Here is a 72,089-nt window from a genome sequence, read left to right as displayed (position 1 = left end):
TCCTCTTCACAATGAGATGACCGGTCCGGCAGGTCACACCACTTCTTTGTTTAATGAAACTCCTCTTCACAATGAGATGACCGGTCCGGCAGGTCACATCACTTCTTTGTTAACCCATCAATTATTCATTTTCGTTTCTTCTGTGGTGATCCAGGTTAATTAAGTCCTTTAATCAAATTTGAAGTTTTCTTCCAAGTTTGAATTATTTGGGGTGTTCAGCTGGATTTATTGGAGCCGGTGTTTTTCAGTTGTTGCAGGCTCTCTTTTCTACTCTGACTGAGACAATCTCACAGAAACAAGGCCTGCTTTTTCTGTGACCTAAGGGTGTTTACAGCTTACACACATTTTAGTATCTCGTTGCTTCAATAACAACCATAGTTGGGTCGTCAGACCCTGGAAATTCAAGGGAGTCAGCTTGGCCTCAGTCTTGTTGCTGTGGTTACCATGCCAGTGCTGTTCTTATTTATCACCTTCTGTTACAATTCAGATGTGCTTGTGCAATTAAAAAGATGTTTAACCCTTTAATTACTCTTATAAGACAGTAGCGTTTCAGGTTGCTAGGATACGGTCGGCCTGGCGTCACATACATCACTGTGGTTTGGGATGAATAACCTCAATGGCTTATTGGTTTTAGATATGTTTTATTTTTTAGACCCTGTGGCAGGGCAGATCCCTGCACGTAAATGGGGGAAAATGTATTGTTTTGGTTTTAGAACGAGTGAATTTATGGGTGTATTTAAATGTATTGTCAGTTTATTTAATGAATGGTTTATGGAGATGTAGTGTATGATTTAAAAAGTATTGGTTGGGGTTAAAACATGGGTGAATGTATTGTAATTTAAATGTATTATTGTACAGTTAAATGTGGTCTGGCAGAGGCGGTTGTTATCAGCTTGTCTCTGCCAGACATCTCGTGAAAATGCGTGGTCGGCAGCTCGTGGTTATTGATAAATTGGCTGTTGGCCACGCAGAGTAAAAACTCTTGTGTAGAATGTAACCAGCTCCGGATTGATTAATTCATTGCTAATCCGGAGATGGTCACATGTATAAAAAGCCACAGCTTTTGCTGGTTGAGGTGGGTGTTTGGAAGGAGGAACTGGAGCAGAAGCAAAATAAAACAAAGGTAAAAAGATATAAGTGATACACATACTGGAAGGACCAGCAGGGTACGTAGTTTTGGTGGAGGTATTTGTGTTCGAGATTTGTTTTTGTTAAAACTTTTATTTTGTTTTTTTGTCTATCCTTTTTATTTTTGGTGTTAGTAAATAAATACGTACACCAGCGACTTCCACCCGTAGTACCTGTATGTCTCTGTCGGCTTCCTGGACTCAGGACGTCACTACTGTTAGAAGTGGGATATAGCGCCTCCATGGACCCAAGCCAGAACAGGTACTGTGGGTACACAGTTTTTTTGAAGAGGATTTTGTTGAAAATGGAACAAGGGATGGTGTCTGCTTACCTGCCTTATAGGGGAGGAGTGGTGCTTTGCCATTAGCGAGGACTACCATCCCCCACACCAGGAAGAGGAACGACTGCCAGCCCTGAGGAGAAAGAAGGGGAGAAGCAGATGTCCCCAGGAGCAGCCAGTACCAGCTGCAGCAAAAAAAAGGGAGAGCAGCTAGGGCACTTTACTCCGCGCTGTAGAGGTCACTTGTTGGTGCCCCATCTGCGGGGAGCGGGTTGAATGGCATTTCCCACTCAACTGCCCCCTCCCAGAAGAGGAGTGCCACTGCCGGGCTGTCCAGCGCTGAGGGCAGCAATGCCTCTGCCAGTAACACCGCCACGTCTGGAGTGCCCAGCTTTGCTGTCTCCATCGCCCAAGTGGGAGGAGGGAAGCCCACATGTCCAGAGGCCAAGAAAGGGAAGCCCAAGTCTCCAGCGACTGAGGGAGAGCTGCACCAATCTCCATAGACAGAAAGACTACCTGCTGCTCCCGCCTCCACCGCAAGAGAGAGACTACCTGCTGCTCCCACCTGCACCACCAGTGGAAGATTACCCGCTACTTCTGCCTCCACCACCAGAGGAGCTGGAGCTACCTCCTGAGGGTCCGCTGCTGCCCCGGGGATGCCAGATCACCATCGCCCGGGGATGCCTGCTCGCCACTACCCGGGGATGCCTGCTCATCTTGTGCACTTTTCCTTGTCGGAAGCCTGGTCATTCCGAATTGCAATTGCATTTTGCATATTCATTCATTCACTTTTAGTGTTACAGTAATGTTAGTGTAAACATAATAAAAAAGTCTTACAAACACATTTTAATTACTAAAATATCAACCAACTTTGAAAAGCATCCCTAAAAGTATCTATTATTATTATTATTATTATTATTATTATTATTATTATTATTATTATTATTATTATTATTACACACCTATTAAATAATTTGTAAATGTTTATAACAAACATTTTTACCCCTGCACTTCAGAGGAAAAACATATTTGCATCTGTTTCTTGTTATCTAAGACATTCTGAAAAGAATTGCCTTTTTTCCACCACACCCACCCCTTGTCATTATGTTGTTGTATAAAAACAACTATAACTAAAAACATATAATAAATAAATATATATAGAAATCATTTGTATTGAAATGATGTAGTACTCAGAAAGTAACCCATGTTCTTTTATGCAACCTCTTGTAGGCCTCAAAACTATGGATGCTTCACCATCTAACTTCACCATCTAATCCCCAAAGACGGCAACATAACACGCATGGTGAGGAAATGCGTAGATTCAGAGAACTGCAGTAACTGTCCTCTTGCCGGGTCGGTGCTTTCAGACATTTCATTAGCACAGGAAGTTTATTGAGGCGTATTTGAGTTTATGTTTCATGGGGGCATCATGCCATCCTCCTGCAGTTATAATGATACATTAACTACCTCATTGCTTATCTTCCATGACTTCTACTTGCAGTATGATATCCACTGTAATTAACTGGCATACACTGCTAAGAAACAATATGTGTGTTCACACACTGTTAGAAAGCTAGCTCCAGTTGTATCATTCATAAAACACCTTTTAATTGTTTTCCCTTCATAAATTCAAATTCAGAGGTTTTAGGTGAAACTGAAGCATTTTAATGTGTAGTACATTGATATGTACATGTGTATATGTGTGTTTTCATACAGCAGGACTGGTTTGTACTACTCCAGAACTTGTTAATTAGTGAATGACTGTTCTAACGAATCATGAGAGGACTAGTGTACACCCTGTTGCTCACTTCAATATCATAATGTCAAAGCTATTGAAGCAATTGAATAACTAGGTGGCTCTAATGTGACAGTGCAGCAAGTAGGGTGAAAAAGAAAGGATCATTCCCTATATTTCTATCTTGGTAATGGAAAAATAAACTGGTCAAATCTGTCTACTTTGCTTGACATAGTAAAGAATTATCTTTCAGTGTAAAGTAAGAATTATGTTTCAGTGTAAATATTCTTTACCCTAATTGTTTTATTTATTCACATCAACAGCATAGCTTTAGAACATATATTTTTCTTCGCACTGTTTGTGTAGAAATGATGACACGTCAGAGCTACAGTAATTAAGTTCTGCATTACAGCAGTCACAGTTCACAGTGGTCATAGGAATGCCTACAATTTAGGGTTTGGCTGTTAATCAAGGCAACAGATACGCCACAAAGCAGCTTTTTGAGAATCTGGGTATGCAGCGATCCTTCCAACACTCGCAAGTTTCCACTGAAACCATGAGGCCGGTACACAGTGGTGAATCAGACCCTTTGTCCTGTTAGGTTTCATAAGGATAGACTTTATTTTTCGAGCTATTAAGAAAATCATTTAAAATTAGGCACACTGCTGTATTCCTTCCATAGTTTACACTGATGCTGGGATTAGGGGTGTGTAACAGTAGAGCCGTGCGTGCGTCAGAAAGAAAGGTATCGTCCACATTAGCAGACGAGATTGAAACCACCCTCTGTGGTGTTTATTCAGAAAGCAGGCCCAAACAGAACAGATTTCCAATAATCAAAAACAATGAGCAAGAACACAGACTTACAAAAAAAAAAAAAACGACCTACAGTCAGGTCTGATCTAGAACATAAGAACGTTCTTCCACCAATCAGAGAGCTCCTGGTTCTGTTTTCTAGGAAATACACAATATTTGGATTAAAATGCCGTTTTATTTTGACTCCGACATTGTAATAAGCAGCCCTACACTGTATCCTAGGATACAGCAGACGTTTAGACATCAGATGATCAAATAACGTTCAAAAGTCGCACGTAATTGGTTCTCTGTTGCTTCACAAACACATTATCACCTGATTCTATTTGCCAATGGTCAATTAAAGTCTGATTATTGTGGCAAGTGCTGGAAGTAGTAACTAGCTTGATCAAAAACTAAACTGAAATACTTATATATTGAAATGTACAAAAAGCCAAATAGCAGAAATGGGCCAGATGATGCATAGCACTGCAAATACTGCTGCATTGAGGTACATGTGCACGCTGACAGAATAAAAGAACATACTGAAAGTAAGTGACACATTAAACTTAAACAAGGAAGTAAACTGAGAGACAAGCAATCCATTTCTGCGGCTTTTAGACAGGCTTTAACAGAATAACCAGAATGACTGTGTTAATGAGTTTGTCAGAGCTCTGTGCTTTGCTGGACAGCCACTGTTTATTGCAGAGGGGTATGGTGACTTCATGCGACAGTACTGTCCATCACATCAGCTAAAACACTGCCTAACGCCGACAAGCTTACTCGTACATATTTGACAGAAAATGATGATGCTTTAGTTGGTAAACTTATGGAACACATTGATGGAAATGTCCAGTGTGATTTTTGACATGTCTCCCGATGCCTTGGACCATCCAGTTCTGTCAATTGTCTTCATTTCTATGATTTCAAGATGAATAAACCTGGCTTTTTTTGTGCTGATGGCACGTTCACACCTTCTGCAGATACTAGTTCTGTCAGCACAGTGATTGCCCAAACATTCGCAAAGTAACAGCTAACTTGTGAAAATTGTGGCCTCAAATGTGGAACGCTACACATACAATAATAGATGACAGCAGAACATTCTGATACAATGTGTAGCTTCAAAAAAGCAAAAGTCTTTTACCTTCCAGACACAGTCAGCTACCAAACAGCAATGCCCTTTAGTCAAAGCGCTGTTTTTAAAGGAACGAAAGTATGGTGTCTGTGCTTAATTAAGAAGGTCTCCCATTCAGCTCACCTCCTGGGAGCGAGTCAGGACCCCATACACGTCACTTTGCAAGTTCAGCACCCTGGAGAGCGTCCAGGAAGAGCACTCGCTTGTGGACTTTCAGCTCCACTCGCTCGATGTCTGAGTGGAACAGCAATGCACGTGGAATGTGTTGAAAACAACTGCAAGGATCTCCCATTAAACATGTGGAAAATGAACCCTGAGAAGAACCGCCCTGTTGCATGATGATAAAGCTTTTTGATGCCTTAGCGGGGGTGGAGGTTGGCCTCTCGTATCTTAATAAAGCAGGCTTTAGCCTTTGAGTTTGCCAGTTCAACACGCTCAACCTCAGAAAACCTGCTCCACGCTTTTTTCAAACAAACATGGCCTAAAATCCTTCAAATGCAACAAACATTAAACATATACATACATATATATACAGAAATGAACCCAAAGTCTGCCCATTGCTTTCATTCAAATAGGAGATATAATTAGACATTTTTCTGTCAGATATTCATGAAGCCCCAGAACAGTGGCTAGTGACCTTGTATAGTGTTATCTTTATTCCACAGTTTACATGGATTTTAAACATTTGTTTCTGTTTATTTTGAAAAGTATTCCCAGGTTAGTTCTCACAAGAGCGAAACCACACCTCGACTACGGAAAACAGAAATTAGGAAAGAATAGGGCTTCTGTTATAAAGCCCAAATCCAGGAAAACTCAAATAGTTTTTTAAAACAATGTTGTGTTTAAAAAAGTGTTTTGGCTAACAGTCTTGCGTTTAGTGAATTCGGGGTCTGTCCTCAACATTCTAGTTAATGTGCTCCGGTGTTGAAAGCTCTGCTTGCAGGGGCCTGGGCTCTTCAAAGCTAGCACATTTGGAGTATCTTCACTACTGGACTGGCTTGCCTACATTTCTTTCTTCTTTTTTTTTACACAGCTGTTACAAATCTGAACACAGCGAGCAGGTTCAGTCTCATAGTAAGAACTCTTCTGATTGAGAAGTATTCAAGGAATGTTTTCCACTTTGGGTTTCCATTGCCAGATGTGACTTTGTAACAAGTGCGATTTTATGTGCTGTTTAAATTCCCCTTTGAGCTGTTATATGGACTGGCAGATGTAGTTTAGAGAAGAAGAAAACTTTCAAAGTTTAGGATTTCAGTTTATCTAGGATTTTCTGTTAATAGTTCAAACTTGCAATTATATTAAGTAACTGAATTGCACCAAAATGTGTCTTATGAATGAGTTACATTTCAAATCAGGCAATTGAGAGAAGCTTCAGGAGTGGAGGTAGAAGGCGTGGTTGGTTGTGAATGAATGCAAGTTGAAGTGAGCAACAGAGTAGTATTTCTAGGTCCCCAAGTGTTGGGGATGGAAGTTTCAGAACTCCAGAAAGTCAAACAACCAGATTCAGAAACAACCCCTGAATCTTGGTGCTCGCTTTGGTATCCTGAAGAAAAGCCATTCACAGGGAATTGACCTTAAGAACCCCTCCCACCATCTAATTCAGCTTAACTTCCACAGCGGCAAAGCAACACACTCAGATACATACATTACTCATACCAAGTGCCAGCAAGAGCTTATAGACACCAATAACAACAATTAAACACACATGCTTCATTTTTATTAAAGCTCAGAGCATATGTTGTAATGGCTTTAATCAATTAAATATATGTTAATGCTTACTAATTTGCCATAGAGAGATAGCATGTAACACGCAATAGAAATTCAAGTTGAAATATGTTGGGGGTTTAATTAAATTGACTTTGCAGCTATAACTTAAATAAGTTCAATATTATCATATTATTGCTATTTTCTAATTGTACATGCATTGTTAGTTATTTATTAAAATGGTGTTTTAAGTGTACTCCATTGGAATTTGTGTTATTTTGATATCTGGCAGCCATCTTGGCAATGGTTGATACATTGGGTAAGTAAACATTGATGAGGATGATTCACTGGAAAGTCAGAGTATATATTATTGATACTCTACCCAGCTTTGTGAATTGGAAGACATGATAATCAAAGTAATTAACACAGCAAGGTAATAATTAAACAGTAAAAATGTCAGTGCCCCAGATGAGAGGAAAATAATCTTCCAATGGCTTTTAAACACTCAGTGCGGAAGTGAATTGCCAATGATTGGCGCTCAATTGTAAACATGAGGGAGGACCGCGTTTCTTGTTTTGAAATCAACGTGTTAATAATGAATGGATTTATTGAATGTCCGTCGATAAATACTTCTTAAAGGCAATTCTGAGTATGCGTATCAAGTTTCTGCACACCCCAAGCTCAGAGGGGGGTCGAGAGTTTGACACCAGATATCTCAAGATATCAGGTCTTCCGCATACGGGCTCACATCAAAAGTTATGGTTTTCTGTTTCTAATTTGTATATACACTATGTGTTCTTCAAGGTAATAATAAAAAGAAGAAAATCCAACAGAGCCTGGAATTTGTGTATATTCGTATACGTTCGGCAGAGCTAGTTTTTCAAAGTTTCATTGCGTTTAACACATTTTTCCCTGGGAGCGTGTGTTTCAATACACACAGTGGAGGTATTTAATGACATCTGATTGCATGGTAGTGATTAATTAAGCACTTATCTGAAAAGTTTTGTTGACAGATAGCCTTATCTCTTTTATCTTTTAAGTATATCATTTGACGTTCTGAACCACTTTTGATCTTGTATTTATTTATATAAAAAAAAGAAAAAATACCAGAGAAATCTCATGAGATAAAACATCTTGTTTAAATGAGTGTAACGGGAGAGCAACAGGAAGCAAGCTGTCAGCCATTAAAACACAACGAAACATGAGATGTAGTTCTCTGGCTCTGAATTATCTTAACAGTCATTAGGTTGAGTGACAGTCTTAACTCTCTTCCCAGAGAACTGCAGGAGGCATATAGATTGCAGAGGAGTGAAGCAGGGGACTGATCCCCAGCAAAGTGGAGGGATGAGAGACACGAGGCATATAGATTGCAGAGGAGAGAAGCAGGGGACTGATCCCCAGTAAAGAATCTTCGGGAACACTTTATGTTAAGGGCCTCATAAAGTAGTGAGCCTAACGTGCGCGATAAATCTAAATGTACTGCCCCATTTATTAACAGAGAACGCATTTACTTGTACAGTATTTGGCTAATTTACATACCATACTGTGCACACTACATGTACTGTGAGCGATAATTTAATGCACGATAATGTCAGAGACTTACCCGTGACCACCTTGATATCAAAAGCCCCAGCAGTCCAGGCATATCTTTTGGTCAGTAGCTTATTGTGAAGGTGGAGGTGGCTTACATTGACCGAAAATGAGAGATCAACAGACACAGCACTCAGCAGCAGGACAGGCAGAGGCAATGCAAATTGAAACTGCAGTATTCCTTGTGTGATGTAAAAAAAAAAAAAAACTTTTCTTTCTCCTTTAATGCGTATACAATAAAAGTCATGCTGTGCAATGGCATATTTTTCTTTTTGTTCTGCTTACTCGAGAAATATTGACTGATGAGACGTTGCCTCAATTTTCTTCCTTGTCGGCAGACTCCATGGATCGGAGTGACAGTGCTATGTGAGTACAATCAGTAGCACACGTCCTGTAAACCTGTCTTCTGTGGGAAATGTAATATAATTCTCTGTGAGCTTTAGCAGGGCTTTTTTTGTGTAAATCATAGTTTATTAAATAGGTTGCAGTTAAAGCTGAATTACATAGTTTAAAATAAATAATACTAATCCCCACCTGGGATTGAACCCACGACCCTCCGGTAATGAGTCCAGAGCCCTAACCACTACGCCACACTGTTGGCCTTGATTTAACATTACTTCCCTCGATTTAAATTCAACACTTTTCACTATATATCCGAGCATCATCATTGCCTTTTTTTATAGCTTCCCTACATTGTCTAGAGTCAACATAAACTTCTAGGTCTTTTTCAGATTCCTTCTTCAATTTCAGTATCTCCCATATGATATTTATAATGCACATTTTTATTGCCTGCATGCAGTACCTTACACTTTTCTCTATTAAATGTGTCTGCCCAGTTCTGAATGCTGTCTAGATCATTTTGAATGACCTTTGCTGCTGCAAAGGTGTTTGCCACTCCTCCTATTTTTGTGTCATCGCAAATTTAACAAGTTTGCTTACGATACCAGAATCTAAGTCATTAATGTAGATTACAAATAGCAGAGGACCTAATACTGATCCTTGTGGTGCTCCACTGGTTGCCTCACTCCATTTTGAGGTTTCTCTTCTAATCAGTACTTTCTGTTTTCTACATGTTAACCACTCCCTAATCCATGCGCATGCATTTCCTTGAATTCCTACTGCATTCAGTTTGAGAATGAATCTTTTATGCAGGACTTTGTCAAAAGCTTTCTGGAAATTGCAACATTGGCAATTATCCATTGTCAATGTTGCATCCTCAAAAAAATCAAGCAGGTTAGTTAGGCACGATCTCCCTTTCCTAAAACCATGCTGACTGTCTCCCAGGATACTTATCATATAGGTAATTTTCCATTTTGGATCATAGTAAATACATGTGTACGTGAAAATCTTTTTGCACGATTTATGTAAGTACAGGATTGTATCAGAAAAGGGTTAGGGTTAGGGTTAGGGTTAGGGTTAGGAATAATAGAGTTAGGGATAGGATTAGCGTTATCATGTAATAAAATGTACATGTTAAGTGCATGGTAACGATGCATAACAACATTGTAATTATGTATAAGCACACATGTATTTACTAAGTAACTACTGTGTAAATACACAGTAATTAGAGACACTTCTGTTCTGTGTAAACTGTCAGGCACTGAAAATATTATGTTTTTTGTTTTTGTTTTAGCTATTCAATGTTTCAGTGTTAACAACCCTTTTGTAGAGGGTTTTAGCTACTCTTTATTTATTTGTATTCCATCTGAATGAAGCAGTTGGTTCTGGTATTGCCAGTATTGGAATGTGGTGAGGCTTCCTGAAAACTGCTCAACTCCAATAACAGAACAGATGGAATCACTGTGCGCCCTCTACCGTGAGCGAGAGAAAGGGAACCTGGTGCTCTTTCAGTGGTCCTAACATTAACACTGCCGTCATTGTGTGCGGGCTTTCGAGGTGTTTTATCAAAGTTTTTCAGTTAAAACCTAAAACCAGAAGCCATACTTCTAGCTGTAGTTTGTAAATGCTGATTGATGTTTAATGCCTAATTAAAGGGATACTTTGTCATCTACTATACATATTCCTAATATATCATTTCTCACCTTTTTAACTGCTGTTGTTTCTGCTTAGATCATTATTTACCAGCTTACTGACACTGACCCCTTTTCAACTATTGAAAGCACGGAAATCCATAAGTGAAGTTACCAGGGCTGTGCAGCTGTGAATTCTGTCATGTGGCGAGTGTGAGTTAGTAAATGGAAAAGCTCTTTGTAAAATCACAGTTTTCGAAGAACAGAAATTACTGTACAGTTGCAGACCCCTAGTGGTCATTTTTCACATCTCACTCCTGCCAGGGTAAAAATAAATAAAATGAAATAAAAGCCATCATTTTCTGATTATCCAGAACTTCCTGAAGTCAAACGGCATTCATTTGTCTAAACGTGGGAAAACTCTCCTTGACAAATAAACATGCTTTGATCATACACCCTGGGACAGGGCTGCATCCAGCTTCTCTGGATATCAAACGTCTCCATTTCCAGGGTTCAGGCCATCTCCCTGACCCTGCTCCGAGGGGAGTGCATCTCCACGGGGGTCTCCCTGCCTTCTTATCACCCGAGACACCTGGCCTGCATTACACACCACACTGCTCCATGCTAATCATTGCTCATTACACACCACACTGCTCTATGCTAATCATTGCTCATTACACACCACACTGCTCCATGCTAATCATTGCTCACCTCATTACACACCACACTGCTCCATGCGAATCATTGCTCACCTCATTACACACCACACTGCTCCATGTTAATCATTGCTCATTACACAACACACTGCTCCATGCTAATCATTGCTCACCTCATTACACATCACACTGCTCCATGCTAATCATTGCTCACCTCATTACACAACACACTGCTCCATGCTAATCATTACTCACCTCATTACACACCACACTGCTCCATGCTAATCATTGCTCATTACACACCACACTGCTCCATGCTAATCATTGCTCATTAGACACCACATTGCTCTATGCTAATCATTGCTCACCTCATTACACCACACTGCTCCATGCGAATCATTGCTCACCTCATTACACACCACACTGCTCCATGCTAATCATTGCTCACCTCATTACACTCCACACTGCTCCATGCTAATCATTGCTCACCTCATTACACACCACACTGCTCCATGCTAACCATTGCTCACCTCATTACACACCACACTGCTCCATGCTAACCATTGCTCACCCCATTACACACCACACTGCTCCATGCTAATCATTGCTCATTACACACCACACTGCTCCATGCTAACCATTGCTCATTACACACCACACTGCTCCATGCTAACCATTGCTCACCTCATTACACACCACACTGCTCCATGCTAATCATTGCTCATTACACACCACACTGCTCCATGCTAATCATTGCTCACCTCATTACACACCACACTGCTCCATGCTAATCATTGCTCACCTCATTACACATCACACTGTTCCATGTTAATCATTGCTCATGACACACCACACTGCTCCATGTGAATCATTGCTCATCACACACCATACTGCTCCATGCTAATCATTGCTCATGACATACCACTCTGCTCCATGCTAACCATTGCTCACTACACACCACACTGCTCCATGCTAATCATTGCTCATTACACACCACACTGCTCCATGCGAATCATTGCTCACCTCATTACACACCACACTGTTCTTGGGTATGTGTAAAACAAGATCTGCTTGCAGTTAACAATCTAGTATGTACAGTAAAGAATGCCTTTGGATTCAACGTGGTGTTTTTTGTAGATCAAACTTGTATGAGACTGGAGGCATGTTACATTCCGGAAGAACATTTAAACAGCTGCATTTTTAGCATTTTAGGGCTCAGGACTCTTGACCGGAGGGTCGTGGGTTCAATCCCAGGTGGGGGACACTACTGCTGTACCCTTGAGCAAGGTACTTTACCTAGATTGCTCCAGTAAAAACCCAACTGTATAATTGGGTAATTGTATGTAAAAATAATGTGATATCTTGTAACAATTGTAAGTCGTCCTGGATAAGGGCGTCTGCTAAGAAATAAATAATAATAATAATAAGGTAAGCAACAGATAATAATCCTGTTGTTATTTTTATTCAAGCCAAGCAGTCCAGCGTCTTTCCTAACTTATATATATATATATATAACAATATTTGGAAACATGTATGTTTATAAGTTCTTTATATGTTTTAGCACAAATCCAACGTTAGCTCACCACACAAAAAAACAACAACAAAACAAACCAACCCAGCAATCTGTATCTGAGAAAAGCAGTTCCGCACGGAGCAACCTGTTCCTTTCATCCACGATCTCCCTATATCACTTGAACACTTCTGCTAACACTCCATTTGATCTGATTTACATTTTAAAGTTTCGGCACCTGCACTCTGCAAGATATTAAACAAACACGGTATTGTCTCAAAAAATAAAAGAAGGGAAAGGAAAGCCAGCAGCGTTAGAGACCCAGCAATGCTTCACAGACCTGGATCTATTCTGCTTCTATTCAGTGCATAGTAAACAGCAATGCTTCACAGACCCAGACCTATTTCTCTTCTATTCAGTGCATAGTAAACAGCAATGCTTCACAGACCCGGACCTATTCCTCTTCTATTCAGTGCATAGTAAACAGCAATGCTTCACAGACCTGGATCTATTCTGCTTCTATTCAGTGCATAGTAAACAGCAATGCTTCACAGACCCAGACCTATTCCTCTTCTATTCAGTGCATAGTAAACAGCAATGCTTCACAGACCCAGACCTATTCCTCTTCTATTCAGTGCATAGTAAACAGCAATGCTTCACAGACCCGGACCTATTCCTCTTCTATTCAGTGCATAGTTAACAGCAATGCTTCACAGACCCAGACCTATTCCGCTTCTATTCAGTGCATAGTAAACAGCAATGCTTCACAGACCCAGACCTATTCCTCTTCTATTCAGTGCATAGTAAACAGCAATGCTTCACAGACCTGGATCTATTCTGCTTCTATTCAGTGCATAGTAAACAGCAATGCTTCACAGACCCAGACCTATTCCTCTTCTATTCAGTGCATAGTTAACAGCAATGCTTCACAGACCCGGACCTATTCCTCTTCTATTCAGTGCATAGTAAACAGCAATGCTTCACAGACCCGGACCTATTCCTCTTCTATTCAGTGCATAGTAAACAGCAATGCTTCACAGACCCAGACCTATTCCTCTTCTATTCAGTGCATAGTAAACAGCAATGCTTCACAGACCCGGACCTATTCCTCTTCTATTCAGTGCATAGTAAACAGCAATGCTTCACAGACCTGGACCTATTCCTCTTCTATTCAGTGCATAGTAAACAGCAATGCTTCACAGACCCAGACCTATTCCTCTTCTATTCAGTGCATAGTAAACAGCAATGCTTCACAGACCTGGACCTATTCCGCTTCTATTCAGTGCATAGTAAACAGCAATGCTTCACAGACCCAGACCTATTCCTCTTCTATTCAGTGCATAGTAAACAGCAATGCTTCACAGACCTGGATCTATTCTGCTTCTATTCAGTGCATAGTAAACAGCAATGCTTCACAGACCCAGACCTATTCCTCTTCTATTCAGTGCATAGTAAACAGCAATGCTTCACAGACCTGGACCTATTCCGCTTCTATTCAGTGCATAGTAAACAGCAATGCTTCACAGACCCAGACCTATTCCTCTTCTATTCAGTGCATAGTAAACAGCAATGCTTCACAGACCTGGATCTATTCTGCTTCTATTCAGTGCATAGTAAACAGCAATGCTTCACAGACCCAGACCTATTCCTCTTCTATTCAGTGCATAGTTAACAGCAATGCTTCACAGACCCGGACCTATTCCTCTTCTATTCAGTGCATAGTTAACAGCAATGCTTCACAGACCCGGACCTATTCCTCTTCTATTCAGTGCATAGTAAACAGCAATGCTTCACAGACCCAGACCTATTCCTCTTCTATTCAGTGCATAGTAAACAGCAATGCTTCACAGACCTGGACCTATTCCGCTTCTATTCAGTGCATAGTAAACAGCAATGCTTCACAGACCCAGACCTATTCCTCTTCTATTCAGTGCATAGTAAACAGCAATGCTTCACAGACCTGGATCTATTCTGCTTCTATTCAGTGCATAGTAAACAGCAATGCTTCACAGACCCAGACCTATTCCTCTTCTATTCAGTGCATAGTTAACAGCAATGCTTCACAGACCCGGACCTATTCCTCTTCTATTCAGTGCATAGTTAACAGCAATGCTTCACAGACCCGGACCTATTCCTCTTCTATTCAGTGCATAGTAAACAGCAATGCTTCACAGACCTGGATCTATTCTGCTTCTATTCAGTGCATAGTAAACAGCAATGCTTCACAGACCCGGACCTATTCCTCTTCTATTCAGTGCATAGTAAACAGCAATGCTTCACAGACCTGGATCTATTCTGCTTCTATGATGTGCATAGTAAACAGCAATGCTTCACAGACCTGGACCTATTCCTCTTCTATTCAGTGCATAGTAAACAGCAATGCTTCACAGACCCAGACCTATTCCTCTTCTATTCAGTGCATAGTAAACAGCAATGCTTCACAGACCCAGACCTATTCCTCTTCTATTCAGTGCATAGTAAACAGCAATGCTTCACAGACCTGGATCTATTCTGCTTCTATTCAGTGCATAGTAAACAGCAATGCTTCACAGACCCAGACCTATTCCTCTTCTATTCAGTGCATAGTAAACAGCAATGCTTCACAGACCTGGATCTATTCTGCTTCTATTCAGTGCATAGTAAACAGCAATGCTTCACAGACCCAGACCTATTCCTCTTCTATTCAGTGCATAGTAAACAGCAATGCTTCACAGACCCAGACCTATTCCTCTTCTATTCAGTGCATAGTAAACAGCAATGCTTCCCAGACCCAGACCTATTCTGCTTCTATTCAGTGCATAGTAAACAGCAATGCTTCACAGACCTGGACCTATTCCTCTTCTATTCAGTGCATAGTAAACAGCAATGCTTCACAGACCTGGATCTATTCTGCTTCTATTCAGTGCATAGTAAACAGCAATGCTTCACAGACCCAGACCTATTCCTCTTCTATTCAGTGCATAGTAAACAGCAATGCTTCACAGACCCAGACCTATTCCTCTTCTATTCAGTGCATAGTAAACAGCAATGCTTCACAGACCCGGACCTATTCCTCTTCTATTCAGTGCATAGTTAACAGCAATGCTTCACAGACCCGGACCTATTCCTCTTCTATTCAGTGCATAGTAAACAGCAATGCTTCACAGACCTGGATCTATTCTGCTTCTATTCAGTGCATAGTAAACAGCAATGCTTCACAGACCCGGACCTATTCCTCTTCTATTCAGTGCATAGTAAACAGCAATGCTTCACAGACCTGGATCTATTCTGCTTCTATGATGTGCATAGTAAACAGCAATGCTTCACAGACCTGGACCTATTCCTCTTCTATTCAGTGCATAGTAAACAGCAATGCTTCACAGACCCAGACCTATTCCTCTTCTATTCAGTGCATAGTAAACAGCAATGCTTCACAGACCCAGACCTATTCCTCTTCTATTCAGTGCATAGTAAACAGCAATGCTTCACAGACCTGGATCTATTCTGCTTCTATTCAGTGCATAGTAAACAGCAATGCTTCACAGACCCAGACCTATTCCTCTTCTATTCAGTGCATAGTAAACAGCAATGCTTCACAGACCTGGATCTATTCTGCTTCTATTCAGTGCATAGTAAACAGCAATGCTTCACAGACCCAGACCTATTCCTCTTCTATTCAGTGCATAGTAAACAGCAATGCTTCACAGACCCAGACCTATTCCTCTTCTATTCAGTGCATAGTAAACAGCAATGCTTCCCAGACCCAGACCTATTCTGCTTCTATTCAGTGCATAGTAAACAGCAATGCTTCACAGACCCAGACCTATTCCTCTTCTATTCAGTGCATAGTAAACAGCAATGCTTCACAGACCCGGACCTATTCCTCTTCTATTCAGTGCATAGTAAACAGCAATGCTTCACAGACCTGGATCTATTCTGCTTCTATTCAGTGCATAGTAAACAGCAATGCTTCACAGACCTGGATCTATTCCTCTTCTATTCAGTGCATAGTAAACAGCAATGCTTCACAGACCCAGACCTATTCCTCTTCTATTCAGTGCATAGTAAACAGCAATGCTTCACAGACCCGGACCTATTCCTCTTCTATTCAGTGCATAGTTAACAGCAATGCTTCACAGACCCAGACCTATTCCGCTTCTATTCAGTGCATAGTAAACAGCAATGCTTCACAGACCCAGACCTATTCCTCTTCTATTCAGTGCATAGTAAACAGCAATGCTTCACAGACCTGGATCTATTCTGCTTCTATTCAGTGCATAGTAAACAGCAATGCTTCACAGACCCAGACCTATTCCTCTTCTATTCAGTGCATAGTTAACAGCAATGCTTCACAGACCCGGACCTATTCCTCTTCTATTCAGTGCATAGTAAACAGCAATGCTTCACAGACCCGGACCTATTCCTCTTCTATTCAGTGCATAGTAAACAGCAATGCTTCACAGACCCAGACCTATTCCTCTTCTATTCAGTGCATAGTAAACAGCAATGCTTCACAGACCCGGACCTATTCCTCTTCTATTCAGTGCATAGTAAACAGCAATGCTTCACAGACCTGGACCTATTCCTCTTCTATTCAGTGCATAGTAAACAGCAATGCTTCACAGACCCAGACCTATTCCTCTTCTATTCAGTGCATAGTAAACAGCAATGCTTCACAGACCCAGACCTATTCCTCTTCTATTCAGTGCATAGTAAACAGCAATGCTTCACAGACCCGGACCTATTCCTCTTCTATTCAGTGCATAGTAAACAGCAATGCTTCACAGACCTGGATCTATTCTGCTTCTATTCAGTGCATAGTAAACAGCAATGCTTCACAGACCTGGATCTATTCCTCTTCTATTCAGTGCATAGTAAACAGCAATGCTTCACAGACCCAGACCTATTCCTCTTCTATTCAGTGCATAGTAAACAGCAATGCTTCACAGACCCGGACCTATTCCTCTTCTATTCAGTGCATAGTTAACAGCAATGCTTCACAGACCCAGACCTATTCCGCTTCTATTCAGTGCATAGTAAACAGCAATGCTTCACAGACCCAGACCTATTCCTCTTCTATTCAGTGCATAGTAAACAGCAATGCTTCACAGACCTGGATCTATTCTGCTTCTATTCAGTGCATAGTAAACAGCAATGCTTCACAGACCCAGACCTATTCCTCTTCTATTCAGTGCATAGTTAACAGCAATGCTTCACAGACCCGGACCTATTCCTCTTCTATTCAGTGCATAGTAAACAGCAATGCTTCACAGACCCGGACCTATTCCTCTTCTATTCAGTGCATAGTAAACAGCAATGCTTCACAGACCCAGACCTATTCCTCTTCTATTCAGTGCATAGTAAACAGCAATGCTTCACAGACCCGGACCTATTCCTCTTCTATTCAGTGCATAGTAAACAGCAATGCTTCACAGACCTGGACCTATTCCTCTTCTATTCAGTGCATAGTAAACAGCAATGCTTCACAGACCCAGACCTATTCCTCTTCTATTCAGTGCATAGTAAACAGCAATGCTTCACAGACCTGGACCTATTCCGCTTCTATTCAGTGCATAGTAAACAGCAATGCTTCACAGACCCAGACCTATTCCTCTTCTATTCAGTGCATAGTAAACAGCAATGCTTCACAGACCTGGATCTATTCTGCTTCTATTCAGTGCATAGTAAACAGCAATGCTTCACAGACCCAGACCTATTCCTCTTCTATTCAGTGCATAGTAAACAGCAATGCTTCACAGACCTGGACCTATTCCTCTTCTATTCAGTGCATAGTAAACAGCAATGCTTCACAGACCCGGACCTATTCCTCTTCTATTCAGTGCATAGTAAACAGCAATGCTTCACAGACCTGGATCTATTCTGCTTCTATGATGTGCATAGTAAACAGCAATGCTTCACAGACCTGGACCTATTCCTCTTCTATTCAGTGCATAGTTAACAGCAATGCTTCACAGACCCGGACCTATTCCTCTTCTATTCAGTGCATAGTTAACAGCAATGCTTCACAGACCCGGACCTATTCCTCTTCTATTCAGTGCATAGTAAACAGCAATGCTTCACAGACCCAGACCTATTCCTCTTCTATTCAGTGCATAGTAAACAGCAATGCTTCACAGACCTGGACCTATTCCGCTTCTATTCAGTGCATAGTAAACAGCAATGCTTCACAGACCTGGATCTATTCTGCTTCTATTCAGTGCATAGTAAACAGCAATGCTTCACAGACCCAGACCTATTCCTCTTCTATTCAGTGCATAGTTAACAGCAATGCTTCACAGACCCGGACCTATTCCTCTTCTATTCAGTGCATAGTTAACAGCAATGCTTCACAGACCCGGACCTATTCCTCTTCTATTCAGTGCATAGTAAACAGCAATGCTTCACAGACCTGGATCTATTCTGCTTCTATTCAGTGCATAGTAAACAGCAATGCTTCACAGACCCGGACCTATTCCTCTTCTATTCAGTGCATAGTAAACAGCAATGCTTCACAGACCTGGATCTATTCTGCTTCTATGATGTGCATAGTAAACAGCAATGCTTCACAGACCTGGACCTATTCCTCTTCTATTCAGTGCATAGTAAACAGCAATGCTTCACAGACCCAGACCTATTCCTCTTCTATTCAGTGCATAGTAAACAGCAATGCTTCACAGACCCAGACCTATTCCTCTTCTATTCAGTGCATAGTAAACAGCAATGCTTCACAGACCTGGATCTATTCTGCTTCTATTCAGTGCATAGTAAACAGCAATGCTTCACAGACCCAGACCTATTCCTCTTCTATTCAGTGCATAGTAAACAGCAATGCTTCACAGACCTGGATCTATTCTGCTTCTATTCAGTGCATAGTAAACAGCAATGCTTCACAGACCCAGACCTATTCCTCTTCTATTCAGTGCATAGTAAACAGCAATGCTTCACAGACCCAGACCTATTCCTCTTCTATTCAGTGCATAGTAAACAGCAATGCTTCACAGACCCAGACCTATTCTGCTTCTATTCAGTGCATAGTAAACAGCAATGCTTCACAGACCCAGACCTATTCCTCTTCTATTCAGTGCATAGTAAACAGCAATGCTTCACAGACCCGGACCTATTCCTCTTCTATTCAGTGCATAGTAAACAGCAATGCTTCACAGACCTGGATCTATTCTGCTTCTATTCAGTGCATAGTAAACAGCAATGCTTCACAGACCTGGATCTATTCCTCTTCTATTCAGTGCATAGTAAACAGCAATGCTTCACAGACCCAGACCTATTCCTCTTCTATTCAGTGCATAGTAAACAGCAATGCTTCACAGACCCAGACCTATTCCTCTTCTATTCAGTGCATAGTAAACAGCAATGCTTCACAGACCCAGACCTATTCTGCTTCTATTCAGTGCATAGTAAACAGCAATGCTTCACAGACCCAGACCTATTCCTCTTCTATTCAGTGCATAGTAAACAGCAATGCTTCACAGACCCGGACCTATTCCTCTTCTATTCAGTGCATAGTAAACAGCAATGCTTCACAGACCTGGATCTATTCTGCTTCTATGATGTGCATAGTAAACAGCAATGCTTCACAGACCTGGACCTATTCCTCTTCTATTCAGTGCATAGTAAACAGCAATGCTTCACAGACCTGGACCTATTCTGCTTCTATGATGTGCATAGTAAACAGCAATGCTTCACAGACCTGGACCTATTCTGCTTCTATGATGTGCATAGTAAACAGCAATGCTTCACAGACCCGGATCTATTCTGCTTCTATGATGTGCATAGTAAACAGCAATGCTTCACAGACCTGGACCTATTCTGCTTCTATGATGTGCACAGGTTTTTGGACAAGAGGAACACGTTCCAGAAAAGCTACAGTCGGTGGAATGGTTTGCCAAGTCAGATTATTCAGGTCTGCCTGGTCTGTTCAGGCTCAGAAGGCCCTTGGTAAATGGTTAGAGTGTAACTAGATGTGACTTCACTGGTGGGAGGGGTAATCAGGTACGTATTACCTGCTCGTGTCAAACACTCTCCAAGTCAGCAGAGCTCCTTATCAACTTAGTTTGTAATTACCTGCTTGTGTCAAACACTCTCCAAGTCAGCAGAGCTCCTTATCAAGTTAGCTTGTAGTCATTCTGATGCATGATCGGTTTGCATGTTGTAATTATTATTATTATTATTATTATTTATTTCTTAGCAGACGCCCTTATCCAGAGTGACTTACAATTATTACAAGGTATCACATTATTTTTACATACAATTACCCATTTATACAGTTGGGTTTTTACTGGAGCAATCTAGGTGAAGTACCTTGCTCAAGGGTATAGCAGCAGTGTCCCCACCTGGAATTGAACCCACGACCCTCCGGTTAAGAGTCCAGAGCCCTAACCACTACTCCACACTGTTTAGTCTGTACAGTATGAGGATGATGACAATGTATTGTATTATCAACACAAAAAAGCTACATCTGGATACAACATTCTTAAAAATAATCAGAGGAAAGCAACAACACTGATAACTATCTGCTGTTCCGTACTCAATAAATAAATAAATAAATCTAGGTCCTCTGTCATTTTGTCCTGGAGATACCAATGTCACAGTAATGTTGATTGCACAGGTTCTCAAAGCATGTATTGCTAACATGAATGAACTCAGTGCGTTACCCGAGCTTGTATAACTCAGCTGTAAAGAACACTGTGGACAGAGTTCACTGGGAAGGTCAATATCTGCCTTCCTGTGTTTAAAAGAGGGAAAGATCAGGGTTCGCACCACTGGACACCAGAATCCACTAAAGTCCTGCAGTGGCTGGAGCTCATTGTTTTTATTTCAAACAAGACTCTCTTTTATACTCTAAAAGTCAGTCCCCCACCTCCCCCCACCTCCCCCCAAGAACACTGGTACTGCCGTGTTTGTGTTCTGAGCCGACAGAAAGAAGCTTTCCCCTTGGGGAGCCCAGCACAGTGGGAACAAAGGGCTGTTCTTCTAGCTCTGAGTGTTGAGCCGTCTACTTAAGAGCTAGAAGAAAACCAAGTGCAATATTACGAAGTCCAGGCTGGAGTCCTTTGTAGGATAGGCCCTGCCGATAGGCCCCTCTGTGGAGTGACGTCCTCAGTCCCACCTGCCGAGGGAATAAGTAGTCGCTCCGCAGAGCTCATTCATCTTTTGCCTCTCACCTACGGTAAGGTATGCTTCTGTGTCACTAACCCGAGTGTGATTTTGAAAGAGCTCCTCTGAGTCGACTGCAGTTCCCTTGCATTCGTGCTGAGAGCTGGCTTGCCTCGGAGCTGGTGGTGCCTCGGTGCGCATGGTACTCGGTGCACACAGTACTTCAGTGCCTCGGTGCGCACGCCGCTTCAGTGCCTCGGCACGGTGCTTGGTGCACTCAGTGAACTCGGTGCGCACACTACTCGGTGCACTTGACGCACTTTCGATAGCGGCCTTCTGGAATGAAGACTCCATCCCCACTGAGATGGAGGAAGGAGAGTAGCCTGTACTCTCTACCAAGGCAGAGCCCAGCTCCAGGGTTGCCTCGGAGGCTATTGTGCCCCCGTTTTCGAGCTCCATGTCAGCCCTGATGCGACACGCTGCAAACTTCTTGCAGGTCCCTTGGTCGACAGCAGCTAAGCCACGTCGGTCCGTGTTCAGGACACAGGCTGTGGCTCCCCACCCTCAGCCCTTCCCTCCGCTGATGGGGGCTTACCCAAGGACCCTGCATGCCTGAACCCGCAATGCAAGGTCACGGAGCTGCACCTAAAGCAGGCTTATGCCTCGGAAGCATAGGTGACTTGCCAAGTGAATACGGTGAGTATCCTGACTGCCTATATGGATGGCATACTACGGGAAGCCCTGCTCCCAGTGCCAGTGGCTTCAGAGTTATGCCTCCTTTCAGACACGCTGCTCCAGATCTCTGGCCTTCAGGGGCAAGCCCTAGGCTGGAGCCTGGCAATCAGGGTGCTGAACTACCTGGACGGCTGGTTGATCTGTTCCCAGTTGTAGGAAGGAGCAATGGCCCACAAGGCGACAGTGACAAACCATCTAGCGAGACTAAGTCTCACTCTCAATGAGGCCATTGAGCATGGAGAACTGTCTTCTTGGGTCTCCGGCTGGATTCCCTCACCATGCGAACCTACTTGTCAGACGACAGAGACTATTCAAAGCTGTCTGCCGCTGTTTCAACAGGGACCCACAGTACAAATGGTGTTGTGTCAAAAACTATTGGGTCTGATGGCCACAGCCTCATGAGCTATCCAACTGGGGTTACTGCACATGCGCCCCATTCAAGCGTGGCTCAGTGCCTCACCGCTACACCCCAAGTGCGACAGACACCGTCAGCTGACAAGTGTCTCTCTCATGCTGGGAAGCCCTACGTTGGTGGAGACAAACCTCCCACCTGCGAGAAGGTGTAGTGATGGGAGTGACACACAGCTATCAAGTGATGACGACAGACGCATTCAACCTCGCTTAGGGTGAGGTCTGACCAGGCAGAGGAGTCAGCGGGTCCTGGACAGGCCGCTGGACATCCCTGCACGTAAATAAGATGGAGCTCTGAGCAGTGCACCTTGCTCTCCAGCATTTCCTTCCTGTACTCAAGAACAGACATGTCCTCGTGCTCACAGACAACATGTCAGTAGTGGCGTACGTGAACTACCAACCTGTTGATCTGGGCACAGAAGCATTTACTGTCCCTCCAGGCTGTTCACCGCCCCGGAGTGGTGAACTGGGCGGCGGACCTCCTTCTCGAGGGAGAGTCCTCACCCGTCAGACTGGCGACTCCACCCTCAGGTAGTGCAGCGCATTTGGGATTGCTTCAGGGAAGCCCAAGTCGATCTCTTTGCCTCGGCAGAGATGACTCATTGTCCCCCGTGGTTCTCCCTCCACATTTTGGCGACCCGTTTTCTAAAGGGTGCTCGGCGGCAGCATCCCCCTAGAAAGGACATCCTCCCCGAGTGAAGTCTAGACGTGGTATTGGAGGCTCTCACTAAGGCCCCGTTTGAGCCTATACATTCCAGAGCTGAAATATCTCTCTATGAAGACAGCTTTTTTATTGGCCATCACCTCCGCTAAGTAGGTCAGAGCAGGATAGGAAACTGAATTCCCTCTGCCTAGTGAGGGCATTCAGAGGTTATGTGGATACGATGAAAGTGCTGCACCAGTCTGACCAGCTCTTCATTTGCTATGGTAAAAGACTCTGGGTCAAGCCCTCTCGAAGCAGCGACTGTCCCATTTGATTGTGTACACAGTGTCGACTGCGTACAATAATGCCGGTCTACCCCCATCTGGGAGGGTGGCCACGCACTCTACTAGAGGTGTGGTTACGTCATTTGCTCTCTTTGGAGGTGCCTCTTTGACTGACATCTGTACTGCCGCTAGCTGGGCTACTCCACATACATTCACCAGGTTCTATCGACTTAATGTGAAGATCCGTCTACACCTTCATTAGGCATAAGGGTCTTTGAGGTTGTACGTGCACACCACCAACACTAGTTCGCAGTAGCGAGGCATCCCTCGTATTGGTTGGTGGTCATCTTTGAATTGAAAGGGAATGTTAGGTTACTTACTGTAACTCTGGTTCCCTGAAAGAGAAGATGACCACCAAACCTTGTGAGGTCGCATCACTCGCTTTCGCGGGTTTGATGCAAAAGAGGAATTGAGCTCCGCGGAGCGACTACTTATTCCCTCGCAGGCTGGACCGAGGATGTCACTTCACGAGGGACCTATCGGCAGCTCTGACATAAAATGCTCAGCGAATACCTACCTAAGGCAGGCATATCCCAAAAGTATTGGTTGGTGGTCGCCTTCTCTTTCAGGGATCCAGGGTTACGGTAAGTAACCTAGCACACTGTTCAACACATTATGAACTCATGTGCTGTAGTTAATGCAAACCACCTCCTTTGACAAGAACATTCCAGTACGACTCAGGGGCTTTGAGTGGATCAAGTGCTTCAGTGTTATATTGATACCTGGTTGGATACAGGAGTGTGGCAGCACTGGAAGCAGTGCATGTTGTCCTGCTTTGTGTCCAGAGCTGTAATTGAGACTGTAGATGTCATTTATAGCCTCCAACTGCTGGAAATTGGCAGAATGACCCAACAGGAAGATTGTGTCCATAAAACTACCATTGATTAACTTAAGAAGAGGATTGCAGACTGTATCCTCTAAAGTGTAGAGATAAACTACGGAAGAATGCAGTAAGCTTACACCAAATAATTTTGCAGTATTTAGAGTGAATATAAAAAGTACAGTAAATGAAATCAGACACAACATTTTAAATTGAACACAAAGTATATTAATTTAATTTTTATTTTAAGAAATGCAGCAGCCTTCCAAATGCACACCTCATTCATTGTGGTGTTTGGTAATAATTAAAAGCACTTTTTGTTGCGTTTAATATAAGAAAAAGCGCAGAGGATCCGCGAAGCTGGTCATGTTGTGTCAGCTCCAGTAACGCAACTCTTTTCCTCCTTCAATCCTGGAATATCTTCCACTTAAATATTTCATTAACTGAATCTTGAGTATTGTGACTAAAACATTATTTTTTTCAAAGTAGTAGAATATAAAACACATCATACTAAATAGGCTTGTCAGATTATTTCATTTTTCTTTTTAATTTCAACAAGCAGGCAATTATTTGTTAATAATAATAATAATAATAATAATAATAATAATAATAATAATAATAATAATAATAATAATAATAATCCCTCCTATAACAGTATCTAAATTAAATAAACTACAAATTCATTTAACCTCTGCAGTTGCATACTTGAAACTGTCAAAAGGAGTCAATGGATTGTGCAACTTTACACGTCTCCTGGGATTTAGTTTTGGCAGGAAAGTAACCCATAAAACTGAATACTTCTCCACGCTTGGAGGGGTTTCACAAGACCAGTGCTGCTCTCGTTCTAGTCTTGTCACTCTCTCTCCCAGCACTGTAAACATATCAAAGGTATTGTCCTCCAAACACTAATAAAGGAGAAGGAGCCACATCAAGGCTGTGTACGAATACCTCTTCCTGCTGCTTCGAGAAATGAACACAACAGAGAGCGGATGCAGTGCGGTGAGGGCTCTGGTAATACCAGGACTACTTGACCCCAGATTGGAAAGTGTCAGGAACACCAAAACAATGTGATCAAGATGTTTCCTTTCCTTCAAGATATACACAGTCTCAGACCCAGGCTGAGCAACAGAAGTGCTGGATGTGAACGCACATTAGATACAGCATCCTTTCTGTTCTCTGAGTCTTTATGATTTATTCTTAAATAATAAATATCTTAAAACAGCATTCAAGTAAGCTGTGGACACATAACATGAAGAATTTCTATGAAGGCCATGCTGTTGATCTATCAATTGACATAAAGCCATCAAGTTTTCCAGAAATGTCATTTTCAATCCACCCCTGAGCAAAAAAAAAAAAAAAACCTTCTGTAATTACAAAATCTCGATTGTAAAATAAATAGACCATTGTCCTCACACCTGAGTCAATGACATCAAGTTTCACATACAAATATAAAAACAACTGTATAATGTTGTTGAACCAATTCCCATCTTCCACCTAATTGTTAAGCAGTGTAACACTGATATTCCCAGCCTCTTGGTAGCAATCACCCTGCAGTAAGATGTTCTCGAGGCCAGCAGTGTCAAAGAGCTGAGAGGGTGTGAAGCCGGATGGCTCTGGTTTTCAGAGTGTGTGTCCTCTTTGTTGTGGACGATGCATCAGATCCCTACTGTTAGCTTTGGCAGGTTAACCTGTGTACACAGACTTGGTTTACAGCTCAAAATCCATCGCCACAGCAACTTACAAGTCCATGAGGAATTCTTAAGCAAAGCTTCAGGTCCTTGTTGCTGCTCACTACAGTGCATTGTATCCATCCCAGAAACTGAGGTTTCATCTTCATATACTGAAACTGAACATTATTCCAGCTCCTGTCAGCAATGTATTTCTATGTCATGTTTAATAAATAACCTCAATCCATCCCAGAAACTGAGGTTTCAGCTTCATATACTGAAACTGAACATTATCCCAGCTCCTGTCAGCACCATGAAGTACATAATCTCAGATTCCTGATGATATTGATAAAATGCTTCTAGTTTTCTAAACATTTTCTAATGATGAAGCCAAAATGTGTGGGTCTGCATCAATAACGATAAAGGCTGTTAATAATGAGCCAATTTACTCATTATGGGAATAACTTAGTGTAGGTGGGTTTTTCTTAATTTGTTCTGTTACAGTAAGTCATAATGTTTAGATCAATTTACTCACAACAGTCATTTACTGGAACCCTTATTTCAGGAAGAGATACTCAATATGCCACATGGTTATTCCACTGTGTCCATAGAATGTTGGTGTGTCAAATACATCATGCTCCAAATTGATAACGGCACTGCTCTAGAATACAGCTAGCTGGTGCCTGTAACATGTTGGCTTAAGGTTTCATGTTTAGTACAGAGGACATTGCTAATTACCTACATAACTGACCACAACTTAACGAAAGACAAGGTCATTTATCTACATGTGCAGTAACCACTGCAGAAGATATCTCCAGGTATCTTTCTATATGGGACGCCTGCTTGGAGACACCACTTTGTGCCCAGCCTCCACTTTGTTACATACTTTACATACTGTTAACTTGCACTTTTATTTTAAATACTATACAGTATTTGTGTGGAGACCTTGCAGAATTTTTAAGGGCTAAATATGTGGCATAGTGTTCCCTTAGAAATTCACCAGCAGCAGCGCCAAAAGAATGTTGAGTAGAGCCGAATGAATTAAAAAGGTTACATTTCTTGGGCCTGATAAACCCTCTATCTAATATATTTAACCATTTTTGTAGGTTGTGCTTATAGAGGTGAATGTAAAGAAGAAACTGAGTACAATTGTCTGTGATTCTGCAGTTAAATATTTCAGTTTCTAAAATGACCTTCAGTTTGAATTGAGATTCACAATTATTACAGTGAAGAAACAACATTGCACTGAAATAGGTACATGGGAATTCATTAAAGCAGGTGTTTTCCTTTATTAAACGTTAATATTAAAACACATTTTTGAGTGGGAACATGGTATTCCAAAAAAGGACATCTCATTTGCTTATGCAATGTCCATCAATATATAGTCATGCCTAGGGGGTTATCAGACCTTCTGGGTTTAAGAGACCAGTGCCCTTCAACAACTTCAAATAAATCTTATTGTATTGTATTAATCAACATTTTCCTTATCTATTCCTGATAGTTTAAACTGTAGGCTATAGATACTGTTTAAACAGTTGGACTATGCAAATATAATGGAAACCAATTAAATACAATGTACAATAGTAAAGATTACATCTATATTGTGATTACAGACATGTGCCCCTCAACCATTTACTTTATAGTCCTTCCCACTTGGAAACATTTACACTGGCCATAAAAGGGCTAACTGCCAGAATGATAAAATGACACAAGTTAATTGTATCAATCTGTGTGACCTACTTAATGCCTAGCTTGATACTTTACTGTAGTTGATACTTCTAACAATCCATAGGCATTAAATGTATCGACCTGTGCCATCTAATAACTGTCTAGATCAGGGGTCTCCAATCCTGGTCCTGGGGGGCTGGTGTCCCTCTTCCTTTTTTCCCCCCAACTGTAACCTAAATTACTTAACTGGACCAATTAAGCTTCCAATAAGCACTTCACTCGTCAAATTAAGTCATTTAGGGTACAGCTGGAACAAAAACCAGGAGGAACCGGCCCTCCAGGACCAGGATTGGACCCCTGCTAAGCAGGTTCATTGCTCCATATCACCAGATTTATATTGTGCCCTTTTTAATTCAAACACCTAATGTAACCCCCCTATTGTTTCTTTTTAATTCTGCATTTGTTATGTGCTTCTCCAGGCAGAATGTATTTATTTTATGAAACAAGCGATGTGTAGTGTAGTGACCACATCTTCCTTACAGTGAGTGTAAAGCAGGGGTGCACAGTTCCGGTCCTGGAGGGCCAGTGTCCCTCCTGGCTTTTGTTCCAACCTTGCCCTAAATTACTTAATTGGACCAATTATTACCAATTATTGGTCTAATTAAGTCATTTAGAACACAGTTGGAACAAAAGCCAGGAGGGATCCGGCCCTCCAGGACCGGAATTGTGCACCCCTGGTGTAAAGCGATCAGTTTTGTTCAAGGATAGCTAGAAACATGTTTCAGTTTGTTTCACCATCGTCAGATATCCGTGATGTAATTAAAGAAATTGAGATGGTTTAACAGTGTTAAATACAGCTTTAAAGGCAGGTAGAGAGTAGCAAGCCTAATTATAAACAACCTGTCTTGCATTTTGTGTTTACCCACAGCTGAGTTTGAGATAAGAATGTGCTAAATAAAAATCAAATAAATAAAAAAAAAATCACAAAGTGGGCACTGATAAGCAATGGAATGTTCATTTTTTCCACAAATGGAGGGTTCTGAAACTCCTGGAGCAATGGGAGACCTGCTTATGCTGCCAGCATACCACATTGCAAGACCCTGGGTGGTTTAGAACCCTCTTTACCATACCATACAGATTGCCCTTTCTCACCCTTTTGAGTGTGATTGACCCAGGGTCTTCAAACACTTTGAACCCCAAATTACCGTACCCCTAGTTTTAAAAAGCGCTTTATTTAAAGGAAAGATAATACTTTGGGTTTATACAGCACCTTTCTTCCCATAGGATGCCAAAGCTCTTTACACGAGGCAGCTATTCTGTGCCAGCACTCTGACACAGCAGTTAAGGTGGGAGGAGTGAGGAACTGCTAAGCCAATTGGACTACAGGAGGACAGTTAGGTAGGCCAGATTGTAAGTGCCTGAATTGGAATTTAGCCATTATATTTGCATAGTCCAACTGTTTAAACATTATCTATAGCCTACAGTTTAAACTATCAGGAACAGATAAGGAATAACAATACAATAAAATGTATGTTAAGTTGTTGAAGGGCACAGGTCTCTTAAAACCCATAAGTGAAAGAGCTGATATAGGCCTTTATTGTATTTTTTTTTTTTTTTTTTTTTTGCATGTGATATGTGAATAAAATATGAATTCTGCCATTCTATTCATTTTGAGGTCTGATAAACCCCTACGCATAACTATAAATTGATGGACATTACATAAGCAAATGAGATGTCAGTTTTTGGAATACCACGTTCTTTCTCAAACGTGTTTTAATATGAACCTTTAGTAAAGGAAAACACCTGCTGATGTATCTATTTGAGTGCAATGTAGTTTCTTCAATGTAATAAAGAAATAAGCTTTCTTTTTTTTTTTTTTTTTTTAAACATTTAAATTTCATTTCAGTTTCTTCTTAAAAAAAATTCTGGGGAAAATCAAAAAGTCCATTAACTCTGACTCATGTACTAAGGGTTACTCTTAAATTAATTCACAGTCCCGTTCTGGTGTACATTTTTATGGTATACTAAGCATGATCTAGAAAGTGGGCTGTCATCTGTAAGAGCAGATTATCCCAAAAACTGGGCTGAATTCGGAACAGAAGAATGGCCCAGAATTTGGATGTTATCTGAAAACTAAAGTGGCCCAGAATTGGTAAAAAGATATGCTGATGGCGATAAGTAGTAAAATAGCAGGCAAAAGTAAAGCAAATTATTTAATTTTTCTGCACATTATTATTATTATTATTATTTATTTCTTAGCAGACGCCCTTATCCAGGGCGATATACAATCGCAAGCAAATACAAATACATTCAAGTGTTACAATATAAGTCATACAATAAGAACAAGAAATACAATAATTCTCAAGTGTGACAACTTTAAACTATTCTAGATAGTCTTGAGCTGCATCTTAGACAGTGAAACAGGACAGCAGTGTGGAGTAGTGGTTAGGGCTCTGGACTCTTGACTGGAGGGTCATGGGTTCAATTCCAGGTGGGAGGACACTGCTGCTGTACCCTTGAGCAAGGTACTTTACCTAGATTACTCCAGTAAAAACCCAACTGTATAAATGGGTAATTGTATGTAAAATAAAATATTACACAAAAGATCCAAGAGGTTCTATCTACAGTCATGATTATTACATTTCTACCAAAAAAACAGCAGCAATAAATAACATCACATTATATGCAGATACTCCTACTTACATCAGTACACTTTTTCTATAGCATGTGCAGTATTAATGTCCCCTTTTATCATGAAGAACCCAGTTTCTTCTTCCCCCTTATAATTTTGCAATGACAGAACCCTTATACTCCACTAAGACCAGTAAGAAATTGGCATTCAGTACAAGAGAGATCTTATCTTCACCATAATATCTGACTTAAGGAAAGAACGGTCAGGGTTAGCAAACAACGTTATCTTACAAAAGAATGTTTCTGTACTTCTGAAAGGGACCGTCTACAACTATATTAGTTACGTATTGTTCAGGAGAATTATGAGCATGTAAGCACTAAATCAAGGTATTTAAAAGCACTCCAAATTTTTAAAAGGGACAGTGCATCGATTTAGTAAAAAATTTTTTTTTTAAAAAAACACATCTTTTGTTTATTCTTGTTTTAGCTGTTTCAAAGCTGCGCAGAACCAAGTATGGTGACACCGGATTCTACACAAACTGGCTTCATTTGAGAAGGTTAGAAACCCCTTTGGAGAACCCTTCACTATGTAATTTATTAAAAAAAGGTCCCTTTGTCTACCAAAGCTATACAGCATGTAGTCATGCCTGTGTGTCTCTTTAGTGGATTTCTGTTTGTAACAATATGTAAAAGCACAAGGGAGGGTTTAATAACAAACAACCCCAAAGTTTACTCAGATACACCAAACAGACAGCTCAGTCATCAAGTCATTAGAGATGATTTTAACTGGATTCTCAAAACTGGGGCTAGAAATGAACCCTGCAGTTCCCACACTATTTACTTCAATTGGAAACTGAAATAGAATTTCTTGGTGTCTGCTAAGGGCGTTCTTTTATGTCATGATTAGCCGTGAATGGGTTCTATTCTCCAAAAGCAGTTTTAGCTGCGGAACACAAGCGTCCCAGTCTCTATGGCACAATTCAAAACAAACTTCCAGTTAAAAGAGGTTACCCCTTAACACACCACTGCATTAGACTGAGGATAACAGCAAAGTGCCTTCATTTAAGACAAGCAGCAGTGCGCACATTCATTACAAAACCACACTGCTTCTGTTATTTTGATTTGTCGTGCATATGAAATCAAACTTTAACTCTTAGAAAACTGTAAAAATAGGAAAATTAGTGATTGTCTAATTTAACTGATGACTTTAACAGGCATGCTATTCATTTAAAATAGTAAGAGACTTTTTAGTTGATTAAGATGCCTAATTAAAGCACAAAGCAGTCTAAGATTTTCACACACGTGTGCCTATTGTTTCTTTATCATCGATTACTGACTGAAAATTGAAATTCTCACACCCTGAGGTTTTCATGCAGGTATGTATATAAAGGATATAAATGACAAATCTTGAGGTGTTCTAATACATTTGCACACTATTGTATACGCTTGTGATCTGGTGGGCTTGAATGGTGTGTGTGGGTGGTGACGTCACGGACCAGGAAAAAGTGCAAAACAAAAGGTACGGGCAAAATTGAGGCCCATTAGCGCTCAGTGTTTTATTAAATAAACAAAAGTAAATATTTAAACCAAACAAAATACTTTACACAAACACAAAAGAAAAAAGGACGTTGGACAAACAAACAAAACACGGTACAAACTATTATTATTATTATTATTATTATTATTATTATTATTATTATTATTATTATTATTATTATTATTATTATTTATTTCTTAGCAGACGCCTTTATCCAGTATATACCGAGGCGGTCTATCCTTATTAAGGCTCCAGCCACATTCTCACATGTTTATTTAAGGATCGGGAGGTAACCCAATCCTTGCCAAATACTTTAAATAAACGCCCCGACGTTTACGTATTTGCCAGTACTAGACCCGCCGCCTATTTGAGACCGGCGACTATTTTTGAGACTTGGCGTTTAAGAGCACTAACATGTGCAAACACTGAAAAAGCTGCCTGCACACAGCCTTATAGAAACGACATAAGTAAATTACATTATTCCAGCAACGTCATTAAAGGTTGTGTCAGTAATACCAGTTTGTATTGTAATAATAATAAAAACAGTAAACAAAAAAACACATACAAATACACTAAAAGGCAAGCCTGTTGATATCAGAAAACAAGTTTGTATTTTGCTTACTTTCAGCACGTTCAAAAAAGCTTCACAACTGGTTTTAAAATGAATAACGTCATGAAAAAAATTCTGTATGCATTACGTTTACCTTTTAAAATGAATTAAATTCAGCTTTCTTATCATTCATCCTAAACCTCAGTGTCTCTTCGTCGCTGTTGAAATACAAATTGGTAAGCTGGCTGTACAGCCGTGTGTGTATTCGCTGGAACATTCAGTAACGCGCATTACACTATGTAACACAATTTTTGTTCCTGGGTAGTGAGTGTTATTTCCTAATTGCTTATGCCTCAAAAGTATAGAAAATGGCTATTATTCCCCACAAACTTTGCTTTTGTGACCAGGGCAGTGATATTTTGAAATTTACCTATTTCCAATGAGAAAACAGACGAATTTGTGTCTTTTCGTTCACATAAAGTCAGAAAAAAAACAACATATGAATCCAAATTAACATGTATTTATACTAATGTAATACAAAAATGACTTCAATAGATTTAGAAGTGAGTAGTTTTTCGAGATTAACGATTATACTGTAAATCACTTTCACGAATCAGCCCCCAAATGTAGTCTCCCATCATGTTCTCGTTATACTGTCCTTGGTAGCGGCGTTCAAAGCCCAGTATATCCTGGTGGAAGCGCTCGCCTTGCTCCTCCGAGTACGCTCCCATGTTCTCCTTGAATTTATCAAGATGAGCATCAAGGATATGGACTTTGAGGGACATCCTACAGCCCATTGTGCCGTAGTTCTTCACCAGAGTCTCAACCAGCTCCACATAGTTTTCGGCCTTGTGATTGCCCAGGAAGCCCCGAACCATTGCGACAAAGCTGTTCCAAGCCGCTTTCTCCTTACTAGTGAGCTTCTTGGGGAATTCATTGCACTCCAGGATCTTGACTAATGTGTAAGAGATTCTCGCAACATTTTTCATATATGATATATTTTTTCAATAACATTGAAAATTGTAAAACATTTTAAAATTAAAAACTTTTACAATTTTAAAAATTAACAAATTTTATAACATAAAATTCCGAGCAACAATTGTCCATCTTACCTCCCAGAGTTTTTTTGCAGTGCTCGCAGGTGAAATGAAGTGCCCAGGGTTTGTCTTGATCCCCGACAGGCATGCCGAAATATGCCTTGTAGGCCTGTCACAAAGACGGCCGGAGTGGGTGGCGTCAGACCGGATGCAGGAAATAAATAAACAGAGAGATGTGGTTTGGTATAAGCTGGGCGCGTGATCGCGCTCAGCATTTAATAAACAGAAAATAAAAGGTTTTAAACACAACAAAAACACAGGACACGGCACTACACGCCAAAATAAAAAGACAAACGAAACGACTAAACGCTAAACAGACGGTGCAGGACAGACAGACGAACAAAACACGGTGAGCAGATAACACTAATATTTACGTTCTTATTTTACTCCTTCTCTCTCTCCCGTTCTCCACTCACCGAACACCTAACCCTGACTGAACGAAATGTGCGTCTATATATACTATTGTGCTGGGATTCAATTACTAATTAATTATTCACTTGAATCCCAGCACGTGAATTAATTCTGTGCAACCCCGTGCTCACATATTACATTTAACCAGCACGTGAAGTGATTTGTGCTCTCCTCGTGCCTAAATACAAATCTACAATTTAAATATACGTGAAACACAAACCCGTTTATATCCCGTGTACCAATCTATACACCAACATTAACACACACACGCACGCAACATACAACACAGATCACACAAATGCACACAGGGGCGGGGCACTTTGCCACATATACCCCCCCTTGTGCGCAGCACACATGGCCTCAACGGCCACCTCCCCCCTTAAAAATCCAGCAGTCCAGGACAAAGTCTCGGGCTGGGAAGGGAGGCTTCAGTGGGCCCTTGGCTGGCAATGCTGTCAGCACCCCTGCCGGTAGTGGCACGGCTGACAGCCTGCTGGTCCATGCTTGCAGCGAACTTGCTGCAGGGGATGCTGGTCTCCTGACCTCACCCCCTTCCTTCGTAGCCGGTAGCTCCCCTTGGTGGGGCTCCGACCACAGTACTGCCGGCAGCGAAGAAGCTGCAGTGGGAGCAGGTCTCCGGACCTCCCCCACGATCTCTGGCAGCGAAACTGCTGCTGGGGTTGGTGGTCTCCAGACCTCCTCCCCCTTCTTTGTGGCCGACAGCTCCCCTTTCTGGGGCTCCGGCCACCGTACTCCCCGTGGTGGAAGTACGGGAAGCAGAGACAGCTCCTGCTGTTCTGCTTCTGGCGGTGGTGGAGGCAGAGGCAGCTCCTGCTCCTCTGCTCCTGGAAGTGGCAGAGGCAGCTCCTGCTCCTCTGCTCCTTCCGGTGGTGGTGGCGGAGGCAAAGGCAGCTCCTGCTCCTCTGCTCCTTGCGGTGGTGGTGGCGGAGGCAAAGGCAGCTCCTGCTCCTCTGCTCCTTGCGGTGGTGGTGGCGGAGGCAGAGGCAGCTCCTGCTCCTCTGCTCCTTGCGGTGGTGGTGGCGGAGGCAGAGGCAGCTCCTGCTCCTCTGCTCCTTGCGGTGGTGGTGGCGGAGGCAGAGGCAGCTCCTGCTCCTCTGCTCCTGGAGGTGGTGGAGGCAGAGGCAGCTCCAGCTCCTCTGCTCCTGGCGGTGGTGGAGGTAGAGGCAGCTCCAGCTCCTCTGCTCCTGGCGGTGCTGGCTCCCTCTGCTGTGGCGGCTGGGCATGTGCACGCCGTGCTGCCTTCAGCAGCATAGCGAGAGGCTGCTGGGGGACACCAGCATCCTGCCCTTCTCCCCCCCAAAAATTTTCAGGGGGTTGAGCCTGTAACTCCTCCCCTTCTGGCTCCTGGGGCTGAACCAGCAGGCATTTTCCCTCTGCTGGTGGCTTGGGTCCCAGGGCTGTGGAAGCCCTGACTTGCCTCCCTTTGGGCTGTGGACGCCCCGACTCCTCCCTGTTGGGCTGTGGACGCCCCGACTCCTCCCTGTTGGGCTGTGGACGCCCCGACTCCTCCCTGTTGGGCTGTGGACGCCCCGACTCCTCCCTGTTGGGCTGTGGACGCCCCGACTCCTCCCTGTTGGGCTGTGGACGCCCCGACTCCTCCCTGTTGGGCTGTGGACGTTCGGGCTCCCCCCACTCAGGCGTAGGACGTTCGGGCTCCTCCCACTCAGGCGTAGGACGTTCGGGCTCCTCCCACTCAGGCGTAGGACATTCGGGCTCCTTCCGCTTGGGCTCCTCCCATTTGGGCTGTGGATGCTCAGGCTCCTCCCATTTGGGCTGTGGAGGCAAAACCAGCAGGCATTCACCCTCTGCTGGTGGAGATGGGGACAGCAGGTACTCACCCTCTGCTGGTGGAGATGGGGACAGCAGGTACTCACCCTCTGCTGGTGGAGATGGGGACAGCAGGTACTCACCCTCTGCTGGTGGAGATGGGGACAGCAGGTACTCCTCTGCTGGTGGTCCTGCTACCTGGGCTGCTGTTCCATTTATGGTTGCCTCCAGGTAGCTGAGGACAAACTCCACACCTTCCTCCAAGGTGTTTGGGGTGTGTTCCTCCTGATAGGCCTCCCATCTCTCACAGTCCATCATCCACAGGGCCTGGACGACTATGGGCAGAGACTGGGCCTCCAGCCCAGCATTCTCCAGCATCCAGTCCCGCACTTTGATGGTGTCTTCTGCCATTTTTTTTTTTTTTTTTTTTTCTCTTTTTTTTAAATCCAAACTGCGGTTCCTGCTCTGGCCTGAGTCCTGGAGGCGCTGTCGATCCCACGCAGGACACCACGTGTCACAAAGACGGCCGGAGTGGGTGGCGTCAGACCGGATGCAGGAAATAAATAAACAGAGAGATGTGGTTTGGTATAAGCTGGGCGCGTGATCGCGCTCAGCATTTAATAAACAGAAAATAAAAGGTTTTAAACACAACAAAAACACAGGACACGGCACTACACGCCAAAATAAAAAGACAAACGAAACGACTAAACGCTAAACAGACGGTGCAGGACAGACAGACGAACAAAACACGGTGAGCAGATAACACTAATATTTACGTTCTTATTTTACTCCTTCTCTCTCTCCCGTTCTCCACTCACCGAACACCTAACCCTGACTGAACGAAATGTGCGTCTATATATACTATTGTGCTGGGATTCAATTACTAATTAATTATTCACTTGAATCCCAGCACGTGAATTAATTCTGTGCAACCCCGTGCTCACATATTACATTTAACCAGCACGTGAAGTGATTTGTGCTCTCCTCGTGCCTAAATACAAATCTACAATTTAAATATACGTGAAACACAAACCCGTTTATATCCCGTGTACCAATCTATACACCAACATTAACACACACACGCACGCAACATACAACACAGATCACACAAATGCACACAGGGGCGGGGCACTTTGCCACAAGGCCTCACACATCTTAGCAGATGTTTCCACGGAGTACTTTTTCGCTCTTGTCTTGATAAATTGGCCGCAGACATAGCAAAATGCATCTGCCGGATGCTTGCAGCCTCTTGATGCCATCTCAGAAAAATGCAGATATGTATCCACTTAGGCAGCTGGAACTAAACTGAACTGGTGGGCTTAAGGCCCCTGTATTTATACTACTATTTATATTACTGGAAAGTTCTAGAAAGTTCTAGAAGTTACTCCAAGTTTACTCAGCACTGAATCTATCTGGAATGTTCTGGAAAATAGGTAAATTTCAAAATATCACTGTCCTGGTCACAAAAGCAAAGTTTGTGGGGAATAATAGCCATTTTCTATACTTTTGAGGCATAAGCAATTAGGAAATAACACTTACTACCCAGGAACCAAAAAAATAAAAAATAATTGTTACACAGTGTTATTATTCATAACCCGGCAGTTAAAAGAGACCCGGCGTCTATTTATTTACCATATTTCCCAGCAGCATCGGCGCTTATAGAGACGCGGTGAGTATTGGAGACCAGCGATTATTTTGAAGTTTTACGGTAATAACAAAAATGCTGGCTTTTTGCCGACCACAAATAATAAACAATAACGTCGGATGGCACACAAATAGTTATAATAATAATAAAAAGAATGACAATAATGCTTCACAAATACATACATAATAAAAGGGGCGGGTACCTTGCCACAATGCTGTATGAGATACATTACAGTACTAAGAAGGTTAATTGAATGCCATGGAACAGGGAATAGCAGGGATTCCTCTGTGAGTCAGAGCTACGATCCTGCTGCTACTGCAGTAGACAGCTATAAATCACATGTCTTCAATTCTCTTTATAACTCATTGTCACAAAGACGGCCAGAATGGGTGGCGTCAGACCAGATGCAGGAAATAAAACAACAGAGAGGTGTGGTTTGGTGGAGCTGAGCGAATGGTTTCGCTCAGCATTTAATAAACAGCACAGAAAATAAAAGGTTTGAACACAAAACACGGGACACGGCACTATACGCCAAAATAAAAAGACAAACAAAACGTACTACACTTAAACAGACAGACGAACAAACACGGTGAGTGAAAACACTTCTAATTACTTTACTTTGTTTTATTTTCTCCTTCTCTCTCTCCCGTTCTCCACTCCCCGAACACCCAACCCCGAGTGAGAGCTACGTGTCTCTATATATACTGTTGTGCTGGGATTCAATTACTAATTAATTATTCACTTGAATCCCAGCACGTGAATTCATTACGTGCAACCCCGTGCTCACATATTACATTTAACCAGCACGTGAAGTGATTTGTGCCCTCCTCGTGCCTAAATACAAATCTACATTTTTAACTCACACGTGAAACACAGACCCGTTTATATCCCGTGTACCAATGACTATACACCAACATTAACACACGCACGCACCATACAACACATAATATGCACACAGGGGCGGGGCACATTGCCACACTCATGAAGGTGTTTTTTTTTTTTTTTGCTATACATATAACACCTATAGCATATGGGGTGATATTATCATGACTGTGCGTATATAGTAACTACTTTATTAAATAGATACAAGTATTCTTAAAGCAGTACAGGGCACGGTTTTGCGCCCTATTGACTATTCTCCATTATTGTGTCAATATTACCAGCCACTGAGCTTCTTAAGGCAGCAAAGCAATATACACAGAAAGAGTTATTGATTAAACAGAAAGAACAGGTGAAGCAAAGGGAGACGAGGGAGCAGTACACCCTACTCCGAGAAGCCAGGTATGCGCTTGAAAGTAAAACTATGTGTCTTGGAGGCAGAACAGACAGAACCCAGTAGCAACACTGTTCCAAGCACTTCATAACGCAACGAGACAGAAGTGGATTAAGTATGTGCCTAAAAGGTTTATGCCTACCTTGAGTTGAATTTAGTTACTTAAGTGGTCTGTGGAAACAAGCCCAGATGGTTTGCAGAAAAAGGGTTGTTTTAATTTAAATGCTTTGGTCAGAGGGTACGTTATGTAAAGATGCAATGTCGGGATCATGACTGCTTGTTTGGGTATGGTGAAGTGGTGATTATGGACTATTTGGCTGCTGGTCCCTCCTGTTAAGGAGAGAAGAAGAAACCACGCTCTCTGTAAGAGGAACTGATGTGGCAATGCCAGGTCAGCAGGGTGGACCATGATGAAGCCACACCCTTCCCCCCCCCCATCAAGGGGACTGCCTGCATTAAGGTGGAGGTTGGTGAGGTGGAGGGTAGGATTACAACTGGGATTGTGACAGCAACAGCCAGATGATTTCACCTGAGATTTATATAGCATACGAGGAAGGGATCTAATGAGAGCAATCATTCAATAATTCCTCAAACAAATTTCAGCCTAGGTTTCTAAAAAGAACTGGCGTTTCCATGCATTTTAATGTCCGAGATTCATTAGGCTTGAATAAGAGAAATAAACTATCAAGCACTCTTCAAATGTGTTTACCACCTTGTGTACTGCTAGAGATGACTGGGCCTCTGTTAGTATCAAGCACTCTTTAAATGTGTTTTACCACCTTGTGTACTGCTAGAGATGACTGGGCCTCTGTTAGTATCAAGCACTCTTTAAATGTGTTTACCACCTTGTGTAGCTAGCGATGACTGGGCCTCTGTTACTATCAAGCACTCTTTAAATGTGTTTTACCACCTTGTGTACTGCTAGAGATGACTGTCCTCTGTTACTATCAAGCACTCTTTAAATGTGTTTATCTTGTGTACTGCTAGAGATGACTGGGCCTCTGTTACTATCAAGCACTCTTTAAATGTGTTAACCACCTTGTGTACTGCTAGAGATGACTGGGCCTATGTTACTGTCAAGCACTCTTCAAATGTGTTTATCTTGTGTACTGCTAGAGATGACTGGGCCTCTGTTACTATCAAGCACTCTTTAAATGTGTTAACCACCTTGTGTACTGCTAGAGATGACTGGGCCTCTGTTACTGTCAAGCACTCTTTAAATGTGTTTATCTTGTGTACTGCTAGAGATGACTGGGCCTCTGTTACTGTCAAGCACTCTTTAAATGTGTTTTACCACCTTGTGTACTGCTAGAGATGACTGTCCTCTGTTACTGTCAAGTACTCTTTAAATGTGTTTTACCACCTTGTGTACTGCTAGAGATGACTGTCCTCTTTTACTGTCAAGCACTCTTTAAATGTGTTAACCACCTTGTGTACTGCTAGAGATGACTGGGCCTCTGTTACTGTCAAGCACTCTTTAAATGTGTTAACCACCTTGTGTACTGCTAGAGATGACTGTCCTCTGTTACTATCAAGCACTCTTTAAATGTGTTTATCTTGTGTACTGCTAGAGATGACTGGGCCTCTGTTACTGTCAAGCACTCTTTAAATGTGTTAACCACCTTGTGTACTGCTAGAGATGATTGGGCCTCTGTTACTGTCAAGCACTCTTTAAATGTGTTAACCACCTTGTGTACTGCTAGAGATGACTGGGCCTATGTTACTTGTTTGTGTTTGTGTGTGTGTGTGTGTGTGTGTGTCAATAAAAAAGAATTACCCAATGTACCTTACATTTCTCTTCTAGGAAATCTCCAAAAAATAGGAAGTATATCAGTCAAAACTGGCAAAAGAGCTTGGAGAGAGGAGCTCCAGTAGTATTTGTTGTGGTGTAGGGCTTAACCTTTTACAGAGTTCAGGAGAGAATGTATTAGATTAGAATCCATTCTGGTATTAGTTACACTGTTTGATAAACTGCCAGCGATGACCATTTAAACATTGATTGATGCCCACTGTCTTTTTAGAGATGAAATTCAGTAGCGCTATAGTTATTATAATAAAGTGTAACTCTATTTGAAAATCAAAAACTGGAGTAACGAATTTAAAGTAAATTCGTAAAGTATTTTATATTTAAAAACACAATCCCACTGACAAGTAGTAATAACATGGACTGCCATGGCTAATCATCTAATCAGTTGTCAAATTTCTTAAATATAGCGCTTCATATTTATCTGTGAAAAAATAAGAATATGCAGGAAGTTGGATTGTGCACAAATCCAAAACACAAACCAGACCGAAAGGAGACCATAGATTATTGGTCAGAGCTGTGAGCCAATGGGTAAACAAGGAAGCATGAAAACTATAGCTCCAAATAGCCCCAAAGCCATAGAAAATAGAATTTTCCTAACTTACATAATTTCCTGAAAAACAAAGGCAAATCAATTCAAACTGTTTTTCAACCATTTTAAACAGACATGACCTATTTTGTATTATTGGTTTGTTTATGTATATACTTTGTGTTTAACCCATTAAAAATGTCCAATAAAATCACTCTTCACCTACTTTTCCATCGGCCAGAAATGCCATCTCAATGAAGTTTGAAAGTGTCCCTGCTATTTGTTTGATATTAAGTTCATAGATCCGCATAATCAGACCAGCTGCTTATAAATAAAGGAAAATGGGCAATGACAAAAACAAACAAAAAAAAAAGATTAGAGGAAATTTTTTGAAAAGGTAAGGGTAATATAAAACACTATTAAAATGTTTCTTAGGGGTACTGCAAAACAATTTAAAATTCAAAGGTTGTTCATACCAATGTAACGGAAAAATAAATATCTGATTAACTGAAAACCAAGAACATTTCAGACATTTCAGCGCGTTACTAAGTTTTGACATTTAGGCTTCAGCATAACGTTAAAAATCTTCCCATAGTGGTGTACTGATGTGGTAAGAGAAATGCAGGTGATACCAAAGCACACATCCTGGAAACTTTGTGTTCAATTAAATAACAATACATTGTATGTTTGTTATTAAAACATAAATACAAATGATGTGTAAAGAAAATGGTGAAGAGCTTCAGGCTTGAATAGCAAAACAAATCAGTGTCACACAGACCTACAAGTGCCTCCTTTGTCCAGATGTTTTAATATATTTATGTGCCAATGTATCCACAGCCTAGTCACCGTTTTTAACTTTGTTTCGGGTGCATTGACCAAAATGCAGTATTTGTTGTCTTTCCTCCAAATGATTCCAAATGTACTTGGATCTCTACAAATTCAGTGGTATTACAGCACCTCCTAAATTCTATAGAATTATATACACACTATTAGTTAATCTTGCAGCACAACACTTGTATGCATAAACCAATGCCAAGGTCAAAGCTGTGGTTGTCTTTTTCCGCAATTCCTTCCTTAATATAGTTAATCAAAAAGCTACATTCTTTTGTCTTAAAATGTTTACCATGAATTACATTCCCTCATTTAAACTTTGGGTCATCAGGGAGAATGAAAGCAGGAAATGGGTGAGGAAGCCTAGTCCATTGCGTTGCAACAAAACCCGCTGGAATTAAACTATACATATTAGCTGTTGTGCTGAGGGCTGGGAACATGGAAGGTGAAATACAGTGACAGAGCCATCGCTACCCCTGAACTCAGTACTGGCCACTAAGAAAACCCTTACAGAATACTGTAAAAATACATCCTTGTTTCTACAGAGAGAGATGCCGTGGAGTGGCACTGTGTAATTATTACAACTTTCCTGAGTTTCCTGAAAGTCAAAGAAAATGAGATTTTAAAAAATAACTCTACTTCTTAAATAACATGAAAATAAAATGTCTGCTTGAATAGCCTGCAAAGTCTTTGGTCACATCCCTCTAAAAGCTTCTGGGGAGTCACAGCATTTCGTCCTCTTCTTTATGCTGCTGAAAAGTTGGATCTGATGGAGTCTTCTCGCAGCTGGCGATGCTTCCCGATGTCGCACTCTTCTGTCTGGATTCTCCTCTCAATGGTTATCCTGTAGTTCTTCCTGGAGACAGAGATCACAGAAATAAGTGCTGTTCTCTGCTTAATGTATGACAAGGCTGTTTCAATAAGGACTGCATTAGATGTGAGATAGAACCAAGTGCGGTCAATGTAGAGATGTGCCTAACTCTCTTCGTTTAATGGGCATAGTGGGTGGATAATAGTAGGTGGACGACAGTACCAATGCATATCATTTGCTATTGCCTGCATGTGGCAATGGGCCCTGCCCCTGTGTGTATTTGTGTGTTATATGTTGCATGTAGTGTGTAAATGTTAGTGTATGTAGTTGGTACACAGGATATAATGTGGGTAATGAGCACAAGTTATTTAAAATGTATAATTGTATTTAGGCAAAGGGATTGCACTTCACTTCAAGTGCATTTAAAGTATTTAATATGTGAGCACAGGGTTTTCACAGATTAGTTCACGTGCTGGGATTCAAGTGAATAATTAATTGGTAATTGAATCCCAGCACAATTGTATATATAGATGCACATTTTACTCACTCGGGGTTGGATGTTCGGTGAGTAGTGAACGGGTGTAAATAAAGGAGAAAATAAAAAGTTAAATAAAGTTAAATATTAACAATTGCTATTGCGTGCTGGTAGGACCAGCACGATACTTGTTTCTTTATTTTTACTCACCGTGTTTGTTTGTCTGCTAGTCCACTGTTCATTTAAGTGTTAGTCAGTTTTGTTTGTCTATTTATTTTGGCCTCAAGTGCCGTGTCCTGTTTTCTGTTTAAAACTTTTATTTGTTTCATTAAACCTACTGAGCGCAGCCATTGCGTTTTCAGTTTCAACCCCAGCACTGTCTGTCTGTGTGATTCTTTCTGGCCTGACGTCATCCCTGCAGCTAGCCTGTCACACTGCATTACAAAAAAAAATATTCAAATTGCTTTGAATGGTGCTGCTGTGATGGAATTTATTTTGGCACATCTTTTTTTACCTATGGCTCCCGACTACAGCATTATATAGGGGGTAGATACTACAGTCACTAAAATAGGTTTTAGAGCTCCAACACAAAATTTAAACTGGCTTGTGAGCGTAATCAGTTCGTGCAGATAAAGCTCATCATGAGATTTATTAACTGCATGACTTTCTTTTTTTTGGAACTTTTAAAGAAACCTTATAGGACGCCTAAGGACCTGTGCAAATGCAGTCTGGTGTGACTAATACGTATAATTCTGTGACCCTGGACAGCTTAACCACACAACTTAAAAGCTTCCTTATCTCAGAAACTATTCTAGATTCAGAATGCCCAGGGAGACAAGTAAGTATTGATCGATTCAATGCAAAAAGCTGGTTCTTAGAAAGCAAGTATGAAAGCACATTACCCTAGGGCTGGGGTGTCCTAACCCTACATTCCACCTCTGTAGTCTCCATATTCCCAGCCTTTTCCCTACAAACCAGTATGTGTTATGTTCAGTTTGGCACAAAAGAGGAAGTATAACCCCACTTTTATTTTTTTCAATATTTTGAGTTCCTAATGATGACAATCCATCCGCTCCTGTCAATATACATGAATGGGACTTATTTTCAAAGGTTTCTCAAATCCATGCCTAGGGCCACAGTAGTGGACAATGGGACACAATGGCAAAGGAGAGGACTGGCTACTCTGTAAATCCTACTTTACTGCACAATGAGCGTCTGTGTTGGAAAAGCAGACTGAAATAAGAAAGAAACTAGTGTTGATTCATTTATAGACAGACTTCAGACATTTTGCTGGCTTACAGGTCCATGTTTGGAGTGTTTCCAATTGACACTCCAAACCCAGTTCACAGATTTCTCTTCCACTAGAGCTGACATGCAGTCTGCCATGGGAATGTTTTCTGTGACTGTTCTCCATTCTGCCTCTCTGTAATTGCTATGGCAAATGTATTCATGTCTCTGCCAGCAGTGCCTTCACTGCTGACCTCCACACAGCTTCAGATAGTAAAGGGTCACCTTGATGAGTTCACATGAAACGCATTACTTTACCTTCGCTGACGTGCATATCGTAGTGATTTCATTTCCATCACAATCCTGATGATTTGGTTAGGTCTCTTTCTAAGTCTCTTTCTAGGGCACAGCGAGAATGGGATTCCTTTGTGGAATTCAAGTCGTATCTGTTTAGCCTGGCCCCTGCACAGTGTTATTATTATCATTCCTAGCAAAGACTGGGCTGGATTGTTTGGCTTCCCTTGTTTAACCCTCATTGTATTAGCTGCTATTGTGTGAATCAATTGAAATGGTATTGCATTGCATTGTATTGTACGGGGTTGCTCAAAAGCCACAGTACCAGAACCCATGTGGCTGTGTGCATTTGAGGGTGTATAGTTGACCATGGTATAAGAAGGAATTGCTCACACCTTACATTGGGACTCGGTTACAGAACATTCCCTGCGTTATGTATAGCAATGTACAGTATAATATCTACCACAGGCTGTTTACATACACCATACAAAATAATATATTTGGGAAAAAGTAAGGTTCGGCATTTCAATAATTAGTTTCTAAACTTTGCACACAAGCTTTCTAATAGAGGACGGCTCTAATCGTTTCTAAGTAGCTGTCACGTCTGACTGAGGTGTATGTGAGTGTTTGAGAGACTGTGTGTAAAGTAAAGGAAGAAGACTGCAATGCCAGCACATGCAGACGCAGAAGGCTGTGCTTCACTAACCTGAAGAAGTAGAATGCCAGTAGCAGGGCTGTTCCTAGAAGAGCTCCTACCACGATGCCAGTGACTGCTGACTCCCCAAGCCCACCTGCTTAAAAAACAAAGGCAAGGCATCACCAATCACCTTCCCCTGCAGAACAACCCAATGCGCAGCACCTGCAATCACCACCAAGGCAGGCATTCACTGGGAGGAGCTGCTACTGAGCATTTGAGGAATTTCAAATATTGCAATAAACAGTTTATTGGCTGTGTGTTTGACATGCCTCTATTCCCTAAGCAGATACATTATCTATGCATTTTGTTCATATTTCACTGCCTTTTCCCAGCTGAAAATAACGCTGATAAATTTCCTATAAACAAGCCTTGGTACATTTCTTAAAACCAAGTTGATACCTTGAAAGGCTGCTTATGAGTCCCGATTGAACGATGGCTTGATGAACACATTTTTCAAAGCTGTTTACTCCACATTGTTTTGTACAAAGATTACATATTTGGTCATTTTAATGGGTGTTATTTTTTTTAATAGGTTTCAGGTTTATGCATAATGAAAATCACAAGCTAAAGACAGAGAAGGGTTAGGTAATAGCGCTTCTTTATAGAGCACACTTTCGTCTGTGTAATGTGACTGATAAGTTATGCAAGTCACCAGCAGTGCAACAGTAATCAGCTCTTATAGATTAGACTTTGACATGTAACGCCTATGAAGTGCTTTCACAATTTCAGGAAAATGATCCCTGAAGACAAGCTTTTGAGATGACTGTATTTTATCAAGCAATTGCCTCACAACAAGAAATCCCACGATATCACTGATAAAAAAAAGCTCTTTCTAGGCCATTGTACGGTTATGAGAGGGAAAAAAAACAACCTTTTTAACCCTTAGGGTAAAGGCCGTACCGATATTTACACTTACATTGCTTGTTTTTCCAATACAGGAACATTTTAAAAAGATATCATTTGGAATGTCATTATAATTACCACTACCAGAACCATTAGGAGAACACAAAAAATAACAACACAATTGTTTAGGCACAAATACTGCCGAGTGGTGAAGATAAAGCCGCACACAATGGTACTCAGATGAACTATCAGGGTCATTGGAGCTGCCATCAAGACACCATGGGCCCTTAGTACAGAACCACTGCATCGCCATTGTAGTCTCACCACTGCATTGACACTGAAGAGCACGAAGTCTGGTATTAGAATGCTACTCAAACAGTATGTTTGCTGAGAGTCAACAATACAGCAAGTATGGGACAGAACTGGCACACCAGATAGCTGGTACATTTTCGAGGGCTGTGCATTTGTAAGCCTTTGGGTTTTATTTATAAGGCATAGACAACAGGACTTTGATACACTTACTGATGCAAATGCTTAATGAATACTGTCCCTGGGGGTCTTTTCACATTTTAACAGGTTTTAGCGCTATTAAAATGAGTAGAAAAAATTACATGATTTATAAGGGGGTGTGTCTCGGTTTCCATGGACTCTGTTCTCATCGTGAGGAAGTCTTTGAATGAACATGTCAATCTTCACATTCGGTTGCATTTCAAAGCTTTGATTTTTTCCGTAGAAGTTCGCAACGACCTGAAGAAAAAAAAAAGAAAGAGATAAAAGTAAGGTTAGCTGCAAGACATGCTGTTGGAATGCTGTGCTGAATTAGACTGTGAGCAGCATTCTGTCACAAGGACTCAGAATAATTCAAGCAGCAGCTTGCAGCTCTGGCCAAAAGGTTTGCAGCACCCTATACAATTAACTCATTTTGATTTATAAAGTCGAATGAAACCTGCTGAATAATGTTACGTTAACACATTGAATTACATACTGCTTTGTAGTTGGCCACGTAATTAAAGCAAAAACTGACACAAATTGAAAAATGTGCCATTTCGAAATCTGTACTACTATTTACTACTATTTACCGGCTTCCGGTAAACTTTTGCGATATCATTTTGTAGTTTCTTAGATTACAAGATGTTAAATAAATTATCTAAATATATATTGGTTTTAATTATGTCTCAATCCTAAAAATCTAGGTGATGCAAAACTTTTGACCATAGCTGTATACTGAAGCTCACATATAACCAGGGGCCAGATTTTCAAAATGTTTAATCTGGACAACAGTGACCCAGATTTTGCAATCCTCTATTTTGTGATTGACATTACTTTTATCTGGACCGTTTTGATCACATTTTTCAGAAAATGTCGATCACAACATATAGGATTACAAAATCCGGATCCCTGTTATCCAGATTACCAGTTCTGAGAAACTGGCCCCTGGGGTTCAAATGATGAACCGTATGAAAAAAAGATGATGTTAAAAAATGGTGCGGCAAAGGTGGGCATGGAGCTACCGGCACCAACAATAAGGCATGAAACCCTGATCCACAAGCATGAAACCCTGATCCACAAGCATGAAACCCTGATCCACAAGCATGAAACCCTGATCCACACTCATGAAACCCTGATCCACAAGCAAGAAACCCTGATCCTCAAGCATGAAACCCTGATCCACAAGCATGAAACCCTGATCCTCAAGCATGAAACCCTGATCCACAAGCATGAAACCCTGATCCACACTCATGAAACCCTGATCCACAAGCATGAAACCCTGATCCACAAGCATGAAACCCTGATCCACACTCATGAAACCCTGATCCACAAGCATGAAACCCTGATCCACAAGCATGAAACCCTGATCCACACTCATGAAACCCTGATCTACAAGCATGAAACCCTGATCTACAAGCATGAAACCCTGAGCCACAAGCATGAAACCCTGATCCACACTCATGAAACCCTGATCCACAAGCATGAAACCCTGATCCACAAGCATGAAACCCTGATCCACACGCATGAAACCCTGATCCACACTCATGAAACCCTGACCCACACTCATGAAACCCTGACCCACACTCATGAAACCCTGATCCACAAGCATGAAACCCTGATCTACAAGCATGAAACCCTGAGCCACAAGCATGAAACCCTGATCCACACTCATGAAACCCTGATCCACAAGCATGAAACCCTGACCCACACTCATGAAACCCTGATCCACAAGCATGAAACCCTGACCCACACTCATGAAACCCTGATCCACAAGCATGAAACCCTGATCCACACTCATGAAACCCTGATCCACACTCATGAAACCCTGACCCACACTCATGAAACCCTGATCCACAAGCATGAAACCCTGATCTACAAGCATGAAACCCTGAGCCACAAGCATGAAACCCTGATCCACACTCATGAAACCCTGATCCACACTCATGAAACCCTGACCCACACTCATGAAACCCTGATCCACAAGCATGAAACCCTGATCCACAAGCATGAAACCCTGACCCACACTCATGAAACCCTGATCCACACTCATGAAACCCTGACCCACACTCATGAAACCCTGATCCACAAGCATGGAACCCTGATCTACAAGCATGAAACCCTGAGCCACAAGCATGAAACCCTGATCCACACTCATGAAACCCTGATCCACAAGCATGAAACCCTGATCCACACTCATGAAACCCTGATCTACAAGCATGAAACCCTGATCTACAAGCATGAAACCCTGAGCCACAAGCATGAAACCCTGATCCACACTCATGAAACCCTGATCCACACTCATGAAACCCTGACCCACACTCATGAAACCCTGATCCACAAGCATGAAACCCTGATCTACAAGCATGAAACCCTGAGCCACAAGCATGAAACCCTGATCCACACTCATGAAACCCTGATCCACAAGCATGAAACCCTGATCCACAAGCATGAAACCCTGATCCACAAGCATGAAACCCTGACCCACACTCATGAAACCCTGATCCACAAGCATGAAACCCTGATCCACACTCATGAAACCCTGATCCACACTCATGAAACCCTGATCCACAAGCATGAAACCCTGATCCTCAAGCATGAAACCCTGATCCACAAGCATGGAACCCTGATCCACACTCATGAAACCCTGATCCACAAGCATGAAACCCTGATCCACACTCATGAAACCCTGATCCACACTCATGAAACCCTGATCCACAAGCATGAAACCCTGATCCACAAGCATGAAACCCTGATCCACAAGCAGATGAGAACTGGGAGCATATACAGTACATTAGGACTAGAAACAACATTGCTGTCCCTCTTCCTTCATTGTAAGATCCGGTACCTTTGTCTTTACTAATGAATGTGTGAGTTTGCAGTGCACATACTGTTCTTACATGCTTTCTTGTACAGAGTTTGCATCACACATACTGTTCTTAGATGCTTTCTTGTACGAATGTCTCTTTGGATGTTTGTTTCTGTCTGAGCTTGTGACTCTTGTGAATGACTTGTCGGATGGCTCTGATGTGTGTGTACGGCTTTGTAATGGTGGGTGAACAAAACATGTACAATTCCAGATTGTTATAGCAAAGCATTACCCCAAAACAGAGAAAACAGACACCCACTGGCTATTCCAGACGCAACAACCATTTGTGAGCGCACACTGGAGTAATTTGCTGTATTCAGAGGCGGCTCGTCAGCCAAGGCAAGTGGGGCATGGCCTCACCAACAATTCCCAAAGGCTAAAAAAAACATTTTGCACATTTTGTTTTATTTAATTGAGAAATATAAACAATTAAGTATATTAAATCATTAAGTATATTAAATCAATTCACAGAAGCGCTAGTGACATTATTTAAAAGTCTCAACTCGCTTTCACAATGCTATAAAAACTTGTATCCGCAATTCTGTAAATTGTGTGTTTACAGTGCTAATGTTGTTTTTTAATTGATGGGGGTATATTTTACATAGCGACTGCAGTCTATTATTTGAATGCATTAAAATGCTTTCAGCGGAGGCATACATGCAATCAGCTGAACAAAGTACATTTACTTTTAGCATGTTCGCCATTGAGTGGGGGTGGTAAGAACTATTTTGTGATTTTGTGCCTCACCTGTCAAAAAAGTCACAAGTTGCCACTGGCTGTATTAGACAAACAACCTTCCCTTTGAAATTGTGTGCTTTTGTTTCATATAATAGTCTGTCAAAACAATATAGTCTGTTGGCAATTTTGCTGTATATTTAACTATATTATCATTTTAAATGGGTGTGTGGTAACATGCAATTAAATAAATTGCAACATTTAACATAGTTGCTGCTGTAGCAGAAAACAATGAAAATGGTAACCTGTTCCTTAGACACAAATAATAGCTTACATGCTGGGACAAAGCTCTCGCTAAAATACAGGTAAATGGGTTAATAGCAGGAGGATTGCACTAGCTGTGGTAGCTCACAGCACCGGAGAATCCTGGCACTCATGAAAGAGACCAAAGCACACTCTGTTTATCCTCAGAGCAGGGAATAGCACAAACTGTGGCAGGCTGTGTGGCGGTCATGCACTTGTCATGACTTCATGAAACCGCACACACTACACACGCTAAATGGTATGTACAGGAATGACTGGTACCAACTTTGAGTAAGCCCAGATCAGAGTGGGTACTGTAAATCCCCGGTTTCACTGTAAAAAGTGTTCAAAATGTATCCTTTCCCAATTTGTGTTTCATTAACACTACAGCAAGGACTTCTGTAGTAATTTAATGGTAGAATAATACTATTTTGACTTGGTGTTTAAAGACATATGTCCATTTTGGCGATACAATGACCTCCTCAGGCAAACTAAATAAGCCATGCTTTTCAAGTCAGAAGTTCAACATCTGCCACATCTGCAAGCTTCACATGTACACAGCAGATGTGAGGTGTGCATGTGAAGTATAGCAGGCAGGGTCAAATAGGTCACCTAGTTTAAATAGAACCCTTCCACTTTCTACAGGTAAACACACTTTATTGGTTAAAGAAAATTCAGATTGTGAACTTACTGAGCGCTTCCCCACACTGCCCCGCCAGCAAATGAAGCTAAATTATGGTCTAAGTTGTGAAACCAGCCTGTGCTGGATTTGAAAGCCTGCTGCACAAGCCACCTTGTTGTTTATCTTCGTTGGTACATGTTTTCTTATGCGTGTTCATGTCAAAGGCTCAGCCCTGTAATTCTGGATGCATCTCGCTTCGTCACTAAAACGAGGACTGAAAAGCACTGCAGAGAATACCTCCATGTGGTTGTGATATGTAACCATACTTTTTGGAATGTGCTTTTAAATAATTGGTTACAACTGGAGTGTACTGTATACATGAGCTATGTAACTTTGTACAGCGCTCTAGGATGCCTTGATGTGAAGGGCGCTATATAAAAATACATTTGTATTGTACTGTATTGCATTGTAACCGATTGTGATGTCAGAGTATGGTAGAAACTCAATATGGTACGATGATGTCATGAATGTGGTTTGTCTGTGATGTATCGTGGCATGCAGATGACGTGCTCCAGTCGGACACTCTGCCTCATTTTGCACTGGATCAGAGCATGACATTTTAAACATGCAGGCACCATGCCTTCCCCCCTTACCTTGTGTGTACCTGCTTCAGGGTCCGTTATGGCGATCACCGAGAAATCCCCGTCTCGATCACCATTCTCATCTATAGACACCTGGCCTGCAATGCCTAAGGAATGGCATTCAAGGAATGAGAACATTAATTAGCTACAAGATCTGCACATTCCAAGGAAAACAAGAGCGAGAGTCGACACATTCCGGACGGACGGCCGCTACAACAGGAAATCTCAGCAGTCTCTCAGCGTTTTTGTTGGCATCGCCAAAAGAAATTGTAATTTCATCCTTGTGTCTGCATTCCTGAATTCCTCAAATTTTTTTCTGTATTATTTTCTACAAGAAAAATGTGATCCCATTTTAAGGACCTGCATAATAAGAATTGGCTGTGCAGTCATAAGAAACATTCCCACTTGGAAAAGGACTTAAACAGTACCGGTATATCTAGAAGCCTCCTCCTGTTTTAATTGAGCGTTACAGATGTAAATTAAGCTTAGCTTTTTGAATTACTCAGAGATCATAATCCCCTAATAATCACAATTGAATAATGTAAATTCCTGAATGTTGAAGTCAACATTTTAAATCCCAGCTGAATCTGCAGGTGAGTGTAATTAACTGCTATTATCTCACTATCTTCACCCAAGGCTCTCTAGACTTAAAGAAACAGAATAGGTGCACCAAATAGCAGTCAGCATAGTTGTCATCCGAATCGGGAGCTTGTGAGAGGAGGATTAACTTGGCCTTTGAGAAAGTCAATAATGTATTCCAGTGGGGGCTAATAACCTGTGCAGGTGTTAAATTCCTGCTAAGGGGTACAGGAATTAGCACACTTAGCTGCTCAGACCTAACGCTTTCCAAGCCAAACAAATATATTAGAGTTCAGCCAAAATACAAATGAAATGCTGCTGATTCCGTTTGCTGCAGAGCAATGTGGGCGAAGCATTAAAAAAATAGCTGGGAGTCATTCAGCCTACAACAATCTATAAAGACATCCTGTGTAGTCATTTCTAATGCAGTTGTATGTGTGTCAATGTAGCCAATGGAATTCCTAGACTTGTACATTTCTCTCATTTCTCCCTGGTACAGACTGCTAGTCAGGCCTGTTAGTCATTTTCTAGAACAAATTCCAGTGGAATAGTAATCCAGTGGACACCCAAAGGAAAAGCAGAACTTCAGTTAGAAGGCTGTGTGGAGGAGGCTGTGTGGTCCAGTGGTTAAAGGAAAGGGCTTGTAACCAGGAGGTTCCCGGTTCAAATCCCACCTCAGCCACTGACTCATTGTGTGACCCTAAGCAAGTCACTTAACCTCCTTGTGCTCCGTCTATCGGGTGAGACGTAGTTGTAAGTGACTCTGCAGCTGATGCATAGTTCACACACCCTAGTCTCTGTAATTCGCCTTGGATAAAGGCGTCTGCTAAATAAACAGAAGGCACTGCCAAAAAGCCGTGCAAAAAAATATTGTTGAAATGCATTTCACAGTTGCTCTCTTGTGTTGGTGAACAGCCTTACTTAAGCAGCTGAGCAAAGAGCTGCTTTTAAATGCATTATTATTATTTTAATGTTTTTGTACCTTCAAATGTCCTGTTCCACATGTGTTGCACAATCTTGTCTCCATCCTTTTTGCTGTAGCCGTTCTTCAGCACTTCATGAAGCGCCAAAGCATAGAGCAGCAGAGCATCATGGAAGCCTTCTACAAACATGTTGACCTGCAGAAAAAAAAATATACATATTCCAGGCATGTTTGTACTGGTCGGAAGAAAAAAAGGTCCAAAGCTGTTTCACCCCTCAACATGTCTTTGAAGAACATTTTCGTCACACATCTGTGTTAATAAAACTCTCTCTTAATCACTACTAGTGAGAAAACAAGAGAAACCAGCAACATCACTGGGAGGAGCAGTTTCACAAAACAAAGAAGTAACTGGAAAAGCACCAATTGATTAGCAACTATTATGTGAAATAGCAAAGAATTGGGATTAAGTTTATAAAGAAACAGAGTATAGAGATGACAGAAACAGTAATGTAGCAAGGACATTATAGTCACTCATTTAATGTATAGAATAATGTCACTTTTGTACAAAAAAACCCTTAGTACCCTGTACTAAGAAAAAATATGTTAATGAAGAGAGACGCAATATACTAATTTAAATATTATTTTCATCATCTTAGCGAGAGTTGGGCAACATTTTTTCAAATAAAATAGCAGCAGTTGAGTTGTGGTTTACTGCAACAGAGGGGGCCCGAAGGATAACGTCTATACATGCAAGGGTGCAAGAATCAAAATAACATTGTTCTTATTAAATGTAAATGTCATCTGTACAATGCATTCTGTTCCATCTTCATTTTATCTATTTTAATACTGTTATATATTTAAAAAATGAAAGGCAGTTTAATCCCATCAGATTCTATAGTGGGCCCCAACCTTCACCCCCAAAAAGCTTTTCATAATCATACAGTAGCTCCTCGATAAACTGGACATGTTTGTCCGACATAAGGAGGTGTCGGGTTTAAAAACAATACAATAAAATCGCACACACATACAGTTCTCGATGTATTTAAATATAAATCATTGCGCTGAAATAACACTAATGTGTTTTGGGTAGGCTACACATTACATTTTGTAAAAATATGAATCTGTACAGTAGGCCTGTACAGTATACAGTACAGTAGTAAAATCAAATGAATACCTAGCGCACTTTTTTTTTGTACTTTAGCCTACTTGTAACACAAAATAAATCATGCTGCTGCATTGTACACATTGGTGTACAAGGTGAATAAAAGATTATTTTAAATTGAAACTAAATGATTTTAGGTGTTTTTTTAAATTTTATTTTAATTATTATTTTTAACTAGGTCTCTAGCCTAGATAATTAACACACAATAGATCATGGTCCTATACAGATGCTCACAATGAGCTGGAGGGGTTAGTGGCACATGTGTGCAATCTATTGCTCCCAGCACGCTGGGAAAACCAGAAATGTCATAGAAATTTGTTTTCAAGGCTTGTAAGTACACCCTGACTTTAGTAAAAATTAGTTACTTGGGTGTTCGTCTCAAAAATACATTGAGCACAGCTGGCAACACACGAGAAAAAGAGGTCTGGGAAATGCCAGCAACAATTGTGACTGTTTAAAACGTGCTTTCAAAAGTTCGCAATTGCCCACAGCTTTAGTACATCTCATTACAATATTTTTGAATCTCCACCCTGTTTTTGCGAATTTCTGCAGGAACGCCCAGAATTACATATTCATTTAAGGCTAAAACGCAAATAAGAACTGCGGCTGCAAAGAAACAGAAAGATCCACAGGTGAAGCCAGTTGAGACTTTTCTATGGAAACCATTGCTCTGTTCTTAAGAATGGTAGTATTTATCTTACAGATGGGATCTCTTGTCTTTTTCACTGCTGATTGCTGTCTGTCCAGAGCCACTGCGTGTTTTGAGACCTGCAAAAGTTGTTCTGAGCGCATGATCAAATTGAAAGTATTCCCAATAGTGTATAAGATGTACACTGGAAATGTTTCAAGTTACCTTAGATCTCTGTTAGAGGCATGTAACTACACCTATGCACTAAGATCAAAATGTCTACTTTTAAAATCTCTAAATTGAGATTTGATATGGGCCAACATGCCTGTATATATCAAGCATCTCATCTCTGGAATGAATTGTCTTTGAATATAAAAGCAGCCTCTTCACAGTACCTTTTTAAATTCACTCAAATACGCATTTTCAATGTGACCAGGGTTGTAAATCCTGTCAATACTGACTATGACCAGGACCATGTGCACTGGAATTGTTCTGTTTTTTATGCTTTTATTTTTTTGTGTTGCTGTTTTTTGTTTGCTGATTGTTTGAGGTGTTTTTGTCCTGTTTGAATGAATTGTTTCTTTTTGCCATTGATTTTATTATGCTATTTCTTGCTGCATTCTCCTGCCAGCACTCCCTTGTTAATGAGATGTATATCTCAAGGGTTCTATCCTGGTTAAATAAATACAAACATTTGTATACAATGTGTACATATCAAGCCCTTCTACAAACACGCTAACTAGTAAGCTCCTATTGTAGAAAAGGCTTTGGCTAAGAAGCATACAGTACATTAAGCCATGACAAAGAAGAGTGTGACAAGATACTTCATAGAGGAGCTGACCACCACCTGCGCTTTCACTACGCAGCCCATTATATATCTAAATGTCCTTCCCACACACTGTTCTGAGAAAGGAAGACTCTTTCCTGACTCTGACAGAGGGTGGTGGGCATGTTATTGTGCTTCTATAGCTCCCTGTCTTTACAGATTACCAAGAACTGGAAGTCTTTCTTGTGAAAGAGGACAAAGCAAAAAGCTGGTGATAAGGAAGCTGAAACGGACAGGCATGTTAGGCCACTTCCCTCTAATCCTTACTCCTGCTACTGAACTCAAAGTTACAAACTCCACTATTACGAGCTGGACAGTCAATGGAATTCACCACTTCATGCACAGAAAAGGGACCCCTGTCTATAGTAAAATACATGATATTACAAGTTTCAGAGATACTTACTAACACCCTCCATTCCTAATGTCTTAGTAAGGTAACACTGTACTGAGCTGGGATTCTGCATGACATGACGGGTATCTTAAGGGGCACACTGCACCTGTTCGTTTCTTACTGGGGTGACGCATGCTGGAAAAAAAATATTTATAATTCACTGGGGGTGGGGGGGCAATGCTGGGTTGTATTGTTGCAACTACTGAAAGGAAAGGGAGTGTGTTCCGGTGATTGTCATAGAGATTTGGAGCCTCTATTATTATTATTATTATTATTATTATTATTATTATTATTATTATTGTTTCATTTTTTTTGGAGTGACCAATTATAATTTTTGTATTGATTTTTTCCCAATAAATAATGTTTTTTCACCTCACCGCAGCGAGTCCCCACACAGGACAGATGTTCTGAGGACGTGTGAGTGTCCTCCAATCTCACAAGACCTAAAGCCAGAATCGTTTTTACATCAAGCAATTGGTGGACGTGGTACTGATCCCAGAGACCAGAGATCAGCCCTGCTTTTTATCCACTCTGAATGCGCTCAGTGTCTGGCCAGTCGGGTTCGCTGTTGCGCGAATCCCTGCCGGTTTCCCGCCCCCTTTGGAGTCCCCAGCAAAGTTCAGCCTCTTTGCACAGCCCGGATGCAAACTGGTGCCGTCCAAGCTGTGTGACTCACCCTGCACTCCCAGCGGCAGCGCTTTAACTGGATGAGCCACTCAGGGACCCCAGAGATCCTCTATTATTATGGGACATTTCTGGACATTTCTATCCAGAACCCATCACTATTTTAGAATATACAGTTTATGTATACTGAATTTAACAATTCAATATACATATACATATATAAGCTTCTAAGAGTGACAGGCTCATTTTACTGGGATTATAACGTCAATCTCAGACAGAAACTGAAAGGCTTGTGGGCCACTGCTCTAGCCATGTGCTTCCCAGGTTCCCCTTGACTCCGAATTCCTCTTTCATTTGGCATTTAATTTGGAAAGAAATCACAGTCATTTTAGGGTTAACTATTAAAGGAAAAATGAGAATGCCAGACAGTGACACCACACCCCAGAAATGTACAAGATGGTAAAACTATCCGTCTACAAAGCATGTAATACAGTACATAGACAGTACCATCACCACTAAAAAAAATCCTCTGTGAACTTCTAGGCGCTTCGTCTCTCCAGTTACCCAGGCAATGTGATCTCAGTTGCCTTATCCCTTTTAAATACAGGTTCAGAAAGCAAGTGTAGTTCGTTGATTGCTGTTATTCCTCCTAGCACTGTTTACAAAGCCCTGTAACTGAAGAATAGAGCCATTCATTGTGACAAACTATTCCCTGGCTGACTGAATTACTCACCCCCATCCCTCCCCTTTTTTCTTCCCCCATTTGGAAAGTAGTCCGGACAGACACAAAGACTGCCTATCATTAACAAACTTCTTGGCTTGTCTTGACAAAACACATGGTCTGGGATGCATTAAAACATATAATTTGAAGAAAAACAATTTGTGTCATTAAAGAGGCGAATCAGTCCTGCAGACCGCACTGACTTTTAACCACACAAGCACCAGTGTCGCTGGACCTGGAAGTGCCAGTGATGTAAGTCCTGACGCAGGTTTCCTGATGAGTGGAGATGATCTGCTCTTGACGTGACTTCACTTAGGAGTTTTCCATGGCTGGCAACAGAAAGCAGGGGCCCTTTGTGGCATATTTGCTCCATTGGTTTGTGTCGTTTAATTAGATGGGAAATGTTGATTCAGCTTTCCTTTGTGTTCACAAGACAATTACTGTAGTGTTGAGTGCACCACTGAATGGTTTACACAACAGAATTAATGCCTTTTGATCTGGGATTCACAAGCTTGATTTGATTCAGCCTAGATTTACAGATTACATGAGTCATGTGGGCCAAGTTAGTGGCCTATATAGAGGGTAGTAAATCTTGCTTCTTCGGAAAATAAGTAACCGAACACTCGGTCCCATTGCTCCTTCTTGTGAAAACTTCTTGTTTTATCTTGTGAATGTTCAGGACAGACGTGCAATTTAGAATCAATGACCAGTTATAGAAGTCGTAGACAGATAGATAGATAGATGGATAGACAGATAGACAGATAGTAAGTTAGAAATGAGATGACTCCAGTGCAGATTAGTGATGATCATCATTCTTTTATTTTATCTTGTGAATGTTCAGGACAGACGTGCAATGGGTACTGGTGGGATCAGCACAGCTCCTAGACAGTTTTTTATGAAGTCTCTTTGGTAGTTGAATCAGCTGAGTTGAGTCGTATATATAACACCGGTGTCGTCCTAAATCTGGAACACCCTGTACCTGGGTATTAATATTAATAATAATAATAATAATAATAATAATAACAATAATAACACCACTGAAATATCGATTTTCTTAAACAGGAATTATTATTATACAAATTCCCATTTTATTTGTATACTAGTATTTCCACATGTGTGTTTCTTCATCTTGTCAGAATGCTTTAATTGACGTGTGTGTGTGTGTCAGTGGCAGGGTTTGGCACAGCAGAGAGGATTCCACATGGAAAGTGGAGTTATCTTCGTGGTTCACTGTCACTACAGCAGCCGCTTCACTGTATGCCATTCCGGGAAGAGCTTCACTTGTGTTTGTGTGCATAGTCGTGCACTTAATGGCATGTCAGGATGTTAGCCTATCAGACAGTTACAAAGGAGGGAGTAGCTAGTTAGGTTAGTTCACCCTGAAACTCCAACAAAACTCCCACACACTGTCAGCACAGTGTACGCTCTTAATCAGCAGTAAAATAAGCAGACGTTTACAAACACACTGTACTCCATGTGAACAGTGCTGACCGTTCCCAGGACCCAACTGAACCCAGGACCCTCGAACCGGGTTGAACTCTTAAAAGCAAAACTGCTGGATTGGTGAGTGATGAGTTCACTGGTGTACTTCACTACTAACCTGAACCAAAACCCCCGTCAATTATGTTAACATCAGAGGTCTCACAGTACTGTTTGCAGACTGTTTCTAACTGTAGAAAGCTAAGTGCGGTATTAGAACAATACTTCAACAAACAAACATATTTAGTGTTCAAGAAATATTGAAAGTTTCCTATTGAAGGTATAAGCTGAACATATTCTATGCCAAAACGTTGTTGAAAGAAGTGAAACAGCCGTCGAAAAATAAGATTTGAAGGGGGAAATGAAACTGTTAATGTTAATGTTACAAAACTAGTAACAACAATTCTTGCTAAGCAGTACCTGTCCCAAAGCATACGTTTTTATGCAAGTCACTGTTCCCTTTACGACTCCGAACTAAAATACCCTCTTCTGTGCTTCCAGACATCGCCTCCTCAGCTCCTCCTCACTGACACCTCCACGTTGCGAGCGTTCTGTTTGAGCCCAGATATTTTTTTTCTTTGCTCAAAATTGATTCCAGCTTTAAGACAGCCAAAACACCAACTGTGACTATTAACCTCCGCTGGTCTATCCGTCAAGAAGCGTTTGTTTCAACACGACAGCTCCTGTTATCCACTGCCACCAGACGCTGAAGGCTTTTCAATGGGAGCTGCCATGAAGGAACAATAGGCCAGGCCAGACTTCTGCCGTTAACCAGAGGGCTGACTTGGAAATCACAAGGTTTACCAGCACGAACCATTCAGCAGCACAGAGAGAGGGGGATGCTGCTCTGAGACTTCAGGGTACTTCAGGCCTGGTCTGTGGCCGGTCAATTAACCTCAAACAAGAATTACACATCATCCCCAGGCTGTTAGTCTGAAACAACTGGGACAAACACGGAAAAGAGGAACCATTCAAACTTCGCAGAACTGTATCCATTTACCAAACTGCTGGATATGTATTGTCTTATGCACACAATGTTTAAAAAAGAAACAGCTCTTAAATAAAGGGCATCTTTTGACAGATTGGTAACAAACACCCCAAAACAATTCAATATGTTGATTCTTACCGGTTTCCCGTGTGGTTGTACTAGTGGATTTACATCCAGAACACAGTCATTCTGATAGCTTGTCTTATTAAAATGTACAGCCTACCAGAAAAGATGGTATCGCACAAACCAAAAATGCAGTTACAAGAAATATTTTAAAAAATGCAGGTGTATCCAGAATACAAAGATACATAAACAAAATGGGATCCAACGCACGTCAGCTTTCCAAAATAAATGAATAAAATGAGTGTAGAGTCTGTATGCGCAACTTACGTACACTGTCATCCTCTCCACTGACACCCTGCTTCTGCAGGGACCTGTTCACTTCCATGGAGAATCTCTCAAACTCCGGCTTCACCGACCTCAGCAGAGTCACAGTCTTGAGGGCAGCGTAGGCCTGCTTGGCTTCCGTGTCATACTTGTCCCCTCTCTTCCAAGAGCCATTTCCTGGGAGGAAAGGGGCAGACGTTCAGTTTCCAGGAAAAAACAATAATGACACCAAGACAAAAGCCATATTGCTCCTTAAAGGATGCTCTGTATATCTTAAGGTTGAACTTCTTTATAAATGACATGCTTTTAACGCATGACCATGATCATAACATAGACATAATTCAGCTAAATTACCTCAGCTCCAGTTAATTTATATTATAAATTCTGACCACAATTTCCCTAAATATATGAGAATCAATCACTCTTGTAAATGTGGTATTTGTAAAGAAAAAACTGATTTTGTTTAAATGTTTAATAGTTGAAAACACAGTGCAGTGGTGGATACCAGGGTATACAGGGTATAGGAGCCTTGTGATAGACTAACCATAGCCCTGGCCTTAACCCTTCAATTAGAAAATATCCATGTATAAAGATGCTGGCCCTGAGAACTGCTTGATAAAGGTTTTTAAAGAAACTATAGAAACAGTAAGGATTTCTTTAGCTGTTTTTTCTTGAGGCCACTGTGAAAGAATTAATGAGAGCTGTCACTATAGTAACTGAAGAAACGCCAAGTGGAACTTGTTATTATGGTATGTAAGAATCTGTAGAAAACGCAGGGATAACTGAGAACTGTATGAAGGTGGCAAAATAACACCTAGCCAACATGTACAAGTGAGCATTCACCTATAGGCAGATATGTATAAGTGACCATTCATCTATAGCTACGGAGATTATATATATATATATATATAGTTACAGGAAAATAATTTCATCCAGGGTTTCTGTGACGTCATAAATTAGGAGACCGAAGGTCCTTATGATGCTAATATTAAAGAGGTTCAGCACTACAGTTTGTTTTTTTTAAACGTAGTGTTTCAGTGCTGTACAGACGTTCTATGTCGTTATCCATTTAGTTTCTCTGAGATACGAATGTACCAGCTCTTTTTTTTGTAACATATTCTCATATATACATACATAATTTAGATATTTTATTTAACATTATGTAATCAAATAAACTACAAAATGATATTGCAGAAGTCTACCAGAAGTCATAATGCAGTACAGTATATATTTTTTTGCACAGTTTGCAATAATTCTGTGAGGTACGTAATGCAATTAATAAAGTTTAGTGGGTTTTTCTGGGGTTTTTTTTATAAGTCTGTGTTATGGACTACTAATACAGGCTAGATCAGCCCAAGTGTTTTATATTATTAAGCACCACCACCATCTAGTGCACAGCTAGTGTATTGCCAGCAAAACAAAAGGAAACAAAGTGGCAGCCCATTAGATTGCACTGGCTCCTCCTTCTATGATGACACTTTCATCAAACCTATGATACATATGTTAGTGTCAAGCAATTAGAGCTGAAGAGCAGCTTCTGAACGCTGCTTAAAGGACTGCAATGCCTCCCCTGTATTGGAGTAATTGAAATAGTAGAGCTGAAAAGCAGCTCCTGAACGCTGCTTAAAGGACTGCAATGCCTCCCCTGTATTGGAGTAATTGAAATAGTAGAGCTGAAAAACAGCTCCTGAACGCTGCTTAAAGGACTGCAATGCCTCCCCTGTATTGGAGTAATTGAAACACAAACCACTCAAACTGATTGCTCTTGTTATTGTGTTGGATGTTGTGGGAATAGAAGGTATTTTTCTCTCTCTTTGTCTCTCGTGTTTATGTCATTTCTAAGCCATGTTGCTACAGCCCCCTCTGGCAGTTCTCTCGTGTGAATCTGATTCTACACAGTAATATAAAACTGTCAGACAGCAGTAAATCAGCTTTGCGCAGTTTGTTGGCATTCGATGCTGATTCCAATAGTCATTGAATACTGAATTCAATACTTGCATATTGGAAACAGCACAGATGCATTCTATGTAGGAAATTAATGTTTTTGGAAACAAAAAGTTTTAAAAGGTCTGGCATAGTAAGAAGCTAAGGGTTAAAGCCCACCCAGTAAATACATATACAATAGGCCTAGGGTGCTTTCACATGACGTGTGCCACACCATGGACTTGGTAACCATGGCTACACAAACAAACACCTTTTACTGCACTAGTTCAAATAAAGGTATTATCCTAGATCAGAGAACCTGTAGCAATATCCACTGTTTCATGCACAGATCTGTCAGTACTTTGAATAAAATGACAGGAGATATATTTTCTTACCATAAGACGTACTGTTGAAGAGCTCGATGTTAAAGAAGATATAATCCCCATTGGTCATTCTGCGCCGATGAGCTGCAAGCATGATGTCCCGGATATCGTTGCTGGCAGCACACATGACGACTACTGAAAACGACACACAAACACAAAAACACATAGTAAGTCTCTTATTATTGCTTTAATTCATGCAGTCTGCATGAAGCCTGTATTTCGATGCTGAACTAGTGCTGTGTATTCTGCTCCATGTGTTGCTCTTTTTTTTAGTTATGTCCAAAAAAGTTTTTTATGAGTTCACTGCCACCTACACAGCTAATATACAGACTTGAAGGGAGATGTTTTACTGTTCATCTGAAAAACAGGAATGCATTAACTGCAAGTTATCTGTAAACAGCTGCAGTCAGATGCAGGTTTTTAAAATGGATTGTAATCATCTGCACCTGGGCTGTCCAATGGGTTGTCCTTGAGCAATATGGATCGTTGTGCTCCAAACTAGGATTCTTTTAAAGTAAAGTATCCTGTTTGACTCTCAGTGTGTCCAAGTAGATTGCAAGGACAAAGAATAAGACAAAATGAAACACAATGTCATTTGTATTAAACTTGCAAAATGTTTAAACACTGAAGGAGTGTCTTGGTTTAGTCTCATAAAACTTCAGTTTGCTACAGTTTAGTCAGCTTTTAAGTTTTAGAAATACAAATAAATAAATAAATAAATAAATAAATACAAACCCTGTTAACATTTTCTTCAGTTTGTATTTTTCTATTTTTCTTTAACAGCTCACTGGTCATCAGTAGTGACTCTTCCAGCCCTGATCTACACTATTTCTGCTCAAATCCAATTTAACTAGATGAAGGGGCCTAGAATATGTGGTCTTGAAAGCTTCTATATTTTCAACTTGTCGGTCAAATAAAAGCTACTGGCTTCAGCGACGTTAATTATTTTTCATCTCTGGACCAATGCAGCTAACACAACAAGTTTCAAAGAATGAAAAGTGCTTGGTTTGAGGGTCCACCGCCTGACCATGGCAGTAGACTCCTGCCCCTTCCCCCCATAAAAGACTGGACTAAGGGGTTCTGAGGAGAACAATTACAAGCACTGTGTTGAACTTCCATGAACTGCAGCACCACACTCCAGTGTCTTTAATTAACCACACACAGCTCTACTGTTTCCTGGCTTTCGACGCTTGACCCCTCACACCACAGAGGGAGGCCTCAATGTATTACAAACTGACCATCAGTACTTCAAAGATCTCCTCTACTTAACATTAACCTTTGAACATTTGCTTCAGAAGTGTGGAGTCTGTATCTCACTAAACAGCTCCCTTGTGCAACTAGCAATATTTATTCAGCTTACCTTAAACTATGTCAAGGACTCCAATTTGACTAGTCGGAAAAAAGAGGCCCTTTGGAATCTTACACAGGTGGAGTTCAGGTTTTCTCACTACACCGAGACCATTTTAAAAGTACAGCAAAGTGCTCGGAATATTCCTTAAAACACACACCAATTAAATATTTGTGATGTGTTCCCAAAATTCAGATATTAACATGATTATTTTCTTCCCACTACTAAGGGGGAAGAATTGCTGAAACACACTGAATTTACTTGTTTAAAACTTTGAAGTGTGTGGGGGAGGGGGGCGGCCGACGACATTTCTACTTCAGGCATTGGGTTCTGTGAAACGCAAATGCAGGACCGTTCCTGGATCTCAGAATCTATAAAATAATGTATTGCCCCGAATCTTCCCCTGCTTCCACAGGCCTGGCTGCCCATGATCATGCACCCTGAGAATGCCTGGCCAGCAGCTTCTTGGGATCTCTGCTTTAATTCTGCAGTCAATCATCTGCTTGTTTGTTTTATATGAAGTCATGATTGCTACAACTGGTTTACTCCAACCCTGAAGTCTTGCAGAATGGTTTATGAACAGCCCTTTCGTGTACGGGCTCAGCTGTGCAAATAAACTGCACGTGTTTCAGGCGTGTTTCAGACAAAGGAAACGGAGCTGGGGGTGAAGAGCACTTGCCCTGAAGACTGTTTGATACGGTTCATATATAGTGGTGATATGACCATAGTTAATCTTTTAAAAGGAGTAATACAGCCCACTGAAACACTAACATGTCATGCTCATAATGTAGGGGAGGTTCAATGCTGAGCAGGCAATGCACAGAGTATGTCAGAGAGATTCTAGTCTTAGGAATCACAGTGGTAGTACAGACCCTGGTTAGCACTAAATGTAAGCTAAATCAGTTCGAGATTAGAGCAAAACAGGGTCTGTGAAACTAGACAATCGACAGGAGATATGAGATCACTGTGTATTATATCGGCTTACTTAAAATAAATAACGAACCTCAAGGATAAAAAGCAACCATGTGATATTACATCAGTTTTTAAGCAGACTATTCTAATCCAAATTCGAACTTAATTGATGACATTCATGAACACTCTCAATGACTTTATATGGTTTCAATGTTTCACAATTATCGGAATGAATTGATACGCACTGAGTGAAAACACAAGGAAAGTGGATCCTCAGTTTACAGATAGTGTTTTATTCAAAAAGTGTCTCTGGAATACACTGTTCCTCAAAACCTTTAAACATTTTGCTTTCAATGGCTTTTATTTGTGTATAAGTAAAGACTATCGACAGCATGGATAACACCTCTAATTGCAGCCCATGCACACATGCTCTGCCCCTGCGGTGAAGGGTGGCGAATTCAAGTGTTACACCTCAAGACCAGCTACATCCCAAAAGCAAGACATCTGCTGGCTCTGAGATACGGAACAAACTTGCCCACAGCCACCGAACGACCGGGAAATTAAACTAACATTGCAAACCGATGCCAAATATGTGTGAAGCAGCAGGAAGGTCGAACTGAAATGCTATGTTATCTTTTCAATGCATGTGAATGTGCTATTACAGTATGGAGTGTCTCAGACAGGATTAGTCTTGCACAGGGTTTGGGGTAATTAAGGAAATCTCCTGTGCTTGTCTCTCCTGCAGTTACTTCAGAGTAAATGGGCCTATTATACAAACATAACAGAAAGCACTTTGAGGGTAAATAAGTGTGGAAGACACAGTACCACGTGTTGAAAAGCTACAAGCTGGAAGGTAGTGTTAATTGTGTCTAGTATGCTTTGGGAGACCAGTCTGCAATTAATGAGAGGTCAGAACAACACATAACGTTTTCAGTTTAATGCACTGTGGTATGTTTTAGTACTGCGTGGTAATGTAAATAGACTTCAAATTATTCAGCAGTTGGTGAAAATGATGATGCTTAATGCTTTGTGTAAATCATGAAATTATTTTTGTTGTTGTTTTTTTCAGTTATATGCATTAATTATTCTATGTAATGCATAGCCTTCTGTGATTGCCAACATCTGAAGTATACCCAACCCTGAAATAATGCAGGTATTTTTTCAATCCATGGTACTGAACTACAATTTTACATATTGACATAAGGAAATTAAAAATAAAAAATAAAAAAAAATCGCCTCGACACTTAAATGACAACACTGCCTTTGCCGACACAGAGAAAGAAAAGTTACCCAGAGCACAGCATATACCGTAGAAGTGAAAAGCAGAGCGAATAACATACTGCCTATTCAGAAACATTGGCACAGATGATCAGAAAGGGTTTCTCTCATAGGAACAGATGATCAGAAAGGGTTTCTCTCTTAGGAACAGATGATCAGAAAGGGCTTCTCTCGTACGAACAGATGATCAGAAAGGGCTTCTTTCGTATTTTCAGCGTTTCCACATGCAGCGCAGTATAGTAAATGAACAGTGTGTCTCGTCTGGGAGTATATTAATGGTGACGCACTTCATTTAGACGGGCTGGATAACTTGCTAAACTGTTCGACACTCGCCTGTTTTTATTTTCACGACGTTCGTCAATGGTTTACCTTCGTCAGAAGGGACAGGAATTCAACTGCTTGTTCAAGTCGAGATTGTAAATGTAATACATGTCGCCAAGGTGGATATTCTGATATGAAAAACCAATGTCCAAATGTAAAGTCTAATTGCTGAAACCTATTGGAGAAACAGGTGTCACGCCAATTTATGCTACCTATCAAATGAGTACTGCGCGTGCCCAGACTATTTTCACCCTGCACTGCGTAAGCAGAGTTTTTCTTTCAAAGACGCGCATCAAAAACTGTTACCTATTTTTTTTCTTTTTTGGATGAGAAAGTGCGTGTTTTTTAAAGTTACATCTGACTCCACATGTAATAATTCGTTTTATATTAAATACAGACAGGTGGTGTTAACAAACGGTAATGCGCTGACTAATCTGTTTTACATTGAAGCGCAGCGTTTTCATGACACTATATGTAACCCTTAATTACACATTTGTAAAATGTTTTACAAAGGTCGTCGTCGTCTTCTTCTGGATATTTCCTGGTGTGAATTTCGATCACGTTATTGATATTCGTTTAAAAATAAGCAATGTTAATTATATTTCATTATTTTAGTTTTGCTATATAATTTGTAGACTATTTTCAAACTCTCTATATAACCACCAAGATGAATTGGATTGTTTTAACTTGACAAAAAAAAAATAATAATAATTACTACAGAAGAAATTTTGGTACAGGGAGCAGATATTGACAAGATAGCAACATTTAACGCTCATACATGTCATATTTTCCGACCGTTACCAAATTTTGACAAAGTAGCAAAAATTGACGTTACACCGGTTCACGTGTGCAATCCACAGTTAGTGCGATTTTAGCAGGAGAGAACAGTGTTGGAGAGCAGTACACTATCCCAAATGAAATCACTGTATTGATTCGTAAAGAGATTTACATTATAAGCACACGTGGAGCACTATTTTCTTTTCTTTTTTTAGATAATGTTAATGATCTTTGAAATATTGTTAGGAAAGGCGTCTTTTAAATAAGCATTTGACATGTTGTACCATATATTCATAAACATATTGCAATATTATGTTTATTCATGGATTCTTTTTCTTTTTTTTTTTTTAGATTTGAATTATACTGATTATCACCATGATAAATGGCAAAGTGACGCCAATAATATAATCTTAGATGATTTGCCAGTGGGGACAAGATAGCAGCCTAGCCTGCTGTATGCAGTTCATTCTTTGGGAACAAAGTTTAAAGTAATCTGTATTTGTGTGAATTGTCCATATAGGGCGAGGGATGACAGGAGTGAGACGTACCGCTGCGGGTCACTTAAAGGTGGGTCAGCTGGTCAAAGAGACAGGGTTCAGGCAGCTATGAATGAATTCGATGCATTTCTATAATAAGTACATATACTTACTACCATCGCTCTCTTGGATCGACTTGATGATTTCTTCAATCTCCATGGGGTGCCTCAAATCAAAGGCAAGCGTAATTGTGTGGTACCCCTCTGCTTCCAGCACAGCGTAGACCCCCTCGATGGAGAAGAAGCAGTTCCGTTCTTTGTCCTCCTGGTAGATGAGAACAGCCCTCTTCCACGAGAAATGCTTAAACATCGCCCCGAACGCTTCCCCCATCTTCGAGTACGCCGGGGAAACTCGAGTCAGGTGCGTGTATTCGGCTTTCTTCGTGCCAAACCCGGATGCCAAGGCACCTGCAGAAAGTATGGGGATGTTCCAGTAGGACGCCATCCGCACCACTTGGGCTGCAGCGTATTCACAAACCGGACCCAGAACCACGTCGGGTTTCTTCAGGAAGGACCTTTCCACAAAGCTGAAGAGCGCTTGGTTGCCGCAGTTGGAGTTATTATAGTGGACCTTGAAATTGAACCCTGAATTAAGACTCTCGTTGGAGTTGATGCTCTTCAGTGCGTAGTCTATAGCTGGTCGAACCCTGGGGATGCTGAAGATGTACGAGCTTTCCTCTGGCAAAAGGACTAACACGTCGATGTCACTGTCTTCATTACTGAGTGCACTTACCTTTACAGGTAACACAAGCAACCACACGCACGTGCAGCTCAAAAACGCCAGGCATGGCATGTTTGCACCTTTGAATGTATTTTTTTTCCTTCCTTTTTTTATTCTGCGTAAAAAATTAAGAACAGTGAGCAAAGTCGTCTTTTTAAAACTTGTGAGAAGTTTGTTTAGGTTTATTGAGGTAGCGTGCACAGTTGGCTGTGTGAGCTATGCAGGGATCCAGTTTTGGGACTGTCTTCAGAAACCTTGCAAACCTGATCTAAAAATCCCTTCTGTTTTCCTTACTAATTCTTGTGTTTCCCTAGTAATTGCTCTTGTTTAAATAAGGTAACAGCTCAACCCGTTACCACACGGGGTGGCTCCGGGGAGGAATTTTTTAAGGATCTTTTTCATTATTATTCCTGCGTCATTCTCGCAGTCCACCTCCTTCTTAAAGTTGCAGTGTCCCTTAAAGAAAAATGCACATAAATTCTGCGACCGTTTCATGGTAATTATTATGAATTACAAGTTCAAATTCATTAGAAACAGATTATTACTAAGACATTAAGAATCATTAATATAAAACAATGAAAACACCTGCTAACATATTGCAAATAATATAGTTGTGCTGTGTAAATAAAGTGATTACTGTAGTCTATATCAAACAGGTTTGAATGTTAAACGCCATTTCACTTGTGTCCTATTATGCGTTATACAATTCATCCGGATTAATATAAAATAAATACATACAAAATACATTATGCATTTAAAATAGACTACACACAACCTGACTATGACGTTTCTTTTGGACTCCATCAAAATCTGATAGATAGAGATATAGATAGATCTATCTATCTATCTATCTATCTATCTAGATAGATAGATAGATAGATAGCAGTATGGCGTAGTGGTTAGAGCTCTGGACTCGTGGGTTCAATCCCAGGTGGGGGACACTGCTGCTGTACCCTTGGACAAGGTACTTTACCTAGGTTGCTCCAGTAAAAACCCAACTGTATACATGAGTAATTACATACAAAGAATAATGTAACAATTGTAAGTCGCCCTAGATAAGGGCATCTGCTAAGACATGAATAATAATATTAATAGTTAGATTGCTGAATGTTTTGGCTAAGGCATGTATTTAGTGAATTGTTTTGCTTCTCCATTTAATTTTTCTTTCAAAAATCAGAACACAAGCTGCATTATGCAATTTGATACATTTAGACTGTGTTTAACAAAATTAGAGCAAGTTATCATAACAATATAGTTGCGGATTTAAAAAAAAATAATAGGTAGATGCCAGTCGAATGAGGACAATGGGACGCAATGGGTTAAGATGCTATTTAAGGCAAATCACTTGAAATTTACCGCAACACATAATATTAAGGACATTTTTTTTTTTCAACTGCAAGTGTCCTCTCAAAATATCTAACTGTGAATTACATTTCTAGACAGTTAAACATTCGTCAATGTATTATGAATATTAACAGGAAAATAGCTCGTGTTCAAGTTAACATCATTTCATTCTTAGAAACATCATTAGCTACCGGAAATGGTATTTAGGCTCCTCATATTGTTACTTAATACGCATAAACTTATGTCTGCAGTGCGAGGTGTTTGTCATTCGTGTTTTAAATGAACAGAAAGGAAAGTATTTGTACGCCGTGCAATTTCTTAACATGGAAAGGATGTGTATTAGGGTGCATTGTGTGATTCAAAGTGACAAAAATAAGATCGTGAGACCAAATAATAAAACATAACTATGCTTCCTGTCATTGACATAACAGTTTTAAAAAAATAACTTGTTGAAAACAACGTTCGTTGTAGAATGCTAGGTAGCTGTTTGCTTGGTTTTACTTGTATTGTTTTATGTCAAGCTGTTATCATTCATTTCATGCAAGTTCTAAATGACTTTCTCGTCTACTCGCGAACGTTGATCTTTAACATGTATGTATTTATGTATGTACTTGTATTATTATTATTATTATTATTATTATTATTATTATTATTATTATTATTATTTATTTCTTAGCAGACGCCCTTATCCAGGGCGACTTACAATTGTTACAAGATATCACATTATTTTTACATACAATTACATTATTTTTTTTGCACACAATTACCCAACCAGTACTCCACACTGCTGCCCTTACTTGTTTATGTATGTATGTATGTATGTATGTATGTATGTATGTATGTATGTATGTATGTATGTATGTCACATGAATCTGTATCTTTTCATGTGTGTTATATGGATCCTTCACGGGGTTACTGTAATAATGTTCATGACATCAACCCAAGTGAAGTTCAACAACTGGAACAAACTGCAGTGATATGACAGCCGCGGTTGAATCCTGTAAACAGAGCTCCCTCTCGTGGCTGCATGGCAGAATTATTTGTCCACAGCAAGCACATTGTCTTGGCTTTAAGTGGCAGGTTATTAACATTCCTATAATGGATGCTGTTATAAACGAATATAGAATGAGATGTGGTATGCACAAAGGTCTGAATTAAATCACAGTTTACAGCACCACTATAGCCATTCTTTATAATATCTATGGCGCAGCCATAATGTTGATTTAATCCAGGCCAAAGATTCATTAAAGCAGCACATTAAAGATGGCATTTGGACCACACACACGCACGCACGCACGCACGCGCACGCACGCACACACACACACACACACACTGACACACACTGACACACACACACACACACACACACACACTGACACACACTGACACACACACACACACACACACTGACACACACACACACACACACTGACACACGCACACACACACTGACACACACTGACACACGCACACACACACACACACACTGACACACACACACACTGACACTGACACACACACACACACACACTGACACACACACACACACTGACACACACACACACATACTGACACACACACTGACACACGCACACACACACACACACACTGACACACGCACACACACACACGGACACACGCACACACACACACACACACACACACTGACACACGCACACACACACACACACACTGACACACGCACACACACACTGACACACGCACACACACACACACACACACACTGACACACACGCACACACACACACACTACTGCTCTACTGCCTGCAAAGACATTTGTCATATTGTTTTAATGTACCTGCCAAATAATTCAGCTTGGAAACTAGGAGTGTTGATAGTTTACAGTTTAAACATTAGCCAAGCGCTAAAAACATTTGCTTACACGTGTATTTAAAAAACAAAAAA

At 41.0% G+C, this 72,089-nt stretch overlaps 1 protein-coding gene across 3 annotated transcripts; it reads right to left on the bottom strand.

Annotated features, from left to right (window-relative positions):
* Positions 1-40,924: 40,924 nt before the first annotated feature.
* On the bottom strand, positions 40,925-69,195 carry LOC117403730 (atrial natriuretic peptide receptor 3-like). Of its 3 annotated transcripts, none has more exons than XM_034925498.2 (8): positions 68,213-69,195; positions 62,940-63,062; positions 60,629-60,798; positions 53,476-53,611; positions 51,927-52,021; positions 46,930-47,065; positions 45,485-45,569; positions 40,925-42,827 (listed from the first exon to the last, which is right to left on the bottom strand). In XM_034925498.2, the coding sequence occupies exons 1-8, from the start codon at positions 68,889-68,891 to the stop codon at positions 42,716-42,718; spliced, it is 1,536 nt and encodes a 511-aa protein (XP_034781389.2). In that variant the 5' UTR covers positions 68,892-69,195; the 3' UTR covers positions 40,925-42,715. The 3 variants fall into 3 exon arrangements, with proteins under 3 accessions (XP_034781389.2, XP_034781391.1, XP_034781388.2); XM_034925500.2 differs by having other exon boundaries at positions 45,485-45,572; positions 46,939-47,065; XM_034925497.2 differs by having other exon boundaries at positions 40,926-42,827; positions 45,485-45,572; positions 68,213-69,194.
* Positions 69,196-72,089: the final 2,894 nt, after the last annotated feature.

Source organism: Acipenser ruthenus, chromosome 1 (genome assembly GCF_902713425.1).
Source record: "Acipenser ruthenus chromosome 1, fAciRut3.2 maternal haplotype, whole genome shotgun sequence".
NCBI classification, from domain to species: Eukaryota; Metazoa; Chordata; class Actinopteri; order Acipenseriformes; family Acipenseridae; genus Acipenser; species Acipenser ruthenus.
The sequence above is the reverse complement of the archived record's forward strand: the minus strand, read 5'-3'. Positions and strand labels throughout refer to the sequence as shown.

Excerpts from the sequence above, each read along its gene's own strand:
- LOC117403730 (XM_034925497.2), bottom strand. The coding sequence starts at position 68,891 with ATGCCATGCCTGGCGTTTTTGAGCTGCACGTGCGTGTGGTTGCTTGTG. Across the intron at positions 53,612-60,628 it reads TCAGTGGAGAGGATGACAGT|GTCAACATGTTTGTAGAAGG; the intron begins GTACGTAAGTTG and ends TTTTTTCTGCAG. Across the intron at positions 47,066-51,926 it reads CTGAAGCAGGTACACACAAG|GTCGTTGCGAACTTCTACGG; the intron begins GTAAGGGGGGAA and ends TTTTTTCTTCAG.